Below are 72089 nucleotides of genomic sequence, written 5' to 3'. Positions count from 1 at the left end.
ACTTAAAAAAATTTGCTATTACTTACTCTTGGTTTTCAATCTATTAACAAGGGAAAAGACACAAGGTGGAGAAGTTGCCTCTGAATTGAAGGCAGTTCAGTAAGGTAGCAAGACTCTAGAGATACCAAGATAATTATTGGTATTGCTCCTCCTGCTGACTGGATTGACTGAGTATATCCTGTCCATTTCTCCACGGGAGCCTTACAACAGCACTCATGTTCTGCAGGATGTACTCCATATAAGTGTTTGCCTATTGTTGCGATTTGTTTACCAAACAATGATGCTCTGCAAATGAATATTTTCATTATGCACGTGGAACAGGCTGTTCCCACTGAAAAGATTTCACTAACTGGCAGCACAGCACTATAATGGGTGATAAATAATGTTGGTGGATTACAGGTAGTACTCAAATTTCCGAGCAAGACATCTGCAGGGATGGTAACATGCTGTATGTTAAGGTATGCTGGCAGCCAGTTGACTCATATCCAGCTTCTCATCCACTATAACCCCTAGGTCCTCTTCTGCAGAACCGCTGCCTAGCCATTAGGTCCCTAGTCTGTAGCGGTGCATGGGATTCTTCCATCGTAAGTGCAGGACTCTGCACTTGTCCTTGTTGAACCTCATCAGATTTCTTTTGGCCCAATCCTCTCATTTGTCTAGGTCCCTCTCTATCCTATCCCTACCCTCCAGCATATCGACCTCTCCTCCCAGTTTAGTGTCATCTGCAAACTTGCTGAGGGTGAAATCCATCCCATCCTCCAGATCATTAATGAAGTTACTGAACAAAACCAGCCCTTAGGGCACTCTACTTGATACTGGCTGCCAACTAGACATGGAGCCATCGATCACTACCCGTTGAGCCTGACAGTCTAGCTGGCTTTCTATCCACCTTATCATCCATTCATCCAGCCCATATTTCTTTAACTTGCTGGCAAGAATACTGTGGGAGACTGTGTCAAAAGCTTTGCTAAAGTCAAGGAACAACACGTCCACTGCTTTCCCCTCATCCACAGAGCCAGTTATCTCATCATAGAAGGCAATTAGATTAGTCAGGCATGGCTTGCTCTTCATGAATCCATGCTGACTGTTCCTGATCACTTTCCTCTCCAAGTGCTTCAGAATTCATTCCTTGAGGATGTGCTCCATGGTTTTTCCATGATTTTTCTTTAAAAACACTGAGGTGAGGCTGACTGGCCTGTAGTTCCCAGGATCTTTCTTCTTCCCTTTTTTAAAGATGGGCACTACATTAGCTTTTTTCCAGTCATCTGGGACCTCCGGCGATCGCCATGAGTTTTCAAAGATAATGGCCAATGGCTCTGCAATCACATCCGCCATCTCCATTAGCACTCTCGGGTGCAGGACATCCAGCCCCATTGGTGGATAGCTCGGTGCTTTGAGCATTGGCCTGCTAAACCCTGGGTTGTGAGTTCAATACTTGAGGTGGCCATTTAGGGATCTGGGGCAAAAATTGGGGATTGGTCCTGCTTTGAGCAGGGGGTTGGACTAGATGACCTCCTGAGGTCCCTTCCAACCCTGATATGCTATGATTCTATGACTTGTGCTCGTCCAGCTTTTCTAAATAGTCCCGAACCACTTATTTCTGCACAGAGGACTGTTCACATCCTCCCCATGCTGTGCTGCCCAATGCAGTAGTCTGAAAGCTGACCTTGTTTGTGAAGACAGAGGCAAAAGAAGCATTGAATACATTAGTTTTTTCCACATCCTCTGTCAATAGGTTGCCTCCCTCATTCAGTAAGGGGCCCACACTTTCCTTGACTTTCTTCTTGTTGCTAACATACCTGAAGAAACCCTTCTTGTTACTCTTAACATCTCTTGCTAGCTGCAACGCCAGGTGTGATTTGGCCTTCCTGATTTTGCTCCTGCATGCTCAAGCAATATTTTTATACTCTTCCCTGGTCATTTGTCAAATTTTCCACTTCTTGTAAGCTTCTTTTTTGTATTTAAGATCAGCAAGGATTTAAATGTTAAGCCAACCTGATCACCTGACATATTTACTATTCTTTCTACACATCGGGATGGTTTGTCCCTGTAACCTCAATAAGGATTCTTTAAAATACAGCCAGCTCTCCTCGACTCCCTTCCCCCTTATGTTATTCTCCCAGGGGATCCTGCCCATCTGTTCCCTGAGATTGTCAAAGTCTGCTTTTCTGAAGTCCAGGGTCCGTATTCTGCTGCTCTCCTTTCTTCCCTGTGTCAGGATCCTGAACTCGACCATCTCATGGTCACTGCTTCCCAGGTTCCCATCCACTTTTGCTTCCCCTACTAATTCTTCCCAGTTTGTGAGCAGCAGGTCAAGAAGAGCTCTGCCCCAGTTGCTTCCTCTAGCACTTGCACCAGGAAATTGTCCCCTACACTTTCCAAAAACTTCCTGAATCATCTCTGCACAGCTGCATTGCTCTCCCAGCAGATATCAGGGTGATTGAAGTCTCCCATGAGAACCAGAGCCTGCGTTCTGGTAACTTCCTTTAGTTGCTGGAAGAAAGCCTCGTCCATCTCATCCCCCTGGTCCGGTGTTCTATAGCAGACTCCTACCACGACATCACCCTTGTTGCTCACGCTTTTAAACTTAATCCAGAGACATTCAGGTTTTTCTGCAGTTTCATACTTGAGCTCTGAGCAGTCACACTGCTCTCTTACATACAGTGCAACTCCCCCATCTTTTCTGCCCTGTCTCTCCTTCCTGAACAGTTTATATCCATCCATGAAAGTACTCCAATCATGTAATTTACCCACCAAGTCTCTGTTATTCCAATCACATCATAATTCCTTGACTGTGCCATAACTTTCAGTTCTCCCTGCTTGTTTCCCAGGCTTCTTGCATTTGTGTATAGGCACTTGAGATAACTTGCTGTTTGTCCTGCTTTCTTAGTATGAAGCAGGAGCCCTCCCCTTTCACGCTCCCCTGCTCATGCTTCCTCCCAGTATCCCACGTCCCCACTTACCTCAGGGCTTTGGTCTCTTTTCCCCGGTGAACCTAGTTTAAAACCCTCCTCACTAGGTTAGCCAGCATGCTTGCGAAGATGCTCTTCCCTCTCTTCGTTAGGTGGAGCCCATCTCTGCCTAGTACTCCTTCTTGGAACACCATCCCATGGTCAAAGAATCCAAAGCCTTCTCTCTGACACCACCTGCGTAGCCATTCATTGACTTCCACGATTCAACGGTCTCTACCCAGGCCTTTTCCTTCCACGGGAGGATGGACGAGAACACCACTTGCACCTCAAACTCCTTTATCCTTCTTTATTCTTCTTGCCAAGAAGGCCAATGGCATTTTGGGATGTATAAGTAGGGGCATTGCCAGCAGATCGAGGCACGTGATCGTTCCCCTCTATTTGACTTTGGTGAGGCCTCATCTGGAGTACTGTGTCCAGTCCACACTACAAGAAAGATGTGGAAAAATTGGAAAATGTCCAGTGGAGGGTAACAAAAATGATTAGGCGACTGGAACACATGACTTATGAGGAGAGGCTGAGGGAACTGGGATTGTTTAGTCTGCGGAAGAGAAGAATGAGGGGGGATTTGATGGCTGCTTTCAACTACCGGAAAGCGGGTTCCAAAGGATGGATCTAGACTGTTCTCTGTGGTAGGAGATGACAGAACGAGGAGTAATGGTCTCAAGTTGCAGTGGGACAGGTTTAGGTTGGATATTAGGAAAAACTTTTTCACTAGGAGGGTGGTGAAGAACTGGAATGGGTTAACTAGGGAGGTGGTGGAATCTCCTTCCTTAGAAGTTTTTAAGGTCAGGTTTGACAAAGCCCTGGCTGGGATGATTTAGTTGGGGATTGGTCCTGCTTTGAGCAGGGGGCTGGACTAGATGATCTCCTGAGGTCCTTTTCATCCCTTTTATTCTATGATTCTGTGTCTATGGAGCACTCTAAATTGTGTCAAATATCCGCAACCTCCCACGGAGCCCTGAGAAATTCCCCTTATTCCTTCCACATCTCAGGACATCACTATCCATTCACCAAATTGGGCTTGAATGCGTGGAGACCCCATCTCCTTGGTCCTTAATCCTCCTGGAGAATTTGTTGAGAAATGTGAGGAATCTCCCATGATCACTCCTGGGAACAAACATACTGCTTTGAAGCTTTCCACAGCCTCCCAGAACACGCTGACAGGAAATGCACATCTCTGCAGACTTCATTACGCAGGAGACTTTTCATCTTATACTCACATTCTTAGCCAAGTTTCACACTAATAACAGGCGAGGAGTCATTAAGCATACCCAGCTTGGCATGTTACATCAAACTTCCCAAGTGATAACGGTTTAATTGGAAGGGAAGAGGGGTATTTCACAGATTGCAAGGCCAGAAGGGACCACTATGATCAAGTCTGACCTCCCACACAATACAAGCCAGAGACCTGCCCTAAATAATTCCTAGAACAGACCCCTGTTCGATTAAACATCCAATCTTGATTTAAAAAACTTGTCAGTGATGGAGAATCCACCACAACTCTTCTTAAATTATTCCAATGGTTAATTCTTCTCACCATTAAAAATGTACGTTTTATTTCCAGTCTGAATTTGTCTAGCTTCAACTTCCAGCCATTGAATTGTGTAGACCTTTCTCTGCCGGATCGAAGAGCCCATTATCAAATATATATTCCCCATATAGGTATTTACATACTGTGATCAAGTCACCCCTTAACCATCTCTTTGTAACGCTTAATAGATTGAGCTCCATGAGCCTATCACTAGAAGGCGAGTTTTCTTATCCTTGAATCATTCTCTTGACTCTTCTCTGAACACCTCTCTGATTTATCAACATCTTTCTTGAATTGTGGATATGTCCAGCCCTGGACATTATCCCAGCAGCAGTCACACCAATGCCAAATACAGTGGTAAAATAATCATCTTTCTACTTCTACTTGAGATTCTTGTTTATACATCCAAGGATTACATCAGCACTTTTGGCCACAGCATCACACTGAGAGCTCATGTTCAGCTGATTATCTACCACAGCCCCCAAACTTTTTTGGAATCTCTGCTTCACAGGATAGAGCTCTTCCCCCAACCCTCCACCCATATTACGTAAGTATGGCCTGCATTCTTTGTTCTTAGATGCATATATTTACATGGCCTCAGGTGCGGGCTGCAATAAATCTGAGAAACAGGGGGTGCACCCAAACTAAACTCACTTATGCTCCAAATTCCCTGAGTAGCTGGCATGCTGCCCAACTGGAGGGGGTTAGGGATAGGGGATGCACAAGGAGGAACAGCAGGAATCCTTTCTAATTTAATTCTCTACATCTGCCTGCAGCCCTTCCTGCCGGAGTGAGGTCTGTTAAATAATTTAACTCAGGCAAAGGGTAAGCGAGACAGCAGCAGAGAGGAGAGGATGGACTTAAAATCACAGGAGACCTCATTGGTTTAAATTGGCGTCACCTGGACTGCCTCTTGCTTTGCTGAGTGTGCTTTAGGTCTGCCACTGCTCCTGGGTTAGTCAGAGAGGTCTTGGCTTGCATATGCATGCAAGTGTACAAATCCATCTGCATGTGCATCTACATGTGTCTGATCATACATGACATTTCTATAGAGATTTACATTTAGTCTGGGAAATGTCAGTGGGGTTGATGGCAAGCAGGGATGGCTAGACCAAGTTAAATCCCACACGAGCCCTGGTAGTGAGCAACCAGCATTGTGTAAACCGAAGCACGGAGGATGGGGTAGGTGACTTGCCCTAGGTCATAGCACCAGTGCTACGAATGGACCCTGGATATTCCAAACCCCCAGCCCTTTGTTTTCACCACAACACCTTATCTAATCCCATCCCCTCCTTTCAATACATGATGTAACATCAACAGCTGCAGGCAGTTCTGTTTCCAGCGCTGAGCAGGGCCCAGGCCAGCCTCCTGCTCCCTGGCTATCATGTACATGAGAGGAAGAAGAGAGCATCAGCAGCTAGCAACTGACTGGGTGAGGCGGCATCCCCACACTGCACCCACCAGCTCCTATGCAGCTGTGATCACAATCAGTGCACTGGCCCCGTGCTGCACATACACACATCTTATCCCGGCAAGGGAGCTGACAGAGGTGCTGGCGGAAGAGTAAACAAGGGGAATCTTTGAGGCATGAGCAAGGTGAGGGATAGGGGAAGCTCTTGAAGCACAGACTGCTAGGGAAGGGCAGCAGACACAGCAGCTTTAGAGACTGAGTCCTACCCTCACCCTGAAAGCCAAGCCACGAGCTCAAGAAGCAAAGCCAAATGAAGGCTCAGGCCTATGGTCCCAGCTCCCAGAGTCACCAGCAGGTGTCAGGGTCTCACCGATCATTTTTTGAAAAATGAATTAAAAGTCACTGTCATAAATATAAAGGGAAGGGTAAATCCCTCCTGGCCAGAGGAAAAACCCTTTCACCTGTAAAGGGTTAAGAAGCTACGACAACCTCGCTGGCACCTGACCAAAATGACCAATGAGGAGACAAGATACTTTCAAAACTGGGCGGGGGGGGAACAAAGGGTTCTCTCTGTCTGTGTTATCTTTTGCTGGGACCAGAGCAGGAATGCAGGTCATGTAAAGGGTTAATAAGCAATCTAGTTAGAGATGCGTTAGATTCTGTTTTGTTTAAATGGCTGATAAAATAAGCTGTGCTGAATGGAATGTAGATTCCTGTTTTTCTGTCTTTTTGTAACTTGAGGTTTTGCCTAGAGGGATTCTCTATTTTTTTAATCTGATTACCCTGTAAGGTATTTACCATCCTGATTTTACAGAGGTGATTCTTTTACTTTTTCTTTAATTAAAATTCTCTTTTAAGAACCTGATTGTTTTTTCATTGTTCTTAAGATCCAAGGGTTTGGGTCTGTGTTCACCGATGCAAATTGGTGAGGATTTTTATCAAGCCTTCCCCAGGAAAGGGGGTGTAGTGCTTGGGGGGATATTTTTTGGGAGGGAGACATTTCCAAGTGGGCACTTCCCCTGTTCTTTGTGTAACACTTTGGTGGTGGCAGCTTTTAACCTAAGCTGGTAAGAATAAGCTTAGGGGGTCTTTCATGCAGGTCCCCACATCTGTACCCTAGAGTTCAGAGTGGGGAAGGAACCTTGACAGTCACTGTGTAAAATTCTGGATCCGCTTTGCCTCTCTATCAAGGCAAGGATAGTCCTGAGCTGTAACAAACAAGAGAATATGCCACAACTTCTGCTTATACAGGGGAGTTAAAGGTATGAGAAGTGTCATTTACTATCTGCTTGAGAAAGCTGGGCCTGTACAGCAGTAAGGAGACAAGCACAAAAAAGAGCCAGGACAGCTGCCATAATAACTCACACTCATCAGAAACTAATTGCCTGTTTGGTTCCTTTCGCTCTCATTTGATACAGACATTTGGGAAGTCAGCCCCACGGCTGCACATCAGACAAGTACTGCCTGCAATCAGGTACTTGGGGGTACTCTGCAACCTATCCAAGGCCAGACCTGGTCTGAAAACTGGCCAAACAAGCTGACATTCCGGTAACAGTAAAGCAGACAAGCTCTAGTCTGTTCCCATACAGACAGAGTCAGGGGCATTAGAAAGGAGATGGGGAATACATAGTAACCTGGCCCTGGCACAAGCACTGCTCTGGCTGCAATGCAGCAGCACCAAATGCTGTCCTGGGGAGAGAGATGGCCCAGGACTGAGCATAGCTCAGGCTGCGGAGGAGGAGCAACATACATTATACCGACAAAAGTGGTAGTGTAGACATAGACGTAGTGTCTAGCAAGGTTATGAATTCAAGCTCAAAGGAAACCTACACAATGCTTTCAAAAGATGAGCCTGACAGCTTAAATTCATACCTTTGTTAGGCCCTAAAAATCATGGTCTTAATAAAGACACTTGTTTTATGGCTTTTTGCAGCAATCTGTAACTCAATAACCCTCTTTCTGTCCTATGCCTGGCGGGGTGTAAATGGGCACTTCATCTAGAATGGTGTCGCAGAATATTCTGAACAATCTGTTTGATCTTGTATTTATCTGTGACACCGTGAGTACCTTTCCCAGACCTGAGGAAGAGCTCAGTGTAGCTGGAAAACTCATCTCTCTCCCCAACAGAAGTTAAAGGATGTTACCTCACCCACCTTGTCTCTCTAAGCTGGTGTAGGATCAGTGTTTTCCAGTTTCACTCCACATGGTGCATAGAGCCAAAACCTGAGAGGTGCTGAACACTCACCAGCCCACTGAAACCAATGGGTTATTGCTGTCGCCCAGCACCTCTCAGGATTTGGACCTGTGTACACAATCTTGGTGCTGAATAATATTATGCTGATGTAAAAATGAGAAGGAGCGAAGAGCAAGGTAACAGCATGGCTTTGTAACGCTGCCTTGAAGCAGCCCAACCTAACTAATCCACATTAGACTGCACCCAGCACCCTATTCAGAACCATCCTGAATGCACTCCCTAATTTATTTGCATTGACGGTTGAACAGGAGATGAATAAGAACTCTGTGACATTGTATGACCTTAGTACACAGGCACCAGCACGTCTCCTCAGCAACATGGGCAACCACAAGCACCTCACACCTGCCCTCTGCTCACTCCACTGGCTTCCCACAGAACTCTGAGTAAAATTCTACGTCTCAGCCCTTACTGTCCAGGCACGCAATGGCATGGGCCCAGGCTCTCTAAAGACCCTAATGCTCCAGGATAGAGTGACCAGATAGCAAGTGGGAAAAATCAGGATGGGGGTTGTTAGGATATAGACATTCAGGCCTGTCTGTAAAGGCCTAGACTCTAAGAATCTAGGTGTATTCTTATCACTTGGCTAGTTCTAGAGGTATAAATGAAAGAATCAAAATCACTGTCTGCCGGTATAAGAGCCTTCTCTCTCCACGACAGTCTGAGGCCCTGTGCTTAGGCTAAGGCCTTTGGCTAAGCAGCAGAGGCAGCCATAAGCTGGGAAGCGACCGGTCACCTCCTCACTAGTCACATGAAATAAGGTGCTATGAGGCCGTTAGGCTTTATCAGGACAGGATTGTATCCTATCACCTGCAGAGAAAGGGAAGAGCCTAGAAAATGTAAAAGGAAACTTAGTTTGATAGCATCCTGTCTGGCAAGAACTTGCTTATCAATAGAGGTAGTTGTGAAATCCTCACCTCTGTATTGTTTGGTCATTATAGTTCCCACTTTGCTATTGTTTGCCTGCATAATCTCTGTCTGGTTCTGTGATTGTTTCTGTCTGCCGTATAATTAATTTTGCTAGGTGTAAACTACTTAAGGTGGTGGGATATAATTGGTTAAATAATCATGTTACAATATGTTAGGATTGGTTAGTTAAATTTCAGGAAAATGATTGGTTAAGATATAGCTAAGCAGAACTCAAGTTTTACTATGTAGTCTGCAGTCATAGATTCATAGATACTAAGGTCAGAAGGGACCATTCTGATCATCTAGTCCGACCTCCTGCACAACGCAGGCCACAGAATCTCACCCACCCACTCCTACAAAAAACCTCACATATGTCTGAGCTATGGAAGTCCTCAAATCATGGTTTAAAGACTTCAAGGGGCAGAGAAGCCTCCCTCAAGTGACCCGTACACCATGCTACAGAGGAAAGCGAAAAACCTCCAGGGCCTCTCCAATCTGCCCTGGAGGAAAATTCCTTCCCGATCCGAAATATGGCAATCAGCTACACCCTAAGCATATGGGCAAGATTCGTCAGCCAGATACTACAGAAAATTCTTTCCTGGGTAAATCAGATCCCATCCATCTAATATCCCATCTCAGGGGATTAGTCCTATTTACCCTGAATATTTAAAGATCAATTACTTACCAAAATCACATTATCCCATCATACCATCTCCTCCATAAACTTATCGAGTAGAATCTTAAAACCAGATAGATCTTTTGCCCCCACTGCTTCCCTTGGAAGGCTATTCCAAAACTTCACTCCTCTGATGGTTAGAAACCTTCGTCTAATTTCAAGTCTAAACCTCCTGGTGGCCAGTTTATACCCATTTGTTTTTGTGTCCACATTGGTGCTGAGCTGAAATAATTCCTCTCCCTCTCCTGTATTTATCCCTCTGATATATTTATAGAGAGCAATCATATCTCCCCTCAACCTTCTTTTAGTTAAGCTAAACAAGCCAAGCTCCTTAAGTCTCCTTTCATAAGACAAGTTTTCCATTCCTCGGATCATCCTAGTAGCCCTTCTCTGTACCTGCTCCAGTTTGAATTCATCCTTTTTAAACATGGGAGACCAGAACTGCACACAGTATTCTAGGTGAGGTCTCACCAGTGCCTTGTATAATGGTACTAAAAACCTCCTTATCCCTACTGGAAATGCCTCTCCTGATGCATCCCAAGACCGCATTAGCTTTTTTCACAGCCATATCACATTGGCAGCTCATAGTCATCCTATGATCAACCAATACTCCAAGGTCCTTCTCCTCTTCTGTTACTTCTAATTGATGTGTCTCCAACTTATAACTAAAATTCTTGTTATTAATCCCTAAATGCATAACCTTACACTTCTCACTATTAAATTTCATCCTATTACTATTACTCCAGTTTACAAGGTCATCCAGATCCTCCTGTATAATATCCCAATCCTTCTCTGAGTTGGCAATACCTCCCAACTTTGTATCATCTGCAAATTTTATTAGCACACTTCCACTTTTTGTGCCAAGGTCAGTAATAAAAAGATTAAATAAGATTGGTCCCAAAACCGATCCCTGAGGAACTCCACTGGTAACCTCCCTCCAGCCTGACAGTTCGCCTTTCAGTAGGACCCGTTGCAGTCTCCCCTTTAACCAATTCCTTATCCACCTTTTGATGTTCATATTGATCCCCATCTTCTCCAATTTAACTAATAATTCTCCATGTGGCACGGTATCAAATGCCTTACTGAAATCTAGGTAAATTAGATCCACTGCATTTCCTTTATCTAAAAAATCTGTTACTTTTTCAAAAAAGGAGATTAGGTTGGTTTGGCACGATCTACCTTTTGTAAAACCATGTTTTATTTTGTCCCATTTACCATTGACTTCAATGTCCTTAACTAATTTCTCCTTCAAAATTTTTTCCAGGATCTTGCATACTACAGATGTCAAACTAACTGGCCTGTAGTTACCCGGATCATTTTTTTTTCCTTTCTTAAAAATAGGAACGATATTAGCAATTCTCCAATCATTCGGTACAACTCCTGAGGTTACAGATTCATTAAAACTTCTTGCTAATGGGCTTGCAATTTCAGGTGCCAATTCCTTTAATATTCTTGGATGAAGATTATCTGGGCCCCCTGATTTAGTCCCATTAAGCTGTTTGAGTTTCATTTCTCCCTCAGATATGGTAATATCTACCTCCATATCCTCATTCCCATTTGTCATGCTACCATTATCCCTAAGATCCTCTTTAGCCTTATTAAAGACTGAGGCAAAGTACTTGTTTAGATATTGGGCCATGCCTAGATTACCTTTAACCTCCACTCCATCCTCAGTGTTTAGCGGCCCCACTTCTTCTTTCTTAGTTTTCTTCTTATTTATATGGCTATAGAACCTTTTACTATTGGTTTTAATTCCCTTTGCAAGGTCCAACTCTACTCGTCTTTTAGCCTGTCTCACTTTATCCCTACATGTTCTGACCTCAATTAGGTAGCTTTCCTTGCTGATCCCTCCCATCTTCCACTCCCTGTATGCTTTCTGCTTCTTCTTAATCACCTCTCTAAGATGCTTGCTCATCCAGCTTGGTCTACAACTCCTTCCTATGAATTTTTTCCTCTTTCTTGGGATACAGGCTTCCGATAGCTTCTGCAGCTTTGATTTAAAGTAATCCCAGGCCTCCTCTACCTTTAGATCCATAAGTTCTTCAGTCCAATCCACTTCCCTAACTAATTTCCTTAATTTTTGAAAGTCAGCCCTTTTGAAATCAAAAACTCTAGTTGCAGATTCATTTTTGTTAATCCTTCCATTTAGTTTGAACTGAATGAACTCATGATCACTTGAACCAAGATTGTCCCCTACAACCATTTCTTCTATGAGGTCCTCGCTACTTACCAAAATTAAATCTAAAATGGCATCCCCTCTAGTCGGTTCAGCAACTACTTGATGAAGGAATCCATCAGCTATCGCATCTAGGAAAATCTGAGCCCTATTATTATTACTAGCACTGGTCCTCCAGTCTATATTAGGGAAGTTAAAGTCTCCCATGAACATGCAGTTTCCATTAGTATTTACTTGATTAAAAACATTAAAAAGTGCTCTATCCATATCCAAATTAGATCCCGGAGGTCTATAGTACACCCCAAGCACCATCGTAGGAGAGGCTTTACTAGTTATCTTCCCCAATGTAATTTTTGCCCAGACGGACTCTGTCTTATCCATTGCATCGCTTCTTATTTCTTTACATTCTACCTCATCATTGATATACAATGCTACTCCACCACCTTTACTTTTGTTTCTGTCTTTCCTAAACAGCACATACCCTTCAATACCTGTAGTCCAATCATGACTACTATTCCACCATGTTTCTGTTATCCCTATAATATCTGGTTTCACTTCCTGCACCAGTAGCACTAGTTCCTCCATTTTGTTACCTAGGCTCCTCACGTTGGTGTACAAACATCTTAATTTTTGCTGTTTGCCCTCGCTCACATTTTGTACCCTATTAGGCACAGTCATTCTACAGCCAGTATAACCTATTAGACTAGTATCCACACCTCCCTCGCTCCTTATATACATTCTCCTACCCACGGCTGTATCCTTTCTTACTTTGTCTTCTTCCCTCTCAATGCTAAAATCTGGCGTGGAGATTACCTGGACATTTCCCAACCATCTCCCCCTAATTCCTAGTTTAAAGCTCTCTTTATCAGTTGTGCCAGCCTTGATCCTAGAAGTCTATTTCCTTCCCTAGTCAGATGAAGTCCATCCCGAGAGAACTGTCCTCTGTCTGTGAACGCCTCCCAGTGGCCATACATCCCAAAGCCCTCCTTATAGCACCACTGCCTAAGCCATCTGTTGACAGTCATAATCTTGTCACACCTTTGTTGCCCTTCTCTAGGAACAGGAAGGATCCCACTAAAGATCACCGGAGCCTCAATTTCCTTAAGCGTCTTCCCCAGCCTAGCATAGTCTCCCTTAATACTTTCCTGCGAGAATCTAGCCATATCATTTGTTCCCACATGAAGGATAACTAGGGGATTCTTTCCCGCTCCCTTTAGGATCCTTTTCAAGCTCATGTCTACATCCCGTATCTTAGCACCCGGAAGACAGCACACCCTTCTATTCTCTGGATCATCTCTAGTTACAGGCCTGTCTATTCTTCTCAATAAAGAGTCCCCTATCACATAGACCTGCCTTTTCCTTGTGACAGTGCTATTCTCCAGTCTCTCCCCTGTTCCCTCTGGCTGCAAGTTCTTTCCATTCCTATTTTCCCTTATAATCCTCTTCAACCCATCCTGTATCCTCCTGGGGCTCATATTTGGTGTAGTCTCCCTTGACTCTTCCACTTTTCCTATAGGACTAGCCACTCTTCTCTTCTTCCTTGCCCTTCCACCTTCAACAAGTACCTGCTGAGCCCCTTCTTCATTTTCCAACTCTGCAAACCTGTTCCTAAGCTCTATTTCTCCTTCACTGGCCCGTCTTTTCCTCTGCCTGGTTCTTTTAGTCACATGCTTCCACTGACCACTTTCCTCACCCAATTTCCCCTCAAAATTCCCCAGCCCTGCTTCCATCTGTAAGTCTGAGCTTTTCCCTTCAGATATCTCATATCTTTGCTCCATCATCTGCTCAAACCCCTTCCTAAACCAACCAGACTTTCCACCTGCATCTCCAAACCTCGGATCTTTTCCTCCATCAGCTCTATCAGACGGCATTTCATGCAGAAAAAACTCTTACCAGGTCCCCCCTCCAGGATCATGTACGTACCACAGCTTCCACATCCAGTCATCCTCAATGTGTCTTCCACTACAGGAGTCACTCCCACAGCTGCCTCCGTATCCATCATAGCCATCCCACCTAAATCCTGTTAATCTGGGTAACACAAGCCACACCAAAAAGACCACCCTCCCCCCCGGCAAGCACCACAATACAAACTCCCCTTTCAAACTCCCACTCAAACTCCCCTGTTTACAGCTCTGTTTTCTAGCTCCTGTGCTGCTGCAGCTGTCTGCAGTCAATCAGGAAGTAAGGGGGTAATGGGAATAGAGAATGAGGGATGGGGAATTGGAATCATGTTTTGCTAAGGGGGGGAAATGGGAACAGGGACACAGGTAAGACTCTGTGGTGTCAGAGCTGGGAAGGGGGACACTAAGGAAGGAAACTGGAATCATGCTTGCTGGAAGTTCACCCCAATAAACATTGAATTGTTTGCACCTTTGGACTTTGGGTATTGTTGCTCTCTGTTCATGCAAGAAGGACCAGGGAAGTAAGCGGGTGAAGGAATAAGCCTCCTAACAGGGGTGGGGGCCATAGGCACCTACATAAGACAAAGCCGTAAATATCAGTACTGTCCCTATAGAATCGGGACATCTGGTCACCCTACTCCAGGATGAGGACTGGTTGACAGCTCTGTGTCTCAGGCACAATGGAACTCTCTATCACAAGAGTACAGATTTCTTAGGGCTTTGCCCCAGACTGTCGAGTAAACTCCCACAGGAATTCAGGACCACCACAACCTCCCCCACCTTCTCCCCAAGTGCAAGGTGGGCTCCTCTGAGCTGCCTTCTCAAAAATAAACAGTGTTGTGTGTCCATCAAACAATAAAACCTACCCAAAACCAAACACTCCATTGTGCACACAATTCCCTCTCTGGGGGAGAGGATGAGAGAAAACAGTGAAAACCATGCCATGGTAGTGAGGTCAGATACCTGGTGATGATGGTGGTATAAGAACATGCAAAGAGTAAAATAGTGCTTTAACCATGTTAAATGTAAAGTACAGAGGTTCCACTATAGGCTCATACACTTTCCAAGCCTTATACTTACAACAGGAAATAACTGGTACCTCAGACACCAGCAGGTGATAACTCTTCCTATGTGACTTATTCACAACCACTGCTGTTGAATTATCAATTTGTCAAAAATGTAATTTACTGTCCTTAGTGTATTTAAATATAACTAAAAATCACTCCTTTTCTGTGAACTAGGAGAATCTGGTCAATTTAATTTCAAATTACACGGCACCAGTCATTACAATACTTTATTCTTAATTAAAGATTCTGTCACAGCATGAAAGAATATAAGCTTTGAATATACAAAACGACAAACCAGATGATAAAGTTTCTAAAACAGGCACAGTGGTTGGCACTTACTCAATTTAATACTGATAATCGACTCTGTTTGCACATCGGGTAGCTCTCTGAATGCTGATGGTGGCATAACCAAAAAGATACAGCTGTTATTTTCCTGAAGAACATACGGTGTATAGCGCACTCCCTGTCATTTATCCAGTGGGTAGGACACTGGGTGTACACCCCCCTTTGGCTGACCTCAAAGGTACATGTGCTAGGCACCACTACTGATGAGCTTAGCAATGCTTCAGAAAGGCCATTTCTTTGGCATTTGAGAACATGAACTTTGAGTCGAGATGGGCGAGGGAGCTAGTCCAGCCTGAAAGAAAGGGCGTGAGCCATCAGAGCGTCTCACCCAGCCAAGCATTCACCAGCTCTGTCCGACAGCTCTCTGGTGCTCATGTCAGCTTTTCCCATGCACCTGTTTTAGGTTTATGGGGTATCAGACCATAAGCTCTTTAGGGCAGAAGCCATGCCTTCCCGTGTGCCCGACTGGGGCCTGTGGGTAACTGAAAATAGAAAAGTTAGGTTCACAGAGTCATCTGCTTAACTCAGTTCTTGTTGCTGCAAGCTCCACGACAGCACAAAGGACAGGGCAAGACCACCACATCCAGCCACAAGGCAACTGTGCAAACACTCTCCCCTCACAACAGCCACTTATAGTATCTAGCGATAACACATATTTATATATATAAGACTGATAACATTGCAAGTGACACAAAGACTCTTTCACACACTCGCATGGTGCGCTTGAGTATTGGTGGGCACACAGCTGCTATATTTTCAACAGTTTTGATCTGTTATTGCTTAAACTGCAGAAGTAGGAACACTGCAGCATCTTTAGCTGGACACAGAAACTTTTAACATTAGATATCCCACTGCATTCTGAGAATAATGCAGATCTTTAGACCGACATTAAAACAAACAAACAAACAAACAAACAAACAAACAAACAAAAACAATGGCAGATTAAATTATTTTTCTGGCAAATGGAAAATCCATAAAAAAACAGACAGGCTGGTCAAATACCAGCCAGGTGGTAACCCTTGCTGCTATTCATGTTCAGGATTTCCATAATAATCAGAGCAGAGGCCCTTGTGGGATTCATAGATTCATAGATACTAAGGTCAGAAGGGACCATTCTGATCGTCTAGTCCGACCTCCTGCACAACGCAGGCCTCAGAATCTCACCCACCCACTCCTACGAAAAACCTCACCTATATCTGAGCTATTGAAGTCCTTAAATCATGGTTTAAAGACTTCAAGGATCAGAGAAGCCTCCCTCAAGTCAACCATGCCCCATGCTACAGAGGAAGGCGAAAAACCTCCAGGGCCTCTCCAGTCTGCCCTGGAGGAAAATTCCTTCCCGACCCCAAATATGGCGATCAGCTAAACCCTGAGCATATGGGCAAGATTCACCAGCCAGATACTACAGAAAATTCTTTCCTGGGTAACTCAGATCCTATCCATCTAATATCCCATCTCAGGGGATTAGCCCTATTTACCCTGAATATTTAAAGATCAATTAATTACCAAAATCACATTATCCCATCATACCATCTCCTCCATAAACTTATCGAGTAGAATCTTAAAGCCAGATTTTGCCCCCACTGCTTCCCTTGGAAGGCTATTCCAAAACTTCACTCCTCTGATGGTTAGAAACCTTCGTCTAACTTCAAGTCTAAACTTCCTGGTGGACAATTTATGCCCATTTGTTCTTGTGTCCACATTGGTGCTGAGCTGAAATAATTCCTCTCTCTCTCCTGTATTTATCCCTCTGATATATTTATAGAGAGCAATCATATCTCCCCTCAACCTTCTTTTAGTTAGGCTAAACAAGCCAAGCTCCTTAAGTCTCCTTTCATAAGAGAAGTTTTCCATTCCTCGGATCATCCTAGTAGCCCTTCTCTGTACCTGCTCCAGTTTGAATTCATCCTTTTTAAACATGGGAGACCAGAACTGCACACAGTATTCTAGGTGAGGTCTCACCAGTGCCTTGTATAACGGTACTAAAACCTCCTTATCCCTACTGGAAATGCCTCTCCTGATGCATCCCAAAACCGCATTAGCTTTTTTCACAGCCATATCACATTGGCAGCTCATAGTCATCCTATGATCAACCAATACTCCAAGGTCCTTCTCCTCCTCAGTTACTTCTAATTGATGCGTCCCCAACTTATAACTAAAATTCTTGTTATTAATCCCTAAATGCATAACCTTACACTTCTCACTATTAAATTTCATCCTATTACTATTACTCCAGTTTACAAAGTCATCCAGATCCTCCTGTATAATATCCCGATCCTTCTCTGAATTGGCAATACCTCCCACCTTTGTATCATCTGCAAACTTTATGAGCACACGCCCACTTTTTGTGCCAAGGTCAGTAATAAAAAGATTAAATAAGATTGGTCCCAAAACTGATCCCTGAGGAACTACACTGGTAACCTCCCTCCAGCCTGACAGTTCGCCTTTCAGTAGGACCCGTTGCAGTCTCCCCTTTAACCAATTCCTTATCCACCTTTTGATGTTCATATTGATCCCCATCTTTTCCAATTTAACCAATAATTCCCCATGTGGCACAGTATCGAATGCCTTACTGAAATCTAGGTAAATTAGATCCACGGTGTTTCCTTTATCTAAAAGATCTGTTACTTTTTCAAAGAAGGAGATCAGGTTGGTTTGGCACGATCTACCTTTTGTAAAACCATGTTGTATTTTGTCCCATTTACCATTGACTTCAATGTCCTTAACTAATTTCTCCTTCAAAATTTTTTCCAGGACCTTGCATACTACAGATGTCAAACTAACTGGCCTGTAGTTACCCGGATCACTTTTTTTTCCTTTCTTAAAAATAGGAACTATATTAGCAATTCTCCAATCATTCGGTACAACTCCTGAGTTTACAGATTCATTAAAAATTCTTGCTAATGGGCTTGCAATTTCAGGTGCCAATTACTTTAATATTCTTGGATGAAGGTTATCTGGGCCCCCCGATTTAGTCCCATTAAGCTGTTTGAGTTTCGCTTCTACCTCCGATATGGTAATATCTACCTCCATATCCTCATTCCCATTGTTCATGCTACCATTATCTCCAAGATCCTCTTTAGCCATATTAAAGACTGAGGCAAAGTATTTGTTTAGATATTGGGCCATGCCTAGATTATCTTTAACCTCCACTCCATCCTCAGTGTTTAGCGGCCCCACTTCTTCTTTCTTAGTTTTCTTCTTATTTATATGGCTATAGAACCTTTTACTATTGGTTTTAATTCCCTTTGCAAGGTCCAACTCAACTCGACTTTTAGCCTGTCTCACTTTATCCCTACATGTTCTGACCTCAATAAGGTAGCTTTCCTTGCTGATTCCTCCCATCTTCCACTCCTTGTATGCTTTCTGCTTCTTCTTAATCACCTCTCTAAGATGCTTGCTCATCCAGCTTGGTCTACAGCTGATAGGGATGATTGCCTCAGAGGGCGTTCTCATTGGGATTCCCCTATTGTGACGAATCAACTTTGTTATGGGTACAAGTCTTTAAAAGAGAGGCCATGTGTACTCAGGGACACAGGAAATTAAGGCAAAGTAACTAAAGGTGTAAAGTCAATGTGCACAAATCAAAGCATGTTAAACATGTGGATGCTCACATTCAGGAGTAAAGTGGGCCTAGTTCACTGTAACTGAACCTTATGAAGGATGAATCTTCCTGGATGTCCCTGTACAGACATGGATTCAGCTAGGCCTCTCTTTTAGGAGCCATGGCCCAGTCAAAGGCGGACAGTCACAATGGGGCTCACAGATGGGTGAAGCAACCCACATAAGAATATAAGACTGGCCATACTGGGTCAGACCAAAGATCCATCTCGCCCAGTATCCTGTCATCTGAAAATGGCCAATGCCAGATGCCCCAGGGGGAATGAACATAGCAGGTAATCAAGTGACCCATTCTCTGTCACTCATTTCCAACTTCTGGCAAACAGAGGCTAGGGACACCATCCCTGCCTATCCTGGCTAATAGCCATTCATAGACCTACCCTCCATGAATTTATCTAGTTCTTTTTTTAATCCTGTTATAGTCCTGGCCTTCACAACATCCTGTGGCAAGGAGTTCCATGGACTGACCGTACATTATATGAAAAAAATACTTCCTTTTCTTTGTTTTAAACCTGCTGCCTATTAATTTCATTTGGGAGCCCCTAGTTCTTGTGTTATGAGAAGGGATAAATAACACTCCCTCATTTACTTTCTCCACACCAGTCATGATTATATAGATCTCTATCATACACACCCTTAGTTGTTTTTTTTCCAAGCTCAAAAGTCCCAGAATTATTAATCTCTCCTCATATGGGAGATGCTCTATACCCCTCATCATTTTTGTTGCCCTGTTCTGAAACTTTTCCAATTCCAATATATCTTTTTTGAGATGGGGTGACCATATCTGCACACAGTATTCAAGATATGGAGTCCCATGGATTTATATAGAGGCAATATTATATTTTCTATCTTATTATCTATTCCTTTCTTAATGATTTCCAAGATTCTGTTCACTTTTTTGACTGCCACTGCACCCTGAGTGGATATTTTCAGAGAACTATTCACAATTAGTTAAAGATCTCATTCTTGAGCCGTTTTACCCCATCATTTTATACATATAGGCATTGAGCAGCTACATGGGAGACCTTCCAGTGGCATAGCTGTAGCAGTACAGTTGTGCTGCTATTAGGTCTGTAGTGCAGACATAGCTTAAGTGTTTGTGCTAAATTCACTTCTCTTATTCTTAGCAGCAATTCGTTGAGAGGGAGAGAAATGGTTTTAAAATTGCATCTTTGCTAAAAGTGATGATTTAAAAATGTTTCCCCATTTCATTATCATGTTACAATTCTAACATCTTCACCAATGAAATATAAATGCTACTGTTTCTAATGTCATTTGCAGGGAAGAGGATTAGAATTGCCACTAGGATTTATTTGACATAGAAATAAATTACTTTAATTCAGAAGTTTTACACCAGCATAACAATTGTAAATGTATGTATCTTATTTTGATGAATTTTAATGTTGTAAAGAGAAAGCAACTAAGAACATGCTTGTGTAAAAATACATATATGTTTCTTATAGCATTTAAAAATAGCTTCTTATAGTATCTTAGTCAATGTTCTGTACAAGTCCATACAGCAAACCAGAAATGTTGGGATGCAGTTATTAATTCAGAATATTATTAATAATCAGTATGTGTTAATAATATATATAGTGTTATAAATAAATGCACATGACACTTAAACACAGGGTAAAATTCAGTTCCTTGCTGTAATAATAATTTGCAATCAAAGATGGATAAATAGAGACTAAAACAAGACACAAGAGAATAGTTCAGGTAGGGGAAGGTATAGCTCAATCTTGGTAAAGAGAGCAAAATAAGAAGGATCACTGTATGTTCCAAGCATTAGAGGGGGGGAGCAATAAGACACAAAGACAAGATAAAATAGTTCTTTGTGCATTATACAATTAGCCTGTGGAACTCACAGCCATAGGATACTATTAAGGCTAAAGGCTTAGGAGGAATCCAGAAAGAATTAGATCCACTGTTACATTAGCTATGTAACATTAGAAAATGTCGCAGGGATATAAGTTGTCATGACTCAGGGGTAAATCAAACAAAGGTCAATTTATGAATTTTTTTTACTTATGTAGCTTATTGCTTTGTTGTCTGTTCAGGGTTTCTTGTACCCTCTTCTAAAGCAACTGGTACTGCGACCAATGTCAATGACAGGATACTGAACTGGATGGACTGTTAGTCCGCTCCAGTCTAGCAATTTCTATATTCCTAAGAGTGGAATGAAGGAAAACAGTAAGGACAGAGGATTAGGAAGGCACATCGAGAGAAGGAATAAAATGAAAGCAGAGATGGAATTCAGAGAGGGAATGACATGGTCAGCAGAGTGGCAGGCAAGGAAGATCATTTTAATAGCAATACTCGGGTTGGCTCAATGTAAAAAGGACTTGTAAACAGTAATCAAGGAGAGAGATGACCAAGGCAACAACAAGGTTTTTGACACTGGAAGTAGCTGCAGAGAGATTTGATTGGGGCAGGAGGAGGGAGTTTGTTGTAGTGTCTTCGTTTCCCATACACAACTCAAATGTTGCACTTTCAGGGAGGAGAGTAATTTATTGGGGGGAAAAAATCTTATAGACGCTTTCAGTGAACATTGTTTTTAGAGTCCACTTAAAAGAGAACTGTGCACTTTTCAATTAAGAGTGGGCTAGTTTTCATACTGTGCATGCAGGTTTTTCCAAGCTTCTTTAACTTCATACATTAATTAATTGTGCCTGTGATGGGGTCCTAACCCATACAGGCATAGACGGGTGTCAAGTATCAGAGAGGTAGCCGGTATAGTCTGTATCCACAAAAACAACAAGGAGTCTGGTGTCACCTTAAAGACTAACAGATTTATTTGGGCATAACCTTTCATGGGTAAAAACCCACTTCTTCAGATGCATGGAGTGAAAATTACAGATACAGGCATAAATATACTGACACATGAAGAAAAGAGAGTTACCTTATAAGTGGAGAACCAGTAAAGACAAGGCCAATTCAATTAGGGTGGATGTAGTCCACTGCCAATAATAGATGAGGAAGTGTCAATACCAAGAAAGGGAAAATTGCTTTTGTAGTGAGCCAGCCACTCCCAGTCCCTATTCAAGCCCAAATTAATGGCAAATGAATTGTAGCTCTGAAGCTTCTCTTTGAAGTCTGTTTTTGAAGGGGTTTTTTTTGTTGAAGGATGGCTACTTTTAAATCTGTCATAGAATGTCCAGGGAGGTTGAAGTGTTCTCCTACTGGCTTTTGTATGTTACCATTTCTGATATCTGATTTGTGTCCATTTATTTTTTTACGTAGAGACTGTCCAGTTTGCCCAATGTACATGGCAGAGGGGCATTGCTGGCACATGTTGGCATATATCACATTAGTAGATGTGCAGGTGAATGAGCCCCTGATGGTGTGGCTCATGTGGTTGGGTCCTCTGATGGTTTCACTAGAGTAGATACGGGGAGAGAGTACGCAATGGGGTTTGTTACCAGGATTGGTTCCTTGATTAGTGTTTCTGTGCTGTGGTGTGTATTTGCTGGTGAGTATTTGCTTCAGGTTAGGGGGTTGTCTGTAAGGGAGGACTGGCCTGTCTCCCAAGGTCTGTAAGAGTGAGGAATCATTTTCCAGGATAGTTTGTAGATCGTTGATGATGTGCTGGGGAGGTTTTAGCTGGGGGCTGTATGTGATGGCCAGTGGTGTTCTGTTATTTTCCTTGTTGGACCTGTCCTATAGTAGGTGACTTCTAGATACCCATCTCACTCTGTCAATCTGTAGCTCACGAAAGCTTATGCTCAAATAAATTTGTTAGTGCCACAAGTACTCCTTTTCTTTTTATGAATACGGACTAATATGGCTGCTACTCTGAAACTAGGAGGAGGGTACAAGATGGGAAGCCTCCTGATTCATACTGAGAAAGAAGGGCAATTGGATAGTTATCTTAGGTGCATGTACATGAATGCAAGAAGCCTGGGAAACAAGCAGGAAAAATTGGAAGTCCTGGCACAATCAAGGAACTATGATGTGATTGGACTAACAGAAACTTGGTGGAGCAGTTCACATGACTGGAGCACTGTCATGGATGGGTATAAACTGTTCAGGAAGGACAGGTATGGAAGGAAAGATAGAGGAGTTGCATTGTATGTAAGAGAGCGGTCTGATTGCTCAGAGCTCCAATATGAAACTGGAGAAAAGCCTGTTGAGAGTCTTTCGGTTAAGTTTAGAGGTGAGAGCAACATGGGGTGATGTCGTGGTTGGCATGTGCTATAGACCACCGGATCAGAAGGATGAGGTAGATGATGCTTTCTTCGGACAACTAACTGATGTTTCCAGATCACAGGCCCTAGTTCTAATGGGGGACTTCAATCACCCTGACATCTGCTTGGATCCCTCAGTGGTGAAAGAACAGGTTAAGGACTATTACGGAGTTGTCTGATGTGATTGCAGAGCCATTGGCCTTTATCTTTAAAAATTCATGACTATCAGGGGAGGTCCCAGACAATTGGGAAAAGCCAAATATAGTGCCCATATTTTTAAAAGGGAAGAAAGAGAATCCAGGGAACTACAGGCTAGTCAGCCTTACCTTAGTCCCCGGAAAAATCATGGAGCAGGTCCTCAAGGAATCAATTCTGAAGCACTTAGAGGAGAGGAAAGTGATCAGGAACAGTCAGCATGGATTCACCAAGAGCAAGTCATGCCTGATTAATCTAATTGCCTTCTATGATGAGATAACTGGCTCCGTGGATAGGAGGAAAGCAGTGGACATGTTGTTCCTTCACTTTAGCAAAGCTTTTGATACTGTCTCCCACAGTATTCTTGCCAGCAAGTTAAAGAAGTATGGGCTGGATGAATGGACAATAAGGTGGATAGAAAGCTGGCTAGATTGTCAGGCTCAATTTTTTTGTTGAAATATGCGGGGAGCAGGAGGGAACTCCTGGCTGGCTATGGGACAGAGCAGCTGAGTCCCTGAGTTGAGGGCGAAGAAAATCCTGGGCAAGTGTCCCAGGGAAATAGAGCAGCATTGAAAGAGGTTACAGAAGAGCAGCAGGAAGCTGCTATTTACAGGGTCCTGGGGTTGGGGCCCAGAGTATTGGGCGAGCCCAGGCCCCTCCCACTCACCACTGTGGAAGAGGCTGGACTGTTGGACAGAGATACCCTCCCTCCCCAGAAGGGGGATACTCAGATACTCAGTCGGAGGGCTAGGCTGCAAAGATGGTGCTGCGGTTCTAGGAACAGACACAGAATGCCGGTATGCAGACCACGGATGAGGGTGTCGGCCTCTAGCTAATCCCCAGCATGTCCAGGAGGAAGCACCAGTCTAGCAGTGAGAGCTGTACCGCCTACAGTGCCATAATAGTTTAACCGCAGAATGGAGATCCCTGACCACAGGGCATACATCCCCACAATGGAAGCCACTGACATATGTTCCCCTGCTCTGTGTACGAACACCTGGCAGAGAGGTAGCCTGCTGTGCGGGGAAACACACCAGCCACACACAGGATTTGCTCCAGGACTACTCTCGTAGCAGACTGGAGAAATCTGATTCCTTCTTTGTAACTGCTTTCACAGTACTGAGAGACTCTGAGTCTACACCAGAGTTCGTGACTGTGCATCTGAGCAGCTGTCTCATAGTTTGTAATAGTTGCACACCAGCTGTTATCAATTCTGAGATGAGCAAAAGAACAAGATGGAGTGAAAAGGCCTCATTTGTCAGTACAAGAACCTCCTGGGGTTGGTGGGAACGGAGACCTGAGCTCTGCTGGCCAGTTCACCCTGCAGCCCCAGGAGTGCTGGTTGAGCAATGCTATGCAGTCTAGCTTGTTGATTAGCTTGCTCAGCAAAGGCATTGCATAGTCTTTGTGAAGCCACCTGATGGGGTGGTGTCAAGTGATTATTTGCCTTCAGACATGTGGGTCTGTGACCTGTGTTAGGGTGGATGCCCCAGGAGTTCTCTGCACTGGAGGGACAAAGATCCGCGTCACAGGGGTGGCATGGATTGATCACAGCAGTTCTGTGAATGTGACTTATGCGAATGGGCTGAATTCAAGGCAGCAGGGCATTGTGTTCCTGGCCCTGCTCGCTGCTGGGTCTCCTGGAGTCCATCTCAAATGGGAAGGTTCTTCTCTGAAATTACAGTGATAATTTCTCACAGAGAGAGAGGGGCCAGGTTGGGACTGAGTGGGCGTGCGTGGGTGTGTTAAGCTATTTCAATACCCCAGGCTGCCTTGTGTAAGCGCATTATATTTTCTAGCAAACTGAAACGATTATAAAATGCAATCTAGTTAAACTCACTCCAGATAATTAGCTGTAACTGCTTGACATAATTAGTCAACACTGTTTAATACAATTAAATACCTGATGGGTGGCCTTCAACCAGTCGCTGAAAACTTGCCTGATTTCTGTATTGCACTGGCCTCTCCCACAAGCATGCATGGGGTAGTACCGGAGATCATTGGTGTATGTTTGCATAAGATTGCTAGCTGTTTGATTCCAGTGGAATTTGGGTGTGTATCAAGTAGACACAAACTTGCCACTATTACACTGGAATATTTGCTACCTGAGAAGTGTTAGTTTTGGTTGGCTGTGAATAAGAATATTAATACCTGGCTCCTACAGAGCGCTGATCATCTGCAAAACTCACTGTCTGCATAAAGAAGAGACAACTGCTGCAAGTAACAGTTTGCTCAATTCAGAGGAAAACTACAGTGATAAAAATAAATCCTCTTCTCCACTGACTGGAAATTCTCTAAGGTGAAGTTAAAAATCCCACAAGGCCATTCCCTAGACAGAACTGCAGCCGCTGGGCCCCTGGCTGCTCTCTGGATAGAGCCACCGCCGGAACGCCGGGCAGCTCCCCGGGCAGAGCCACCACTGCTGGGCCCCCGGCCAGCTCCCTAGCCAGAGGCGCCATCTGACACATCATTTCTATCTTTATGCTTTCTCCTGTCCTTTATTTTTGCCTAATGTGAACCCTTGTTCCTATTTCCAGCACGCTGAAGAGACCCCAGTCTGAGACCCACTTTTGTCGAGACTGAACCGAAGGCCCAATTCTTCCCCCAGGGGCAGAGGCTGAGGAAGTGGGCTTTGGTTCAGGGGCCTGCCTGGGGACAAGGGGCAGGGTGCGCCCTTCCAGGCTACGGCTCAATAGCCTTCATCACTGCTGTGTCCTGCTATACACAGGGGCTTGGCCGATATGGCTGCATGGTATGCCTGTACTAGGCAAAAGGCGGAATGTGCCATCGGTGGCTCTGATCTTCATACATCATGATAAAGAGAGCGGGGCGCAAATCAGAATTTCTGTCCCACTGAAGAGTCTCACATTTCAAAAAAAGATTCTTCTTGGAACAAATTGGAAATTTTGAAATTTCCAGAAGGGAAATCCTTTAATATCATGTAAGAGAAATAAAAATATTTCTAGTCATTTTTTTAAAAAAAACTAAACAGAGCATCAATCTGCCTTGACTCCATGGGTGTCACCCAGAGCCGGGGGAGTCCCCCTAGGTGGTACAGGGAGCCTGGAAATCCTGAGTGCCCCGTCTTGAGCTGAGGCTCCCCAGATCACTGCCACGAATCTGGGAGCTGGAGGCCCTGGGGTCCCCAACCCTGGGGCAGTCCACATGGTGGAGGTGGCCTGGAACCACAGACCCTGGAAGCACATGATCCCCAGAAGCCCACCAGGTGAGCTGGGTGGTTTCTGACGGAACCCACCCAGTTTCAGCAGATGTTTGTTGCAACTGTAATGTTTCTGTGAAAGCATTTTGGTTTTGACAAATCCTCATTTTCCATCAAAAAAAATGTTTAGGCAGAAAATTCCCAAAGATCTCTAGTGATGCAGTGCTTTCATTTTAATCTTTATAAGTGTCAGTCTGTTCAAATTTCAAGCTAACAGAAATGATTTGAATGGGTGACTTTTTCATGGATTTCTTGGACAAGCAGAATTTTCCAAATTTTACCAGAAGCCAGAGTGCAAATGTTATGAAAACAGGAGAGAGGTGAAAATGGAGAAGACAGCAGCCCCCAAAATAAAGTCATGTGGGGAAAATGCTGCAGAGGCACCATCTCCACATCCATATTCCATAGCACAAAGGAAAGGAGTACTTGTGGCACCTTAGAGACTAACAAAAACTAACTCTGAAACCTGTCATTCCATAGCACAGAATCACTGGGGTTTCACCTACTCTTGCTGAAAGAGATAAAGGGGCTAGGTTGGCCCAGTCTGTCTCCAGAGGGGTCCAAATGAGAAAGTCACACTGGTTTAACTAAATGTTGGATAGTAAATGGAGTTAGGCAAACCAGTACTAATCTTAGTTCAGACACTTTTAATTAATTTTAAACCAGATTTACTGCAGTTTAGTTTAAGTCAAGTAGGAAAAAGTTCGGACTAACCTGAAAAGTCAAACTAAAATAAAAGTGCATCCAAACAGTGGTTTGCAATGATCTGATAACTTATTTATGTTCAACTGTTGCAATTTTGTTGTGGAGATGACAAGATCTTAGAGTTCTCAGCTCATTCAATAGCCAGAACTGCCCAATACTGAAAAACAAGATGTTTGCACTGATAAAAGTAGCCTTTCTCTCAATGTCACTTCAGTTCATCATAAAGATATAGAAATCAGACTCCTAAAGGGAAGTAAAATATTCCTGTCCCAATAAACATGGGGCTGGTACAGGATAAGAGTCTGCATATCTTCAAAATAGCATAGTTCAACCAGCCCTTGCAGCAAAGATTTTTCCCCGTGGTCAGCTAATTTGAATACTTCCTACACTGGTAAATCACGGTGGCTCATGCACAAATGCATGATTAATTAATTAGGCAGCAGAGACATAGTGAAACCTGAAACCTATGCAGTAATTACAACTGATTTATTCTAGAGACAATTAAGCACCATATGCTGGTGAGTGGAACAAACAAACTTTTATATTACACTGTAGATCGCTAACAGATGAATTTAACTAACTCCACCTACAGTCTAGTTTGAACTTATATAAGATGACAGTCCCTCACTGTTACACACACACACACACACAACATGAACCAATAACTAGAATATGGATAGTAGGAGAAACAGGAGAAATGGACAATAATGCTGAGAGACTAGTTGGTGTTGTGGAGCAGTCTCCTGAGCCCCTCATGCACAGTGGCCATTGCATCTGACCTGTCCTTTTTAACCCCTCTAAATCAAAACAAAAGACCCCTTCAGGAAGAAGAATCATAGAATATCAGGGCTGGAAGGGACCTCAGGAGGGCATCTAGTCAACCCCCTGCTCAAAGCAGGACCAACCCCAACTAAATCATCCCAGCCAAAGCTTTGTCAAGCGGGGCCTTAAAAACTCTAAGGAAGGAGATTCCACCACCTCCCGAGGAAACCCATTCCAGTGCTTCACCACCCTCCTAGTGAAACAGTGTTTCCTAATATCCAGCCTAGACCTCCCCCACTACAACTTGAGACCATTGCTTCTTGTTCTGTCATCTGCTGTTGACCTGAATTTGATGGGTTAGTTATCGCTCGCCACTGATCGCATCCGACCAGAAGATTTGTAGGTTCTTGTCCAATTTAGACTACAGGGTTCAAGAACTCAAAGAGTTCTATATCTGGAGAGGACTCTTGGGGTGCTTGGCAAAAACACTTACACTGAGGACAATATCAAACTGACAAAAACTTGATTGAGATTAACAAAAGAATAATAAATACTATGAAACTTATAACTGCAAAACAGTAAAAGAATTTCAAAGCTCCTGGTGGTAACATTTATATTATAAGTACCTTAACCTAACATACTCACACCCTTCCTTGACGACCCGTAATAGGAGATGAAGGACCAGCCTCACTCCTGGCATGCAAGCTGGTCTCCATATTGGAAGAGAAGTTTCAAGGTCTGGAGAAACAAGTATCGACCCTGCGTTGCATAAGAGAAACTGAAGATTTCCTGGACAGACGTCAGGATATGCTTCTACGGGCACAATGTTTTGAAGATTCAGAACTGGCTGCACAGCAGAGACAGGAGGACGGTGAAGAAATGTGGCAGCATGTGACATCCAGAAGAAGAAAGGGGAGCGTCCATGTACCAGTAACACAGATACAGGTAAGCAACCATTTTCATGTTCTCTCCACAGGTATTAATGCAGAGAGTGGACTAGATGATACATCTCAGGGAAGGGAACAGAAAGAGACTCCACCAATTGGAAGGAATGAGATGCACTGTCCTAGGGATGGGGGTTCCACAAGCACAGCTCCCAAGAGGAGGAGGCGGGTGGTGGTGGTCGGGGACTCTCTCCTCAGGGGAACTGAGTCATCTATTGGCCGCCCCAACCGGGAAAACTGAGAAGTCTGCTGCTTGCCAGAAGCTAGGATTCACGATGTGACGTAGAGATTGCCGAGACTCATCAAGCCCTCGGATCGCTACCCCTTCCTGCTTCTCCACGTGGGCACCAATGATACTGCAAAGAATGACCTTGAGCGCATCACTGAAGACTATGTGGCCCTGGGAAGAAGGATAAAGGAGTTTGAGGGGCAAGTTGTGTTCTCGTCCATCCTCCCCGTGGAAGGAAAAGGCCTAGGTAGAGACCATCAAATCGTGGAAGTCAACGAATGGCTACACAGGTGGTGTCGGAGAGAAGGCTTTGGATTCTTTGACCATGGGATGGTGTTCCAAGAAGGAGGAGTGCTAGGCAGAGACAGGCTCCACCTAACGAAAAGAAGGAAGAGCATCTTCGCAAGCATGCTGGCTCACCTAGTGAGGAGGGCTTTAAACTAGGTTCACCAGGGGAAGGAGACCAAAGCCCTGAGGTAAGTGGGATACCGGGAAAAAGCATGAGCAGGAGAGCTCAAGAGGGGAGGACTCCTGCCTCATACTGATATAGCAGGACAAACAGTAAGTTATCTCAAGTGCCTATACACAAATGCAAGAAGCCTGGGAAACAAGCAGGGAGAACTGGAAGTCCTGGCACAGTCAAGGAATTAGGATGTGATTGTTCAGGAAGGACAGACAGGGCAGAAGAGGTGGGGGAGTTGCATTGTATGTAAGAGAGCAGTATCACTGCTCAGAGTTCCTGTATGAAACTGCAGAAAAACCTGAGAGTCTCTGGATTAAGTTTAGAAGTGTGAGCAACAAGGGTGATGTCATGGTGGGAGTTTGCTATAGACCACTGGACAAGGGAGATGAGGCTTTCTTCCAGTAACTAACGGAAGTTACTAGATCACAGGCCCTGGTTCTCATGGGAGACTTCAATCACCCTGATATCTGCTGGGAGAGCAATACAGTGGTGCACAGACAATCCAGGAAGTTTTTGGAAAGTGTAGGGGACAATTTCCTGGTGCAAGTGCTGGAGGAACCAACTAGGGGCAGAGCTCTTCTTGACCTGCTGCTCACAAACCGGAAAGAAGTAGTAGGGGAAGCAAAAGTGGATGGGAACCTGGGAGGCAGTGACCATGAGATGGTCGAGTTCAGGATCCTGACACAGGGAAGAAAGGAGAGCAGCAGAATACAGACCCTGGAATTCAGAAAAGCAGACTTTGACTCCCTCAGGGAACTGATGGGCAGGATCCCCTGGGAGAATAACATTGGGGGAAAAAAGTCCAGGAGAGCTGGCTGTATTTTAAAAAATCCTTATTGAGGTTGCAGGAACAAACCATCCTGATGTGTAGAAAGAATAGTGTAACCCAAAGGAGATTTCATAGATTCCTGGGGCTCTGTCTGCTGACAGCTCAGGGAGAGGCACATTGTCCCTGGCAGGGAAGGGGAGCCATGGCAGACTCATTGTCTGCCCAGCGACCAATAGGGAGTAAGAGGTCCTCCCAGGGAGCTGAGAAAAGGGGAGAAGCCATGCTGGAGTCAGTCTGGAGCCAGCTAGGAAAAGGGCAGGACTGGCTGTGTGGGGAGCTGGGGAGTCCCAGGCCAGCATGCAAGGTTCCCCCTGAGAACAGGCCTCTAGGGACTTGACAGCAGATCCCTCTGCTGGGTTTTTCCTTCCCCACTGATGAATCCCAATTTGTAGTGTTTGCTGGGAAACTTCCCCAGCCAGGCTGAGTTCACTCCCCAGCTCCCTAGGTGAGACCAGTCACCACATGGTCAGCTCTGCTCTGTCTGCTAATCCAGGGCTGCTGCCTGCTGTGAGTGTGACTGGAGGCTGGGCTAGGAGGCTACAGTTTGGACGTTAGTGTAGTTGTGTAACCTACACCTTGAGTCCTGCAACCCTTTGTGGTGAGCGGAAATCCTGGGACTGACGCAGCCTGATTCCTGCCTGAGGAGGCTCCCTGCCAGCAGAGAGCAGCCCCTCTGCAGAGACTGATGAGTCCAGGGTCATCTTTGAACCTGAGAACCATTCATGGAGTTTGTGAGTGCACCATCGTTTAGTCAGTCAGGGAATTTGTTTTGGGGACCCCCTACTCCCTGAACTGTGTCCTCAAGCCAGGGAGTAAGTTTTGAGGATTTTATAACCTGCTGCATGTTACACCTGTGGAGAAATTTATCACCTTCTCCCACTTGTGAGTACTTTGGGCTGTACTGAACCTAGTCACCCACACTTCTAAACCACAGCAGAGAAGAATTTTGTGGTAATAGGTCATCAAGGGCCCCAGCAAAGTACACGTACCAATGGGGCACTAATTTTACATTTGCTACATCAAGTCATGGGTATTTTCAGTGTGGGCACTGGTGACCCTAAAAATAGTGTTTTACCCTGTTTATGTTGGGATGATTTAGTTGGGGATTGGTCCTGCTTTGAGCCGGGGTTGGACTAGATGACCTCCTGAGGTCCCTCCCAACCCTGGTATTCTATGTTTCTATTTGTCTCCCGTTTAATATAATTATTGTGTTGAATATATTGTGTGTGTTTGTGTTATTTCTTGAAAGTCTCCAACTATCCGGCAAGTAAGTGGAGATTACCCTGTATTTACAATTTTCCACCCAATCTAGCCTGGTGACCCTGCCAGGAAGGAGCGGGGGAGGGGGGGAGGCACAGCCAAATAATTTCATAGGAAAAAAGATACCCTCTGCTGAGTGGGTGGCGGGATCCAAAAAAACTCAGATCTTACATACACCCCTGCTGTCTTCCAGGGAAATTAAGTAAATTCCCAGTATGGATTACCTGAAAAGGCTTGTAACTTGGTGTGAGCTGGAGGGAGCTGACCCTAAACGCCACTTCCTGCTCACTAATGTACCCACTGAATAGGATGTTGGAAAAATTGAAAATAAAATTGCTAATGTTAGAGAATGGAGAACCTGTGGGGTTCGGAGTCAGATGCAAGCAAAAGGGGAAGCTACATTATCCCTTCTTGAAAAGAGCAAGATTATACTGTCTACTGTAGTGACTCCCCAAGTAATTCTATCTGAGGAAAAGAAGGAAGGATGGAAGGTGACTATACAAGCACAATCACGTTTTCCCTCCCCATCTGCCCAACCATCTAAAACTATCAATTTTCAGTCCAAACTTGGGGGACTTCCTTAGGCAGGAAGGAAAGACCATGACTGAATTAAGGACTCTTTTGGGAAGTAGTCCTGTGCCTCCTCCCAGTTCTATGGACCAAATAATTTCTGGTATGGAACAAGCAATAGGGGAGTCCATAAAGACAGCATATGAATCGGGCCCTTATAGAAAGCTGAAGTTCTTTTCATGCATTAAACCAGTGCCTGTAGGGGAAGATGACTATGACACCTAGAGGCATCAACTAAATCAGATGATGCAGAATGGCAATGTAGTGAGGCTGAAAAAAGGAAACGCGTGGCAGAAAGCCTGCAAGGACCTGCAGGGAATGTAATCTGTGCATTAAAAGCCAGCAAGCCTGTTGCCAGTGTTAATAACTACCTCTTGGCGATGGAGCATGCCTTTAGAAGTCTAGAAACAAGGGAAAGACCTCTACTTTCAATTTCAGTCCTGTTACCAAAAAGAAAAGGAGTACTTGTGGCACCTTGAGACTAACAAATTTATTTGAGCATAAGCTTTCGTGAGCTACAGCTCACTTCATCGGATGCATCACTTCATCGGATGCATTTGGTGGAAAATACAGAGGGGAGATTTATATACACACACAGAGAACATGAAACGATGGGTTTTATCATACACACTGTAAGGAGAGTGATCACTTGAGATAAGCCATCACCAGCAGCGGGGGTGGGGGGGTAGGAGGAAAACCTTTCATGGCGACAAGCAAGGTAGGCTATTTCCAGCAGTTAACAAGAACATCTGAGGAACAGTGGGGGGTGGGGTGGGGGGGAGAAATAACATGGGGAAATAGTTTTACTTTGTGTAATGACTCATCCATTCCCAGTCTCTATTCAAGCCTAAGTTAATTGTATCCAGTTGTTTGCAAATTAATTCCAATTCAGCAGTCTCTCGTTGGAGTCTGTTTTTATAAATCTCCCCTCTGTATTTTCCACCAAATGCACCCGATGAAGTGAGCTGTAGCTCACGAAAGCTTATGCTCAAATAAATTTGTTAGTCTCTAAGGTGCCACAAGTACTCCTTTTCTTTTTGCGAATACAGACTAACACGGCTGCTACTCTGAGTCCTGTTACCAACAGCCAAGTGAAAAACTATCTTCCTGTCTTCACAAATTGAAACCATCCCTTCAACTGTGCATCCACTGTAAAGACACTGAAAGAAGCAAGTCTACCAATTAATTTATGTTTTAGAAGATCCTCTGATGAAGATAGCAAAACAACTTATCTCCAGCATGTTCAGAGTCTTAGATGTGACTTGCGGGAAGCTTACAAACTGGCCTCCAAAGCAGCCAAAAAAGCAATCTTGCCAACAAGCAGAGATATGATAGTTGGGTCTGTGAACATAATTTGCAGGTAGAAGACAGAGTCTTAATCTAAAATCTAGGTCTCACTAAAAAGCAGAAATTAGCTAACCGGTGAAGTGCAAACTCCTATATAGTAGTTTATAAGCTACCCGACTTGCCTGTATACCGCCTTAGGATAAAAAATAAAAAAATGTTTGTAAAACTATTCCCCAAAACCTCTTGCCAGTGGGGCAGTTAATAGGTGAAAAAAACAATAGTAAATGTGGTTCCTCCCGTCAACCCATTACTCGTTCCAAACTAAGGAAGCAAATTCCTGCAGAAAAAAGCCTTACTGCACAACTTAACTCTGCCGAGGAGGCAGACAGGGATGTCTCTAACCTCCTCTGGAGAAAATAATCCTCATTCAAAAAATAGCAGTGAGGAGAAATTCTTCCCCTATTATCCAATACCTCCTATGTTTCATGAGCTGTTACATGAGGTAAAAACTGTTAAAAAGAAAAAAATCTGGGCCTCCTCTAGCTCAAATACTTAACCCTGAAGCTGCACCATTTGTAACCCATCAGTCAACAATACAGCATAATTAATGTTGTTTTAAATTAATATTGTATGTGGGCACGGCTGTACCTACTTGTTGGCAAATAACATTTATTGTCCACTAAGCCATGTCTCTTATTACCTGATAGAAAGGACCTTGCCTGTTTGTGTTGTGGTTAAATGACCCTTGCCTAGGATGGGAAGAACTTTCGCACAGGGAGAGTGTAACCCCCAAGGAGATTATATAGATTCCTGGGGCTCTGTCTGCTGGCAGCTCAGGGAGAGGCACTGTCCCTGGCAGGGAGGGGGGGGGGGCAAGGCAGACTCAGAGTCCACCCAGCAACCAATAGGGAGTGAGAGGCTCTCCCAGGGAGTTGAGAAAAGAGAAGAAGCCATGCTGGAGTCAGTCTGGAGGCTGGGCTAGGAGGCTACAGTTTGGATGTTAGTGTAGTTGTGTAGCCTACACCTTGAGCCCTGCACCCCTTTGTGGTGAGCGGAAATCCTGGGACAGACGCAGCCTGATTCCTGCCTGATGAGGATCCCTGCCAGCAGAGAGCAGCCCCTGTGCAGTGACCGAGAAGTCCAGAGTCATCTTCGAACCTGAGGATCATTCATGGAGTTTGTGAGTGAACCATATTTTAGTTAGTTAGTCAGGTAATTTGTTTTGGGGACCCCCTACTCCCTGAACTGTGTCCTCAAGCCAGGGAGTAAGAGTTTAACAATTTTATAACCTCCTGCATATTATACCTGTGGAGAAGTTTACCACCTTCTCCCACATGTGAGTCCTTTGGGCTGTACTGAACCCAGTCAGCCACCTTGCTAAACCACTGCAGAAAAGAATTTTGTGGTTATAGGTCATCAAGGGCCCCAGCAAAGTACGCGTACCAACAGGACACTAATTTTACATTTGCTACATCAAGTCATGGGTATTTTCAGTGTGGGCACCGGTGACCCTAAAAATAGCATTTTACCCTGTTTTGTTGTATTTGTCTCTTGTTTAATATAATTATTGTGTTGAATATAATATATGTGTTTGTGTTACTGCTAATGGCAATAGACAATTCCTCCTTCTGAGAAGTGCAACTACCAAACATCTTGAAAAATGCAACAGCTTGCCCAATCCTCCAGAAACCGACCCTCAGCCCTCAAGATCTCTCCATCCTGTCTTCAACCTCCCCTAGCTGTGCAGTAGCACCCACCATCCTCCAACACCGTGTGACACTGGGCAGTATCCTGGAGGCCTCAGATCAGAGTTCAGACCAGGGAAAAGCACAGAGTCAGTTCTAGTGGCTCTAACACACGACCTCCTCATGGCCATGGACGCAGGTGAGATCTCCCTGCTCACACTGCTGGGCCTCTCTGCAGCCTTTGACACAGTTGGCTACAAGGTATTGCTAACCCGCTCACAAGATGTAGCAGTAAATGGGCCTAGTATTAGAGTGGCTCCAATCATTCCTCTCCAGCATAACAGAGTAGAGATGGGTAATTGCACTGCACATGAGGGTTCCCACAGGCTTCCACAGTATCCTCGCTTCTCGTCAATACCTGCATCCGGTCACTAGGCAAGGGAGCGAAATGCCCCGGGTTCAGCCGCCAGCACTATGCAGAAGATACTCAGCTCTGTAACTCATTCTCTGTGAATGAAACCAGGCCACTACTAGGATGTCAGAGTGCCTACAGGAAATCACTGCCCGGATGAGGACCAGCAAGCTCAAGTTAAATCCAGGCAAGACTGAAGTGACAGTGGAAAATAGAAGAGAGGTATTGATTTGAATGATAGATGATATTTAAAAACACATTTTATATCAAGGATTAATTAATATTCACTTCTGCTATACTTGCACTGTTCTCTGACTGATTTACTAATAACTTAATTTCCCATTTTGTCATCCACAGAGATTTCATACTAATTGATTTTAATGGACTGTGAGCTACTGAAATATTTAGAGTCAGTTGTATTAAAAGCAAAATATGCTTGCTAATGGAATAAAGAGATAGCTGGTAAATCAATGCAGATGTAAGTCATGTAAGATCACTGAGCCCATAAGAATTAATGGAAGAAATATCTCCATACAATATGCTATTGCCACCAAGAATGGGTGTGTAGCAGGCAGACTGATGCAGCAAACTGATATGTGAATAAACTGAAAGTCAGACTATTTCTTCACTGAGACTTATCTCCCCTCAAAGAGCAGAGAACATTTCCGTTCCCCTATTGATTGATTTTTAAAAAATAAATATACATTACCACACATATCCGGGGACTAGACTACGTCACTTCTCAAGGTCCCTTCCAGTCCTATGAGTCTGTGATACTTGATTGCACTAATGACAGGTTTCAGAGTAGCAGCCGTGTTAGTCTTTATTCGCAAAAAGAAAAGGAGGACTTGTGGCACCTTAGAGACTAACAAATTTATTTGAGCATAAGCTTTCGTGAGCTACATGCATCCGATGAAGTGAGCTGTAGCTCACGAAAGCTTATGCTCAAATAAATTTGTTAGTCTCTAAGGTGCCACAAGTACTCCTTTTCTTAATTGCACTAAGAGATTGTTTCTCTTCATTCAGCATTCATTTTTTTCCCTTGGCACTATCCCTTCAGAAGGCACAGAGTTGGCTTCCTTATGCATTTAGCATCAGCACTAGATTCTACTTTTTAAAACAATCACTTTGTGAGTCTGTCCTGAGTATCAGTAACTTGTGGTCAATCCTATGCCTGAATTAATTTTTTCTCAGGTGATAATAGCATGTTCATGTAGCACGGTTACATTTTCAATATAATGTAGGATTTCAGCAGCATTTATTGTCAGATTGTGCTATGTGCTGATACAAGTGACAGGGAAGGATGGGGAAGAATCCTGAGCCCTGAACCAATCAACTTTGGAAATGAAGGGAAGCTAAGCATTTGGGAGAGATGTGGCATGCTTTCAAAGGGTTAGGAGCTCTGCAGCTCACAAGGTTTAAGGCAGGGAGGGGACTTGTTCACCCAGAGCTGCATGTTAGTGTGCCTGGCCACCTGGGGATGTAGCCAGGGATTCTGTGCCATTCTGTAGGTTAAAAGCAATGGAGAAAGAAACTCTGAGGCAAAGGGCTTCCCTCTGCAGGACTGGGGGCTGCGCTGGGGGCAGCACATTGACAACTGCTGGAGTAACACTCGGGCAGGTGGGGCAGCCTGTGGTAGGCACTTTCGCAGGTTTGCAGGAAGCAGCACCTCTCTGATGAGCTTTAGGAGCTGCACAGTGGGATGGAACTTCGCCTGCCGCGCACTCAGCACAATGGGGAACCAACGAGGGACTCATCTCACACTCCTGCACATGTCACAGCCAACAGAGCACAGTCAAGTGACCGCAAGGAGACCTTTGCTCCTGTTCACTTTACAAAGCGGCTCATGGCTTCCCCCACCACCTTGTAAGGCCAGGAGCAACTGAGCTGATGCCTCCTTCAGGCCAACACCACAGGCCAGCCACACCTTCAGTACACGTTTCACTACACAAGCGGATTAGTTATGCTGACATGCACTGCAGTCCTCCCTCGCAGCACACGTTATCAACTTTGTAAAATATCCATGCAAAATGTGCTGCTCAAGTCGACATGTGTTTGGAAAGCTCAGATACAGTCACATTAGACCAAATATATTGGAACACGCGAGAATCCATCTCATCAATGGGGATTCATTTCCTGTCCTAGTTCACCTTTATGCTCCTTTTGGAATCTTACAGCAGGGTGCTTGTTTTAAACAGCTAGCAAAACTTATTTTATAGTGCTGAAAACTATTTCTACCCCCATCTCCTTGTACACTTGAAACAACTGAAAGTCACACAGAAGCAGCTTTTACCCAGATTTCCAGAACAATGAATCTTTGGGCAGAAATCAACCCTGTGCACGGTGAGAGGTGGCCACCACGTCTCCTCTCCGCCACTGGAGGGGGAACGGTTGGGCCCGTACTGGCAGCTGCTCTGAGGAGAGGTAGTGGGCACGCAGGATGCTGCGCCGGGTCCCTGTCGGGTTCAATAATGCGCAGCGCTGTGTCCAGCCCTGCATGCGTGGGGCGAAGGGCAGGAACCTGGTCCCCCCCGGAGAGGGGAACTGAGTCCGTTGGAGGAGCTGCTGGCTGTGGGTGCCCAAGCTGAGGCATGCATTTGCCCAGCTCAGCAGGTGAAGCCCTGTGTCTGGGGCACCCAGGCTCTGAAGTGGGCGTGGTGTTGGTGGAGACGCTGAGCTAGCACAGGTTTCAGAGTAGCAGCTGTGTTAGTCTGTATCTGCAAAAAGAACAGGAGGACTTGTGGCACCTTAGAGACTGACAAATTTATTTGAGCATAAGCTTTTGTAGGCTACAGCTCACTTCAATACATCTGATGAAGTGAGCTGTAGCTCATGAAAGCTTATGCCAAAATAAATTTGTTAGTCTCTAAGGTGCCACATGTCCTCCTGTTCTTTTTGAGCTAGCGCAGTCCATCATTGCCCATATACCCAAAAGTCGGGGCCCACCTACAATTTCACTCCTAGCTATGCCACTGATGCATACAGAAGATCCTCGTTGCCCAGGAACAGGAAAAGGTGTCCATGTGAACCAAACAAGTAGCATTAGCTAACACCTAGGTGACTAACTATACACCCTGTGTGTTCACAGAGGAATGAGGGCTGCTAGCCCAGTACTTTCTCTGACCACCAACCACAGATAATAAAAAGGAGCTGAATGATGGGAAGGGCTTGCTCCTCTTGCCTCAGCTCAGAGCACAAGGGAAGCCAGGGAGCATGAGTGGTCACCCTGAAGGGCATCGCTAGGGAAAACGCTCCAGCAGTGGTGCCTGAGATGTGCACACACCTACAGTGTAATGGACACATGCCATTATAGCCCCACCCCTGAGCTGGGTGAACAGAGAACAAGTGTGAAAAAATTGGGACAGTGAGTGTGGGGGGTAATAGGCACCTACAAGATAAAGCCCTGAATATTGGGACTATTCCTATCAAAGCGGGACACCTGGTCACCTTGCCCCCGAGGCCTGGCCCAAGCCTCCATGCTGGTGCTTACTCCTGAGAGTAACTTCTCCCTGCTGCTCATATGGGTTGGGTTCTGGTTTCTTTATGGGGTGAATAACCCCCAGCTTCCTCCCTAGCACTTTTTCAGGGGAGGGGGGTGCTGAGAATACATGAGTGCTGCAAAGCTGTGAATGTTGGCTGGCTTACACAAAAGAAAGGGGATCCCTTACAGTGTCTTCAGTCTTGGGTGGGGCAGGGTCCTCTCCTGGATCCCTGGGCTGGAGCTCTGGGAGGTCTTGGAGGTCCTATGTAGCCAGCACCAAATGGGTTCTCCGCCTCCCTCATCGCTGGTCTCCACAGGGCTGGCGTTCCTCGGTCATGCACCATCCCACAATAGTTCAGTGTCTTCCCTTTTGTGAGGAGGGAGAGTCGATTACAGGCTTCTCTGATGGTGCTGCTCCGCTCCCAGCCCAAAAGTGAAACAAAACCAGTCCTCTGATCTCTGGGGCAGCCTGTCCCCTCCCACTGAGGGCTGGGCAGCCCTGGCTCCTTGCTGGCCCAGCAAACTGTCTAGAAACATTATTCCGGCCAAAGCTCCACACTGGCTTTCGTAGGATTTTCCAGTGTATTCAGTCCCCACCCTGGACCCAAAGCAGGCTTGGAATGGTATCCGGAGGCTCTGGTAGCCATTGTTGCTGTAGTCCAGGGGGTAGGACCCCTACACACTCAGTTCAGCATCCCAGGAGCATGGAAACTCCAAAAGGGGGCCGCACCGATCACTGGAAGGAGAACATGCTTGCTAAGCTCTTGGTATGTGGGCAACACAGGAAAACCCTGGTTAGATCCACTAGAGTGAGGGAAACCCTCTGAAAGAAGGAGCAGAAAGTCTTTCATCTGAGAGGTTTAAAACTAGTTGAACAGGCAGCATCTTCAGCAGGGAATTGTCCAACATGGGCAGGGAATGGACTAAGTGACTTACTAGGCCTCTTGCACCTTTCGCTTCTCTGATTCTGTGTTAAACCAAAACCATAACAGCATTGGCATGGTGGGCTGCGAACTGGCATCGCCCAGCACACAAGCTTCCCCTCTCCCCCGCCCCAGCAGCAGATATTTGATCTCTCGGTTTTACGCCATCACTGTTTGTGCTGAAATTTAGCTTAAAATGTGATTGGAACTCTGTGCTTCTCCCACTCAGCGCACACGCCGCCGTGCGATCAGAACTCACCCACTCCCTGGGACTTGGCTTTATTAACAATGACATTTACAACACAACGATGAGTTCAGCTCAGCCATTCTCCCCAGGCATGGCTGCCTCTCAGAACTGCTCAGCCCACACCCTAGGTCCTCGCTGCTAGAGAACCTTCCCCAACTCTTACTTTACAGCTGACTGACTCATGTCCCCTGCCTCAGCAGGACCCCTGGAACCTTTTCCCAGTGAGATCAGCACCAGCGAATAGGGTGAGGGGTCAGGCAAACCCTGAGAGCCTAGCACAATATATTCCTGGAGAGCATAAGAACTGCAGGAATTTTTCATGCTATGTGTTTGACGGATGCTTGGCAGCAATCTGCTGCAGATAACAATCCAAAGGGTCAGACACCAACTCGAGCAAAGACTTTAACAGCAAGTGGCAGCCACTAATTGCCAGCTTTTGTTCGTGCTCAGCCTCAGGCACTTTCTGTTTAGACCAGGTACATTGCTTAGCCTCAGACTGCACATCTACACAACAAGGAACCTCACAGAAGCAAGTGTCAGAGCCTGGGTCAGCTGACTGGAGTTCATGGGGCTCATGCTGCAGAGCTAAAAAGAGCAGGGCAACTGCTCAGAGTTGGGTTAGAATGTGGGCTGCCAGCCCTTCCCTGGGTTTTAGAGCCCATGCGCCAGCCTGAGCCCAAACACAGCTATTTTTAGCCCTGCACCGTGAGCCCAAGTCAGTTGACCTGGGTTCGGAGACACACTGCCTCACATCTTTTTTGCTGTGTAGATGGGGCCAGAGTCTCACTTCTCCCACTGCAAACCCACACCAAGCATACCCCAGTGGCACTACTGCCTGGGGCCATGAACTCAAGGGACAGGGACGAGGTGCTGAGCCACCACTCGGTCACGTCTTGTGAACAGAGGACACAGCGCACACAATGCCTGGAAAATGCACGGGTGGGGCGACCTCTGTCTACTTAACCTGGTTCTCATTATGGCCCTCATCACCATAGTCTGCTGGATGCTGCTGCTGTACTCTACCTCACTCCCGCCTCCTGGTTCTTCTTCCAATGCAGACTGTGTGTGTGCTGACACATGCTGTTTATGCCGTCTACACCATATTTTCCCTAGGTATCACCAATGCTGCCTCCAGCTCCTCTTCCTCCCAGATGTGATGATGTTCACTGGGAACCTCCTGAAGTTTTGGTAATGTTGGCAGATTTTAAATTTCTTTGCAGAGTGTTCCACAGCTTCCCCACTATACTAGCCAATTGAGATCAAGCAAAAAAACCTAGCTATGAATCCTACTGTGCACGTATAAAAACATTTGAGGATAAACTGGTTTGAGATGCATAGGAGAAAAGTGCTGTCTAAGAGCTAAGTATTATTTTCAGTGCTGAGAACATTACAAATACTAGTCCAATTTCCTTCAAAAACAAGGCTTGTTCCTAAGATCTCAATCTACAAACGAAACACAGAAAATGGCAAAGTTTGAACAAAATTGATTTAGCCATTTGAGCCATATATGTACAAAGTCTCTGAACATATAGTGTACACAGAGTGTATGTATGCAGAACTCAGAAATGGCTGAACCAATTTTTCTCAGACTTTCTTAAATAATCCACTTCTAGGCGGAACCCAAAAAGAATTTGTTTTCCAAAGTTCGCAAAAAGAAAAGGAGTACTTGTGGCACCTTAGAGACTAACAAATTTATTAGAGCATAAGCTTTCGTGAGCTACAGCTCACTTCATCGGATGCATTTGGTGGAAAAAACAGAGGAGAGATTTATATACACACACACAGAGAACATGAAACAATGGGTTTATCATACACACTGTAAGGAGAGTGATCACTTAAGATAAGCCATCACCAACAGCAGGGGGGGGAAGGAGGAAAACCTTTCATGGTGACAAGCAGGTAGGCTAATTCCAGCAGTTAACAAGAATATCAGAGGAACAGTGGGGGGTGGGGTGGGAGGGAGAAATACCATGGGGAAATAGTTTTACTTTGTGTAATGACTCATCCATTCCCAGTCTCTATTCAAGCCTAAGTTAATTGTATCCAGTTTGCAAATTAATTCCAATTCAGCAGTCTCTCCTTGGAGTCTGTTTTTGAAGCTTTTTTGTTGAAGTATAGCCACTCTTAGGTCTGTGATTGAGTGACCAGAGAGATTGAAGTGTTCTCCAACTGGTTTTTGAATGTTATAATTCTTGACGTCTGATTTGTGTCCATTCACTCTTTTACGTAGAGATTGTCCAGTTTGGCCAATGTACATGGCAGAGGGGCATTGCTGGCACATGATGGCATATATCACATTGGTAGATGCGCAGGTGAATGAGCCTCTGATAGTGTGGCTGATGTGATTAGGCCCTATGATGGTATCCCCTGAATAGATATGTGGACAGAGTTGGCAACGGGCTTTGTTGCAAGGATAGGTTCCTGGGTTAGTGGTTCTGTTGTGTGGTGTGTGGTTGCTGGTGAGTATTTGCTTCAGATTGGGGGGCTGTCTGTAAGCAAGGACTGGTCTGTCTCCCAAGATCTGTGAGAGTGATGGCTCGTCCTTCAGGATAGGTTGTAGATCCTTGATGATGCGTTGGAGAGGTTTTAGTTGGGGGCTGAAGGTGATGGCTAGTGGCGTTCTGTTGTTTTCTTTGTTGGGCCTGTCCTGTAGTAGGTGACTTCTGGGTACTCTTCTGGCTCTGTCAATCTGTTTCTTCACTTCAGCAGGTGGGTATTGTAGTTGTAGGAATGCATGATAGAGATCTTGTAGGTGTTTGTCTCTGTCTGAGGGGTTGGAGCAAATGCGGTTATATCGTAGCGCTTGGCTGTAGACAATGGATCGAGTGGTATGATCTGGATGAAAGCTAGAGGCATGTAGGTAGGAATAGCGGTCAGTAGGTTTCCGATATAGGGTGGTGTTTATGTGACCATCGCTTATTAGCACCGTAGTGTCCAGGAAGTGGATCTCTTGTGTGGACTGGTCCAAATCTGTCAACTTCATGAAAAAACTCACACAGATACAGACAGACATCATCTTCCTCTCCAAATGCAAACAGATGGACATCATACCGAAAGGACTGAAGGTAAAAAATCCATTACAATCTACATACCACACAGACTATGCTGACAGCTTGTGCCACACACTCTCAAGGAAACTGCGGAACCACCTGATCAACATCCTCTACAGCAAACAGGGAAAGATTAAGAATGAGCTCTCAAAACTGGATACTCTCATAAAGAACCAACCTTCCACACAAACTTCCTCGTGGCTGGACTTTACAAAAACTAGACAAGCCATTTACAAAACACACTTTGATTCTCTACAAAAGAAAAAGGACACTAAGCTATCTAAACTACTATATGCCACAAGGGGCCACAACAATGGTTCCAGTAACCCACCCAGCAATATTGTTAATCTATCCAACTATACTCTTAGCCCAGCGGAAGAATCTGTCCTATCTCGGGGCCTCTCCTTTTGCCCCTCCACCCCCACGAACATGATGCAGTTCTGTGGTGACCTAGAATCCTATTTTCGACGTCTCAGACTCAAGGAATATTTCCAACACACCTCTGACCAACATATTAACCCACAGAGACCTTCCTGCCAACACTACAAAAAGAAGGATTCTGGGTGGACTCCTCCTGAAGGTCGAAACAGCAGCCTGGATTTCTACATAGACTGCTTCCGCCGACGTGCACGAGCTGAAATTGTGGAAAAGCAGCATCGCTTACCCCATAACCTCAGCCATGCAGAACACAGTGCCATCCACAGCCTCAGAAACAACTCTGACATCATAATCAAAAAGGCTGACAAAGGAGGTGCTGTCGTCATCATGAATAGGTCGGAGTATGAACAAGAGGCTACTAGGCAGCTCTCCAACACCACTTTCTACAAGCCATTACCCTCTGATCCCACTGAGAGCTACCAAAAGAAACTACAGCATTTGCTCAAGAAACTCCCTGAAAAAGCACAAGAACAAATCCGCACAGACACACCCCTGGAGCCCCGACCTGGGGTATTCTATCTGCTACCCAAGATCCATAAACCTGGAAATCCTGGACGCCCCATCATCTCAGGCATTGGCACCCTGACAGCAGGATTGTCTGGCTATGTAGACTCCCTCCTCAGGCCCTTCGTTACCAGCACTCCCAGCTATCTTCGAGACACCACCGATTTCCTGAGGAAACTACAGTCCATTGGTGATCTTCCTAAAAACACCATCCTAGCCACTATGGATGTAGAAGCCCTCTACACCAACATTCCACACAAAGATGGACTACAAGCCGTCAGGAACAGTATCCCCGATACTGTCACGGCTAACCTGGTGGCAGAACTTTGTGACTTTGTCCTGACCCATAACTATTTCACGTTTGGTGACAATGTATACCTTCAAATCAGCGGCACTGCGATGGGTACCCGCATGGCCCCACAGTATGCCAACATTTTTATGGCTGACTTAGAACAACGCTTCCTCAGCTCTCGTCCCCTAATGCCCCTACTCTACTTGCGCTACATTGATGACATCTTCATCATCTGGACCCATGGAAAAGAAGCTCTTGAGGAATTCCACCATGATTTCAACAATTTCCATCCCACCATCAACCTCAGCCTGGACCAGTCCACACAAGAGATCCACTTCCTGGACACTACGGTGCTAATAAGCGATGGTCCCATAAACACCACCCTATATCGGAAACTTACTGACCGCTATTCCTACCTACATGCCTCTAGCTTTCATCCAGATCATACCACTCGATCCATTGTCTACAGCCAAGCGCTACGATATAACCGCATTTGCTCCAACCCCTCAGACAGAGACAAACACCTACAAGATCTCTATCATGCATTCCTACAACTACAATACCCACCTGCTGAAGTGAAGAAACAGATTGACAGAGCCAGAAGAGTACCCAGAAGTCACCTACTACAGGACAGGCCCAACAAAGAAAACAACAGAACGCCACTAGCCATCACCTTCAGCCCCCAACTAAAACCTCTCCAACGCATCATCAAGGATCTACAACCTATCCTGAAGGACGACCCATCACTCTCACAGATCTTGGGAGACAGACCAGTCCTTGCTTACAGACAGCCCCCCAATCTGACGCAAATACTCACCAGCAACCACACACCACACAACAGAACCACTAACCCAGGAACCTATGCTTGCAACAAAGCCCGTTGCCAACTCTGTCCACATATCTATTCAGGGGATACCATCATAGGGCCTAATCACATCAGCCACACTATCAGAGGCTCGTTCACCTGCGCATCTACCAATGTGATATATGCCATCATGTGCCAGCAATGCCCCTCTGCCATGTACATTGGCCAAACTGGACAGTCTCTACGTAAAAGAATGAATGGACACAAATCAGATGTCAAGAATTATAACATTCAAAAACCAGTTGGAGAACACTTCAATCTCTCTGGTCACTCGATCACAGACCTAAGAGTGGCTATACTTCAACAAAAAGCTTCAAAACAGACTCCAAGGAGAGACTGCTGAATTGGAATTAATTTGCAAACTGGATACAATTAACTTAGGCTTGAATAGAGACTGGGAATGGATGAGTCATTACACAAAGTAAAACTATTTCCCCATGGTATTTCTCCCTCCCACCCCACCCCCCACTGTTCCTCTGATATTCTTGTTAACTGCTGGAATTAGCCTACCTGCTTGTCACCATGAAAGGTTTTCCTCCTTCCCCCCCCCTGCTGTTGGTGATGGCTTATCTTAAGTGATCACTCTCCTTACAGTGTGTATGATAAACCCATTGTTTCATGTTCTCTGTGTGTGTGTATATAAATCTCTCCTCTGTTTTTTCCACCAAATGCATCCGATGAAGTGAGCTGTAGCTCACGAAAGCTTATGCTCTAATAAATTTGTTAGTCTCTAAGGTGCCACAAGTACTCCTTTTCTTTTTGCGAATACAGACTAACACGGCTGCTACTCTGAAACCTGTTTTCCAAAGTTATGAGCAATTGGAAAAGCGGGGCCTTAATGGGCATAGAACTCAGCCTTCAGTTTATCTCTTGTATGTTACTGAACATGCTGCAGGTAATTTGAATTTACAAGGGTTTGACTTATTACACCTGCTCTAACCCCAGCTATGTTCAGTGTGACATGGTATGAAAGCAATGTGCTATAACCCCCCACAAAGGGGCCTGAGGTACGGATGGGAGGTGAGGCTGGGAGTGTCCAAATCTGGAGCAACTGGGGTTGGATAACGGGCTTTAGGAGACTCTTCTCACCCCACCCTAGTGCTGTGGCTGGGGGTCTACCATCTCTGACATCCCAAGGGTGTACTAGGTGTCAGCCCTGCCCAGGAAGTGTTTGCACTCACACCCGCACCCTTCCATACAGTGAATACCACTCCCCGCATCTTAGTCTTGGCACTGCAGAGTGCAGCCGAGGGCTCTGACTCTCTCTCTTCACAATGGCAGGCCTAAAATCCACCAGCACTGCTGCTTTTGGAGCCAGGCCCTGAGCAGAACCTGCCTGTCTATGCTCACCATTCAGCGGCATCACAGCCAGCCTCCTGCATGATGCCTGGGCAGTGACAAGGGAGCCTCCATGCCAAGCAGGAGGCAGTCACATCCTCACAGGTATAGCCACGGTGCACACGCTGCTCCTATGGCACAAACTTGATGCCAGCAACATCTTCTGATACTGAGAGACTGAGCCAGTTAAGTAGGTAACTTAATAAGGATGCAGATTAAAATTTGGTTTTAATTGCAGTTAGTCCTTAACCACAGCTATTCAATTACAAATAAGTTATATTAATAACTAATAACTAGGTTGGCATTTATTGTCATGGCCTAAACAAGTTTCGATTTAAATCAGAGTTGAAATTGAAATGCATCTATTATATCAAGTTGTATATGCATGTTATTATATACAAGCTATCTCCAGACAGCACCACCACCACCTCCCTTACGCCGCAAGAGCTGCCTTTATTCTGCACCAGAACCTCCAGAACTATCAGGCTTGGATGTTGCTATTTATCATAGAATCATAGAATCATAGAATATCAGGGTTGGAAGGGACCCCAGAAGGTCATCTAGTCCAACCCCCTGCTCAAAGCAGGACCAAGTCCCAGTTAAATCATCCCAGCTAGGGCTTTGTCAAGCCTGACCTTAAAAACCTCTAAGGAAGGAGATTCTACCACCTCCCTAGGTAACGCATTCCAGTGTTTCACCACCCTCTTAGTGAAAAAGTTTTTCCTAATATCCAATCTAAACCTCCCCCATTGCAACTTGAGACCATTACTCCTCGTTCTGTCATCTGCTACCATTGAGAACAGTCTAGAGCCATCCTCTTTGAAACCCCCTTTCAGGTAGTTGAAAGCAGCTATCAAATCCCCCCTCATTCTTCTCTTCTGCAGACTAAACAATCCCAGCTCCCTCAGCCTCTCCTCATAAGTCATGTGCTCTAGACCCCTAATCATTTTCGTTGCCCTTCGTTGTACTCTTTCCAATTTATCCACATCCTTCCTGTAGTGTGGGGCCCAAAACTGGACACAGTACTCCAGATGAGGCCTCACCAGTGTCGAATAAAGGGGAACGATCACGTCCCTCGATCTGCTCGCTATGCCCCTACTTATACAACCCAAAATGCCATTGGCCTTCTTGGCAACAAGGGCACACTGCTGACTCATATCCAGCTTCTCGTCCACTGTCACCCCTAGGTCCTTTTCCGCAGAACTGCTGCCGAGCCATTCGGTCCCTAGTCTGTAGGGAATTATGACTAATTCCCCTCTGATTATCCATCAATACACAGCACAATGCAGATGCAACCAGCTCTAGAATTAACTCTCAATTTACACAGGATGTGTTAAATAAATCTACCAGCTCTGCTCTTGCTGTATCTGATGCATTTCCTACAGGGTGCCCAAGGTTTTACATGGATAATCTTATTCTCTAACATATATTTATAGGGCAAAGAGTTCACTGAGTCTCTCTAGAATCTGGTCATTTACACCTGAATGCACAAGCAAGCAATACTAGATTATACCACCTCTTTTAGGAGGACATCAGCATCTTCCTCACATAATTCACTTTTTAGCACAAATCAAGTTAATATGAAAAAGAAATCACGCTTGCATTCCTAATTCAGGCAGATTTAGGTATGTGCTTCTATAAGCCTTGCAAAGCTTAATAGAATCATAGGTTTAGAGGGGACCTCAAGGGTCATCTAATCTACTTCCCCTCCCCTGCCAAGATGCAGGATTGGTTGAGTCTAAACCATCCAAGACAGGTGGCTATCCAGCGTCCTTTTGAAAACCTCCTGTGAAGACACTTCCACAACCTCCCTAGGCGTCTGTTCCATTGTCCTGCTGTTCTTACCATTAGGAAGTTTTCCCTGAAATTTAATCTAAATCTATTATGCTGTAGTTTGAACCCACTGACTCTTGTCCTGCCCTCTGTGGAATGAGAGAACAACTTTTCTCCATCTTTTTTATTGCAGCCTTCAAGTATTTGAAGTCCGCTATCATGTCACCCCTAATCTACTCTTTTCCAAACTAAACATACCCAGTTCCTTCAGCCTTTGCTCCTATGGCTTGCCTTCCATCCCTTTGATCATCTTTGTTGCTCTCCTATGGATCCTTTCCAGTTTCTCTACATCCTTTCTATACATTGGTGACCAAAATTGAACACACTACTCCAGCTGAGGCTTAACCAGCGCTGAGTAGTGTAGTACTGCCACCTCCTGTGACTTTCATGCTATGACTGTGTTACTGCAACCTAAAATTGCATTTGCTTTTTTTGCAACAACATCACATTTTTGATTCATGTGGAGGTTGTGATTCACCACAACTCCCAAATCCTTCTTAGCAGTGCTGCTGCCAAGCCAGTTATCTTCCATTTTGTATTTGTGCATTTGATTTTTTCCCTAAGTGTAGCATCTTACTGTGGTCTTAATCAAATTTCATTTTGTTGTCTATAGTCCAGTTCTTCAATTTATGAAGATCCCTCTGAATTTTAGAACAGACTCCTATGGAACCCTACTTAAGACCTCCTTCCAATCGGACATGATTCCATTAATAGTAGGGCTCAAATGATTTAAAAAATTGTGATTAATTGTGCTGTTAAACAATAATAAAATAACATTTATTTAAATATTTTTGAATGTTTTCTACATTTTCAAATATTTTGATTTCAGTTACAACACAGAATACAAAGTGTACAGTGCTCACTTTATATCAGGGGTCTCAAACACGTGGGTCGCATGTGGCTCGCAGAATTATTTCTTGTGACCCGTCATAGCTCCCCTCACCCCCTGCCTCTGCCCACCCGAGCGCACCGCATCCCTGCTCCTCTGCCTACCTCCCAGTGCTTCCCACTGCCAAACAGCTGTTTGGTGGCACTTAGGACTTTCCAGGAGGGATGGGGGCAGGAGCAGGGACACAGCATGCTCAGGGGAAGAGGCGGAGAAGAGGCGGGGTCAGGGTGGGGATTTGGGGAAGGGGTTGGAATGGGGGTGGAGAATGGGTAGAAAGAGGTGAGGCAGGGGTGGAGCCTCATGGAAGGGGTGGAGTTGGGGTGGGATCAGGGGTAGGGGGGTGCTTTTGTATCTTTGTATGAAAAGGTGTCAGTAATGCGGTCCTCGGACCAATGTACTAGTCTCATGTGGCCCTCGTCGCGATTTGAGTTTGAGATCCCAGCTTTATATTTATTTTTTATTAAAAATATTTGCACTGTAAAAAACTAAAGAAATAATATTTTTCAATTCACCTAGTACAAGTACTGTAGTGCAATCTCTTTATTATGAAAGTTGACCTTACAAATGTAGAATTATATACAAAAAATGCATTCAAAAATAAAACAATGTATAACTTTTAACTACAAGTCCACTCAGTCCTATTTCAGCCAATCACTCAGACAAACAAATTTGGTTACAATTTGCAGGAGACAATGATGCCCGTTTCTTGTGTACAACGTCACTTGAAAGTGACAGGTTTCAGAGTAGCAGCCGTGTTAGTCTGTATCCGCAAAAAAAAGGAGGACTTGTGGCACCTTAGAGACTAACAAATTTATTTGAGCATAAGCTTTCGTGAGCTACAGCTCACTTCATCAGATGCATTCAGTGGAAAATACAGTGGGGTGATTAATATATATAGAGAACATGAAACAATGGGTGTTACCATACACACTGTAACGAGAGTGATCAGGTAAGGGGAGCTATTACAAGCAGGAGAGCGGGGGAAAAAAACCTTTTGTAGTGATAATCAAGGTGGGCCATTTCCAGCAGTTGATAAGAACGTCTGAGGAACAGTGGGGAGTGGGGGAGGATAAACATGGGGAAATAGTTTTACTTTGTATAATGACCTATCCACTCCCAGTCTTTATTCAAGCCTAAGTTAATTATATCCATTTTACAAATTAATTCCAATTCAGCAGTCTCTCGTTGGAATCTTTTTTTTAAGTTTTTTTGTTGAAGAATTGCGGCTTTTAGGTCTGTAATCAAGTGAGCAAAGAGATTGAAGGGTTCTCTGACTGGTTTTTGAATGTTATAATTCTTGACGTCTGATTTGTGTCCATTTATTCTTTTACGTAGGGACTGTCCAGTTTGACCAATGTACATGACAGAGGGGCATTGCTGGCACAAGATGGCATATATCACTTTGGTAGATAAGCAGGTGAACGAGCCTCTGATAGTGTGGCTACTGTGATTAGGCCGTATGATGGTGTCCCCTGAATAGATATGTGGATAGAGTTGGCAACGGGCTTTGTTGCAAGGATAGGTTCCTGGGTTGGTGGTTCTGTTGTGTGGTGTGTGGTTGTGGTGAGTATTTGCTTCAGGTTTGGGGGGCTGTCTGTAAGCAAGGACTGGCTTGTCTCACAAGATCTGTGAGAGTGATGGGTCGTCCTTCAGGATAGGTTGTAGATCCTTGATGATGTGCTGGAGAGGTTTTAATTGGGGGCTGAAGGTGATAGCTAGTGGCGTTCTGTTATTTTCTTTGTTGGGCCTGTCCTGTAGTAGTTGACTTCTCAGTACTCTTCTGGCTCTGTCAATCTGTTTCTTCATTTCAGCAGGTGCGTACAGTAGTTGTAAGAATGCTTGATAGAGATCTTGTAGGTGTTTGTCTCTGTCTGAGGGGTTGGAGCAAATGCAGTTGTATCGTAGAGCTTGGCGGTAGACAATGGATGGTTGGTGTGGTCTGGATGAAAGTTGGAGGCATGTAGGTAGGCATAGTGGTCAATAGGTTTCCGGTATAGGGTAGTGTTTATGTGATCATCGCTTATTAGCACCGTAGTGTCCAGGAAGTGGATCTCTTGTGTGGACTGGTCCAGGCTGAGGTTGATGGTGGGATGGAAATTGTTGAAATCCTGGTGGAATTCCTCAAGGGCTTCTTTTCCATGGGTCCAGATGATGAAGATGTCATCAATGTAGTGCAAGTAGAGTAGGGGAATTAGGGGACGAGAGCTGAGGAAGTGTTGTTCTAAGTCAGCTATAAAAATGTTGGCATACTGTGGAGCCATGCGGGTACCCATAGCCGTGCCGCTGACTTGAAGGTATACATTGTCCCCAAATGTGAACTAGTTATGAGTGAGGACAAAGTCACAAAGTTCAGGCACCAGGTTTGCCGTGACATTATCGGGGATACTGTTCCTGACGGCTTGTAGTCCATCTTTGTGTGGAATGTTGGTGTAGAGGCTTCTACATCCATAGTGGCCAGGATGGTGTTTTCAGGAAAATCACCGATGGATTGTAGTTTCCTCAGGAAATCAGTGGTGTCTCAAAGATAGCTGGGAGTGCTGGTAGCGTAGGGCCCGAGGAGGGAATCTACATAGCCAGACAATCCTGCTGTCAGGGTGCCAATGCCTGAGATGATGGGGCATCCAAGATTTCTAGGTTTATGGATCTTGGGTAGCAGATAGAATACTCCTGGTCGAGGTTCCAGGGGTGTGTCTGTGTGGATTTGTTCTTGTGCTTTTACAGGGAGTTTCTTGAGCAAATGTGTAGTTTCTTTTGGTAACCCTCAGTGGGATCAGAGGGTAATGGCTTGTAGAAAGTGGTGTTGGAGAGCTGCCTAGCAGCCTCTTGTTCGTATTCTGACCTATTCATGATGACAAAAGCACCTTCTTAGGCTCACCTTCTCCACTTAGGGTTGCTAACTTTCTCATCGCACAAAACCAAACACCCTTGCTCTGCCCCTGCCCCACCCCTTCCCTGAGGCCCACCCTGCCCCCATCCATCCCCAAGGCCCCGCCCCCACTCACTTCATCCCCTCCCCTCTTCACTCGCTCTCCCTCACCTTCACTCACTTTTACCAGGCTGGGGCTTGGGATTGGGGTGCGGGAGCGAGTGAAAGCTCCAGCTGGGGGTGCAGGCTCCATGGTGGGGCCAGAAATGAGGAATGTAGGAGAGGACCCTGGGCTAGGATGAGGTTGGGATGCAGGCTCTGGAAGGGAGTTTGGATGTTGAAGGGGTCTCAGGGCTGGGGTCGGAGGTGCGGGCTCCAGGAGGGAGTTTGGGTGTGGGAGGGGGCTCAGGGCTGGGGTAGGGGGTTGGGATGTGGGAAGGGGTGTGAGGAGTGGACTCCAGGCAGCGCTTACCTCGGGGGGCTCCCCAGAGGCAGCGACATATCCCCCGGCTCCTAGTCACAGGGGTGGACAGGTGACTGCACAGTGTGCGCTGTTTGCACCTGCGGGTGCCACCCCCACAGCTCCCATTGGCTGCGGTTCCCAGCCAATGGAGCTGCGGAGCTGGCACTCAGGGGCTTCCTTGATCGCCCCTGCATCTAGGGGCCGCAGGTATATGCCAGTCACTTCCAAGAGTTGTACCGAGCCAGTGCAGGCAGGGAGCCTACCTTAGCTCTGCTGCACTGCAGACCGGACTTTTAACAGCCTGGTCAGCGGTTCTGACCGGAGCTGCGAGGGTCCCTTTTCGACCAGACGTTCCAGTGGAAAACCGGACACCTGGCAAGCCGACCTCCATTGTGCAGTGTACCCACACCATCCTTGTCTTTCTTTTTTGTCTGACGCATTTTTGGAACCCCTCCTTGTTGTCTCTAATATACCTCGCCAGCTGTAACTCATTCTTCGCCTTGGCTTTACTGAATTTGTCCCTATACGCTCGCGCTATTCCTATGTATACTTCCTTGGTGACATGTCCCTTCTTCCATTCCCTGTATGCATCCCTTTTGGTTTTTAAATAGCTAAAAAGCTCCTTGTGCAGCCACGTTGGTGCATTCCCAAAAAGCTGTAGGGGCAGGAATATGTTACTGCACGTGGTTCAGCCATGTCAATTTCAGCTAAACAATGCTTGATTTCAGGTTGTCTCTGAAATCAGAAAGACTTGAGTTTTATAGCTGAAAACAAGCAGATAGCTAATTATGTGCCTATTCAAATGTATGTAAAGGGCCCACTCCTGCTCATTTCAGTTGGATGTGGGCCTTTGGCAAGCGCGGGGGAAACATTTAATTTAATGTGCAATGGAATTTAGGCCTAATTTCAGAAAAAAATCGTTTAATATTTCTGCACATTTTGACATTGCCAGTTGAGCAGTTTTCCACAGATGAGCCAGTTGCTTGCAAACCTAATGTTTCATTAAGTTTTCATAAAAAGAAAAGGAGTACTTGTGGCACCTTAGAGACTAACAAATTTATTAGAGCATAAGCTTTCGTGAGCTACAGCTCACTTCATCGGCTGTAGCTCACGAAAGCTTATGCTCTAATAAATTTGTTAGTCTCTAAGGTGCCACAAGTACTCCTTTTCTTTTTGCGAATACAGACTAACACGGCTGCTACTCTGAAACCTGTCATTAAGTTTTCATGTACATTATTTAATAATTAACAACATCTTGCACTGGTGGTCCCTTAGTTGCAACTTGTATAGCAAATTAAAGTCAAGTTCTGTCTTTCTGTTGGTTTGAAAAAAAATCATTATAAAATAGATCTAAGCAGAACTACTTTCAGTCTGTGAAAAATAAAATTGTCTTCTGATATTCTTAGGGAAAAAAACAGATAGTATCTTGAAAGCAGAAGGTAGCTAGGATGGACACAGCAGTAAGAAACTATTCCTATTTAATGCAGTGGTTTGATATGTGCATTCTCTGCAGTTCACTGCAATTCTGCATTATTATAAAAGTAATAAAATAATACATTTATAAACAGTACCTTTCATCCCCAGAAGCCTTACATTTGGAGGGATATGAAACTTAGTTCCAAGGCAATTTTAAAAATCTCTTGCTAAAACAATCCTAAAATAGTTTCTTGTAATATATGTGGCATTTTGGGCTACAAGATGGTATAACATGTGGTAATGTGATGTGGTAATGTGATTTTATTAGAACTTTTTTGTGTTACCATGCATAGTGGACCAATCCAAAACACATACTGATCTCTTTATAGCACCTTTTACCACCATGCATGTCATATAAGCCACAAACGTTCCAGACAAGACAGTGTAGGAGTGTTTATGTATCTAAAAAATGCATTTGAAATTTGTTTTGTATTGTACCACCTGCAAAGCCAGGTACCTTAGTTATCACCCAATCCCAACTGCACAGGGTGCAGAGGGAACTATAAAAGCCTTTATAACTTAATTTTTATCTGGGGATTTAAACGCGGTATAAGGTTGAGAGTATATAACGGTAACTTAAGGGTGAAAACGTCATAGGCAGTTGTAATTATCCCTAAAATAAGCATTAAAAATCCAGAACATTCAGAATTACAGCTAAACTTAAGAGAAATCCAAATATGTTAATGTATGAAAATGCACCATTAACGTACCTAAACAACCTTAACTCTGCCCCACAATGATGTCATGCAATAGCCTGACGTTATGGTTAATTATGATCAGGACCATCAGTGAAAGGTGCAGTTGTTAATTATGAGTACTGCAAAATAGCATTTGGAATTGGAAAATCTATTTTAAATTAAACTGATTTTTAAAGGTACATTAGGTTTGATCATTTCCCCCATCATGGTGTTACATTTTTCCATTGTTCTCAATGGCACGGAAGACACTGATTTGCAAAGGCACCCTCTTTCAAAATGCCAACTTCCTTTTTTGTTCAAAATAAGAGTGAAGAGCAGAGTTTTCAGCAAAGATGGTTGCTTACTAAGGGGCCAGGGCCCACCATATTAACTGAGAGCAGCTTGACATCACTACCCTGGTTTCCAGGGGGTGATGGTAGCCATTTTGAAAGAGGACAGTTCTTCATGGATTTCTGTTTGTCTTAGCAATACAAAGCCCCAAAGTAACCCTGGGTGCATATAGCAGGCAATACTTCCCCTCTCACGAGCAAGGAGTCTGTGTATAACAAAGGAACACTTTTATTAGCAGGGAGAGGGAACCCAGTTTTAATCTTGGAAAACATCACAAGCATGAGCCAAAAGCATGTGAATGTCAGCAAACACCCCCCCCCCCGTATGTCGAGCAGTGTCCTTTGCCTCAGTTTCCCACCTTGCATTATGAAAGTCCAACAAACAAATGTTCCTTTAACACGCCACTCCCCTCTCCGTCCACACCACCCCACTCACAGCTGCTGTCCTTGGCCAGCAAGGTGCCAGAGTTCAGAGGTGCATTTGTAACCCAAACAGCTTCTGGGCAGGGTGTTCTGTTCTATCTAGTGGCACCAGCACCACTTAGAGAGAGATATAAAATGAGTGTGTTCTGCAGCCTAAGCTCCAGAGGCTCCCGCGTCGATCCTGCCTGCCGATGACTGGGGTCTGTCGCGTTACGCGTGCACATGGCTTCACCTCCCATCCCCGAAGGGGAAGCCATTGGGCAATGTCGCTGCTGCAGCCTCTGCAACTGGCTCATGGCTGCTATTGCTGCTTTCTCAGCTACTGATGACACTCAACTGCCACCTCCTTTACCCCTATCACTGCTGCTGCTCACTGTCCCTTCTGCGATGTCCCAGGCTGCATGTCCGCCACATACCCCAGCTCTCAGTGATTTCATCCCGCAGCAGCAAACCCCACTACTGGTGCAGTGTCTGTGCTGGCTTCCACTGCAACAGTGTCCCCACACGAGGTCTAAGGGTCAAGCCCTAGACCGGCTCGACAGTCATGTCAGCACGAATAATCACTGAATAGAAACACAGAACTTAAGCTCCATTGAGCCTAATCAGATCTGTCTTTAAATGCTGGGGGCAGGAATTGGCCTTTAGCCCTCTTTAAGCAGCATCCACACCACCAGATAAGAACAACTACGCCCACACATCTCATTTGGTATCCCTCCCCCCTGCTTAGCAAGAGAGTTTCCTTTCAGGGTGACCCCCCCACCCCGCAGCCCTCTACTTGTACAATAAGGATAACAATATTTCATTACTCCTGCATTCAACACTAACATGATTTGTAACCAAAAACTAGCCAAAACTGATCATGCTGGCAAAGCAGCTCCATCTGCTGAATACCTAGGCAGAATAGGCAAGTCTATACCAATACAGTCTGCTCCTGCAGTCTCTTCCCCTTACCTCATCCCTAGGCATTGGGGAGAGCTCATTCAGACCCTGCTTACAACCACATGGACTCATGCCTAACATTGTTCAATATGCTGTTATCCATGTGGTAGCTTCACTTTTGTTTGCAGGTCACGTGAAACATTCACGTCATGAGACAAAGTGATTCAAGAGAGTCTGACTCGGAATCATATATGCACCTATGGAAGAAGATGCCTCCTTCAGTTGTGCTACAGCTCCCATCTACAAGTCTGTTTTGCCACCTGCACTAATTTTACTTTAAAAAAACCAATACCAAGAAGATCTGCATCTGCATAATAATTTCAGCAGAACAAGCACAGTATCAATGTGTGTGAAAATTGTTAGGTAACAACTCAACAGTGACTAATTAAATAACTGGCTACTGATTCTGTAGAGTAATCCAGGCAGAGAGAATGCTTTCCACTGGGTAACACCATGTTCAACAGCATCATTAAATATTAGTGCTTGTTTCCACAGTCATTTTCACAAAATATTTCCTGTAAGCCTTTGAAAAATGTATGTGTTTAAAATAATAGAAAATGAGATCGTTTTAACAGGATTAGAGCATGCACTGAGACCTGATAACCAGGCTCATTTACATAAAACATCCTGCACTAATATTGTATATATTTGCAGCTAGCAAAATAGAGTGAAAAATGAAGCTAAAACTCCTTGACCTATTCTTCTGAATAAATTCCTTGTTAATGTTATTCCTCATGAGGAAGTTGCCAGTGTTATAAAAGAGTGACTTGTGAATAGCTGAGGCTTGTGTCGCCAGCACTGAGATGACTTGTGCTTTATTAATCATAATTAGTGAGATCTTCAGAAAGTTTATTTGCAGAAAATCATGAGGAATTATTTTTAACTTCAACAACTATAATTCCCATTCCTTCCTGGTTTTCCACGGGAGCAGGCGACACTGCCCTGTGTGCCGATGCTGTTGATAGTAAAGGAGATTCTGAATATCCCAGGGGTGATGTTGAACAAGTGGGAATCTTCTAACTACCCATCTGCTGCAGCCCTTTTACTTGTAAAGGAAATTAATCCTGGTGGTGTTTCCTCCTGGCTGAGCCCTGCACACACTCCCTGGCCTGCCTTGGGAGCCTCCAGGAGTAAACTTGAGCTAATCTATGCAATGGATCTAACCCCAAAAGTACCAAATATAAACCCTTTAGCAACAAACAATGCACTCGGATATTAGTGTTCATGCACCTATACTTAACTTAGAAAAACATGACAGATTTAAAGTGTTACCAGCACTTTAAGTCAGGAAGGGGTACTTCAATAATAAATAAATGAAACATAACCAGCTTACATTTACACTGGCTGTGGTTGCCCCCCGCCGCTCCTCTAAATGCCAGAGTGCTGGATGCTTGCTTGTGTGGGTGTGTGCTGTGTGCATGAAGATCTGGAAACTGGGGACAGTGCTCTGTGGGTTCGGTAAAACAGTCCTGCCCAGGTAACAAGGGGCAGAGCGATGCTAACTCGGGATCATTCCAAGCTGCACAGACCCTCTGGGGATGGGAGTCGTTATACCCAGAGATCAGTGACCTGGATCCTGGTCAGACCATCAGACCACTTGTCTCTTCTCAGACTCAGGGAGACCCCCCACAGTCCCATCGCTGTCCCCCTTCCCCTGAATACACTCTCCCAACAACACAGGAGGTGATTAGGCACAACAACTGTCTCTGCGCTTGGTCCCAGGACTCCAAGCCATAGCCTCCATGCTCCCAGTTTGGTGAAAATGAGCAAGTAAGCGACAGTGGGGTACAGTTAGCAATGGAGGAAGGGAGGATGGAGTGAGCAGGGGGCAGGATCTTGGAGAAGGGGAAGTGAAGGGCAGGGCTTTGGGGCAGGAGCACGGCAAGGGAGTTTGGTTTTCTGCTATTAGAAGTTGGCAACCCTAAATTGTCAATCAGTGTTGCTCTCTTAAAGTCTTCAGCAAAAGGATCTCAAATACAGTGCCCAAACACTGGTTTGTCTCACTAATCCTATACAGCCTCATTCTACTGTAGGGCATCTCCATGTTGTGATAAACAGCTTCCCAATAGAGGGAGTTATGGTATGATTATGTATAGGAACAGAGATCTCTACATTCGGGAAGTGACAGGGAAAGGACAGTTTACATGGAGAAAGGAATAAAGTGGGCATGTTGCACTGTCTTGGCTCTCTTTAGTCCTGCACACAGAACATATTATCAGAAGTGAGTCAGCTTTGGCAAGATGTAAAATCAGAAATGAAGAATACTGCAACCAAACAAAAACCTAAACGGTCTAGTATCAGAGAACAGAACCCAATTTACTCGTAGTGAACTTGCACAATTTACCCAGGAGTGAGAATTCAGTCTTGCCACATCATCATACTACCACAGCCAATCATATGGCAATGCTGACCTGGCAGATAACATTGCTAAGATCCATTAAAGAAACCTGCAAGCAGCAAAGAAAATGTATCACAGGCCATTCCTGTATGGAGCAACATTCCCACAGAAGGTATTATTAGCAGCCCAGGATAACACTTGATGTCAAGATGCACACGTACCTTGGTGCCTAAAGCCCAGCATTATGGCAATCCGCATTGCTGGAAGGTGTAACAGAAAGAGAGACACACAAAGGCCAAAGCCTACTATGACAAGGAATTTAAGACCTTCCAGAACTACAGCCGGGAGACCCTGCCTTATTTCCTCAAGACAAATCTTGGACTTGGAAACAAGCGTGGGGTGAACAAAAAAATCCTCTTTCATATATCTTAGCAGTGGATGGGCATATATTACACCGAAACCACAAATGCATCTGCCACTACAAACACAAGACAAAAAAGTGAAATGGAGGATGGTGAAATTTGAACTCCACTGAGACTTGCTCAGCCCGACAGAGAAGTAACACAAGCAAACGAATGTCTGACTGCAAATGAGTGGAATGGACTCTCAAAACACCACCCAACAAGGAGAGACAAGTGCAAGGCAATCTCCTGTCATCAAAAGAAAGACACACACTGACTCCAATATCAAACCACCTGCAAGGTGTGCACAAGACTTTGTACAGTACTAAGGCATGAAAAAAACAATCTTTGCAAACCAAGAGGAAACTACATTAGCAGCCAAGGAAATTAAGAGAGTTAGTAAATTAAAAACTATGTTAGTGTTAATCTAGATCTGGAATGATCTAGGCTTTATGGGGTATCCGAGTGTAAGCAGGTTACGAGACTCGCATTTAATTTCACTAAAAGAAAAGGAGTACTTGTGGCACCTTAGAGACTAACAAATTTATTAGAGCATAAGCTTTCGTGAGCTACAGCTCACTTCATCGGATGTATTTGGTGGAAAAAACAGAGAAGAGATTTATATACACACACACAGAGAACATGAAACAATGGATTTATCATACACACTGTAAGGAGAGTGATCACTTAAGATAAGCCATCACCAGTAGCAGGGGGGGGGAAAGGAGGAAAACCTTTCATGGTGACAAGCAAGGTAGGCTAATTCCAGCAGTTAACAAGAATATCAGAGGAACAGTGGGGGGTGGGGTGGGAGGGAGAAATACCAGGGAGAAATATTTCAGAGTAGCAGCCGTGTTAGTCTGTATTCGCAAAAAGAAAAGGAGTACTTGTGGCACCTTAGAGACTAACAAATTTATTAGAGCATAAGCTTTCGTGAGCTACAGCTCACTTCATCGGATGCATTTGGTGGAAAAAAACATGGGGAAATAGTTTTACTTTGTGTAATGACTCATCCATTCCCAGTCTCTATTCAAGCCTAAATTAATTGTATCCAGTTTGCAAATTAATTCCAATTCAGCAGTCTCTCGTTGGAGTCTGTTTTTGAAGCTTTTTGGTTGAAGTATAGCCACTCTTAGGTCTGTGATCGAGTGACCAGAGAGATTGAAGTGTTCTCCAACTGGTTTTTGAATGTTATAATTCTTGACGTCTGATTTGTGTCCATTCATTATTTTACGTAGAGACTGTCCAGTTTGGCCAATGTACATGGCAGAGGGGCATTGCTGACACATGATGGCATATATCACATTGGTAGATATTTCCCCATGGTATTTCTCCCTCCCACCCCACCCCCCAATGTTCCTCTGATATTCTTGTTAACTGCTGGAATTAGCCTACCTTGCTTGTCACCATGAAAGGTTTTCCTCCTTTCCCCCCCCTGCTACTGGTGATGGCTTATCTTAAGTGATCACTCTCCTTACAGTGTATATGATAAACCCATTGTTTCATGTTCTCTGTGTGTGTGTATAGAAATCTCTCCTCTGTTTTTTCCACCAAATGCATCTGATGAAGTGAGCTGTAGCTCACGAAAGCTTATGCTCTAATAAATTTGCTAGTCTCTAAGGTGCCACAAGTACTCCTTTTCTTTTTACGAATACAGACTAACACGGCTGCTACTCTGAATCTTGTCATTTAATTTCACTATCTCAGATAAATGGGACAGAAGGGATGTTAAGATAAACAGCTTCTCAAGAGGGGGAGCTAGAGTAGAATAATGCACAAGAACTCAAAGAACTGTGCTTTTGGGAATGGCTTGGTGTGAGAGGATAGTACATGTGGAGGAAGGAACAAAGCCTGAATATTGCACTTTTTTGGCTCAATCTCTCTCTCTTTATGCTTGAACGCAGACACCATTTCCTTGCTTAGACATCATATTCTTCTGCCACAGGATACCAGTAATTCCCATTTACAACACTGCTGCAGTGGGAAAACAAAGTTCCTGGCGTTTGCCACATTTATGGCATGTAAACCTAGTGGGCCTCATTCAGTCCTTTGTGGTTCAGAATTTGTGCCGAAGGACTTATAGCAGTTACCTGAGACTTGAGCTGCACAAATGAATCCCTCCCCTGCCATTCCATCATGGGGACAAACATGTACAGTGGGCATGTGAACACTCTTTGGATACCAAGGGGCCAATCTCAGTTCCTGTAGGAAATCCCCAGGGAGGAGACTAAGGAGAAACAAACATCCATGGAGCAACCCTGGTTGAGAACTCTCCGAAATGGTTCCGTCGAAAGGCGAGAGGGCCATATTCCTCAATGGCTGATTTTTTTTACATTTTTGTCTGAACACCATCTGCAGGGCCTATTGCAACCACCTCACCCACCTTTCAGATGCAAAACATACAGCCAGTCCTGCCTCAGGTTTAATTTGCTCTCCTTTCTGGTGGTACTTAGAACTAGAAAAATAGATCTAGAGAGTAGGTGTCTGTCTACAGATAGGTCCAGTATTCTGAAAATAAATTCAATCCAGCATCTCATTTTTATTTCTGATTCTTATTTTATTTCTTAACAGTGAACTTTGATTCAGTGTTTCCCCACAAACTGCTAATGACACTGTGTGCCACTTAATTTTTTTTAACTAAACAACAACACATGCCATTTTACTAATCTCTGCTTCAGCTGCAAGAAAATCTAGCTACCTTTAGTGCCAGAAAGTCCAGCCATATTGCGGGCAAGCAGACTTCCATGAAAATCTTAAAGGAGAAGTTTAACCTAGGGACAACTTGAATGAAGACACCATTATTTAAAATTCATTTTTATATTCCTTTTGCTATTATTTCTCTTCAAAGATAGATCTTTTCAAGATTTTTACATCAACGTTGAAGAGCCATTTTTTGTTGGCTAGTAAGATTCTCTGAGACATCGGTGAAGGGTGCCATAAAAATATAAGTGGTTTATTGTTAGTGATGTATCATCATTTTTTGGGGTCAGGAAGGAATTTTACCCAGGTCAGATTGGCAGAAACCCTGGGGGGGTCTCGCCTTCTTCTGCAGCACGGGTCACGGGTCACTTGCAGATTTAAATTAGTGTAAATGGTGAATTCTCTGTAACTTGAAGTCTTTAAACCATGATTTGAGGATTTCAGTAGTACAGCCAGAGGTGAGGGGTCTGTTACAGGAGTGGGTGGGTGATGTTCTGTAGTCTGCAATGTGCAGGTGGTCAGTTGTCCCTGATGGCTTTAAAGTCTATGAGTCTATTATTAAAGATTTATACTGAAATAAGAAGGCTTGTACTTTAAGACCCAGCTAGACTTATTTCTTGATTCCACAGAGAAACCAATCAAAAGAGACGGTTGCTATGTCAAGTTCAGCCCTATGACTGATTTCATTGCAGGATCAAGTTGGTAAAGAATTTGGGCTGGAAAGCAACAGGCTGCTCTTCAACCACAAAGATTTAATTTGCCAATATGGAAAGAAGAGTCATGAAAAGCAGCCAAAGAATAAGTGAGTTTGTTCTTTGCATCGCCTCATACTACAAAGACCCTTCATTAACTTTTCAGAAATGACAAAAATCTTATTTTCAGTGCAAATTTATGCCAAAAAGATAGAAACATGAAAGAAACCATTTCCCCTTTATGAAGTATTATAATGCAGTGCAATTGATTATTAGACATAATTTCCCATACACAACTATTATAAAATATTTGCGGACAATTACAGTCCTGACCATCACTTGGTCGGATGGAATACACCCTGCGAGTAGCTTCTGTACATGTGAAAGGTAGAACTGAATTCAGAGACAAGAGCAAAAGGTCAGGTGATTTATTATGATCATATGGTATGTCCGTTTAAAAACACAGCAGGAAGAGAGACACTTGGAAGAAAGAAAAGGAGTACTTGTGGCACCTTAGAGACTAACAAATTTATTAGAGCATAAGCTTTCGTGAGCTACAGCTCACTTCATCGGATGCACCAAATGCATCCGATGAAGTGAGCTGTAGCTCACGAAAGCTTATACTCTAATAAATTTGTTAGTCTCTAAGGTGCCACAAGTACTCCTTTTCTTTTTTCGAATACAGACTAACACGGCTGCTACTCTGAAACTTGGAAGAAAGTGGGTGAGTGAAGAAAGAGCGAGTGGAAGCATTAAAGAGAACTTGTTCTGCTCCAGTAGGGACCCAAAAGTCACAGTTCCCTTCATTGGCCTTCCTTCTTTTAGAAAGCACATTTCAGACCATAATGTATCCGCAGTACACGCAGCATTAAATATGAGAAAAAAGGTCTGTGGAGAGTGTCGTTAAGATTTTAAGATAAAAAACCTAGCAGCATATGAAGAATCTGATGGCAACCTAATTAAATGAGATATACATTTGCTTTGAAGTAATGCCCAGGGATATCAGCCTGCATACTTCTATTCAGCATGTTCATTATTTATTACTGATGACTTTTACTAATTCTTAAAAGAAAGAAAGAATTACATAAATTCTGAAGCAGGCTCACCCTTCAGATCAGAACTGAAAGAACTTGAACTAAACAGAGCAACCTTCAGTAAAGCTGAGACTATTTAGGAAGGTGCTCAGAGAGCTTAACTCACATTGACTTTAGACTAGTCAGGGTCAGGAACTAAAAAACACAAGAACATAAGAACCGCCATACTGGGTTAGACCAAAGGTCCATTTAGCCCAGTATCCTGTCTTCAGACAGCGGCCAATGCCAAGTGCCTCAGAGGGAATGAACAGAACTGGCAATCATCAAGTGATCCATCCCCTGTCACCCATTCCCAGCTTCCGGCAAACAGAGGCTAGGGACACCATCCCTGCCCATCCTGGCTAAAAGCCATTGATGGACCTACCCTCCATGAACTTATTTAGGTCTTTTTTGAACCCTGTTACAGTCTTGGCCTTCACAACATTCACTGGCAAAGAGTTCCACAGGTTGAAAAGCATAAAATAATGAAATTCACGAAAAAAAAAAACTTGTTATGCAAGTAAGTTGGTCCCTATTCTATTTATCCCACAAGAAGTTGGCCCCTGTTCTATTTCACTTACAAGACAACAATTTCAATGATACAAACAGCCAAATACAACCGGGGAAGCAACCAGAGGAGATGGCGACAGTAACATCAGCCCCTTCATGTCAGCAGATGTGCCTGCCATTTATTGGTTCGGCAAATCTCCTCCCAGCTCCTAGAGGAGCATGACCAAGTCAGCAAATTTCACATCAACATTTATCCAGGAAGATGCAACTGTTCCATCTGGATGCCAACCTTGTGAATGTCATCCAAGCCCACACAGCAGTGTGCTCTACATGGCGCTATGCCATAAAACCATTCAGACACCTGAGCTGGGGCACAACAAAGAGGCTAGACAAATTCAGATAGGAATAAGAAAACTTTTAAACAATGAGGTTAATTAACCATTGGTACTAGATGCCTGGAACTAGAACACTGTTGCTCACCCAGAAGTTATGGGATTAATGCAGAAATCCTTGGGTGAAATTCTCTGGCCCGTGTTGTGTAGGTCAGATTAGATGATCATAGTGGTCCTTTCTGGCCTTTACATCTATGAATCTGTGATTTCAACTTCCTAAAATTCATAGAGTCCAGGGCCAGAAGGGACCATTGTGATCATCTCGTCCGATGTCCTGTATAGCACAGGCCAGATAATTTCTCCAAAATAATTTCTTTTGAAATACAGGTTTCAGAGTAGTAGCCGTGTTAGTCTGTATCTGCAAAAAGAAAAGGAGTACTTGTGGCACCTTAGAGACTAACAAATTTATTAGAGCATAAGCTTTCGTGAGCTACAGCCGATGAAGTGAGCTGTAGCTCACGAAAGCTTATGCTCTAATAAATTTGTTAGTCTCTAAGGTGCCACAAATACTCCTTTTCTTTTTGAAATACAGCATATCTTTGAAAATGCAATCTTGGTTTAAAAATTCCCAGGGATGTAGAATCGACCATGACCCTTGTAAATTGCATTGGATACTAGATTTCCAGTTAGCTTTAAATGAATCACAGATGGATTAACAGCTGATTCTGGGCTCTTTTAGAATCAGGCCTAACTTGTGGAGCGGGGCATCCGCCAAGCCACACATAGCAGCCAACCAGGAGGCAGGTCAGAGCAAGAGAGCAGCAGTAAGTGATCCATCTCCCAACTGAGATTGGGTTGGTGGCTATGTAAGGAGGGGTGGGGGAAAGGAAGTGTTCTGCCCAAATGTAAAGCAATGACAATGAAGCCAGAAAAGGAAGAATGGAAGAAGCTTAAGGATTGTTTCTTTAGAGCTGTGGAGATAACATGTGGCAGGACGAGTGATAAAATGGGTGTTTTCAGAGCACAAGCAGGTGGTGGAAGCTGAATGTAGAAGAGAAGAAAATTATTCAGAGTTTGAGGAAGAAGGTTGTAATAATGAAACAATCAGAAATGCATACAACATGGCAAAAGAATGAGTCTAACAAAGCAGTTGCTAATGAAAGAATGAAGGCTGAAGAATGAAGGAATTATACAGAAAGCTGGAGGAAAATGAGTGGAAGAAAATTATTTTATGGGTTGATTAAAAAATGGGAACAAAGAACCACAAATTATGAAGAAACCTTTGTGTATGAAGGATGGGAAGTGTGTGGGTGATTCACCCTATCAAGGAGGTAGAGGTAGGGAAAATATTTCCAAAGCCTATTACATAAGATGAGTGCAAGTGTCGCCAACAATTATAGGGAAGCCTGAAAAGGTATTCACCTCTATAGAGGAGGCAAAAGAAGTATAGAATAAGATGATGCAGGTAACGCAGCTGGTGAACGTGAGATAACTGCTGATACGATCAAGGCAAGTTGGACAAACTAGAGTACAGTGGCTTATGTTGGCTGGGCTCAAGTGAGGATACCAAATGACTGCAGAACAGGACTGACTGTGCCTCTTTGGAAGGGTAAGTGTGATGCAAATGATATAAACATATCAGGGCATCACCCTGCTAAATCTGCCTCTTAAAGTCCTTGAGAGAGTTTCTGAGGCTAGGTTGAGGTGCCAAGTGGAGAAAAATTCAGGAGAAGAGCAACCTGGCTTTAGAAAGGGAAGGGTACAATTGACAAGATTTGCAATGAGACAGATGTTTGAAAGACTGGTAAATGGGGGGCATCACTTCTATGTAGCACCTGTTGACCCGGAGAAAGCATCTGACTTGGTTCTGCAGGAGCTGGTGTTTGGAGGACTGAGATGGATGGCAGGGGGACTTGAGGAAGTAGAGATGATACAGGAGCTATATCAAAGGTCAAGAGCTAAGCTGATAACAATGCATGGAATTTTGGAGAGTTTTGAGGTGATGGTGGGATTCAGGCAAGGGAGCATGCTGAGTCCACTGCTCTTCATCCTAGTTACAGAGTTAGTTACTAGGAGAACCAAGTCTGTGGAGACACAGAGAAAACTCTTTGTACTGACGACCTGGCCTGGTTTGATGTTAAACACAAAGAAAACAGAAGTTATGCAAATATGGAAGGTGGAAGAATTGTTGTTGATTAAAGTTTCAGGAGAGAAGCTGAATCAGAACAAAGAATTTGTGTACTTGGGAAGTCCATCGGAGAGAGACCTGGAAAACTGAACCCAATGTGCATGGGTAGCAGTGAAAAAGGTGGCAAGAGCACTGTAGGATTTGCAATTAAGTAACAAACTGAAAGGGAAAGTGTTTGCTGTGTGTGTTTATTTCTGCCTGCTCTATGATTTGGAATATGTGAGTCTTACGGAGATGGAAGAAACAAATAAACTGGTAGTAGAAAATAATATACTGAAGAGAATCGCAGACAAGCATGGGTTGGACAAAAAGTGAATGGAAGATATTAGGGAGGAGATGAACTTAGGACTCTACGTGATAGAGGAGCTGGAAAGCGCACTATTGACGTAGGCTGAATATGTGAAGAATGACCAGCAAAGAAAGCATGGGAGGAAGAGGACAGCAAGAAAGAATGTGGAAGATCAAGGACATAGGCTCATAGACTTTAATGTCAGAAGGGATCATTGTGATCATCTAATCTGACCTCCTGCACGTTGCAGGCCACACAACCTCACCCACCCACTCCTGTAATAGACCCCTAACCTCTGGCTGAGTTACTGAAATCCTCAAATCATGGTGTAAAGTTTTCAAGTTACAGAGAATTCACCAAAAAAAGAAAAGGAGTACTTGTGGCACCTTAGAGACTCACAAATTTATTTGAGCATAAGCTTTCATGAGCTACAGCTCACTTCATTGGATGCATCACATCGTAGCTCACAAAAGCTTATGCTCAAATAAATTTGTGAGTCTCTAAGGTGCCACAAGTACTCCTTTTCTTTTTGCGGACACAGCCTAACATGGCTGCTACTCTGAAACCAGAGAATTGACCATTTGCACTAATTTAAACCTGCAAGTGACCTGTGCCCTATGCTGCAGAGGAAGGTGAAAAACCCCCAGGGTCTTTGCCAATCAGACTTGGGAGGAAATTTCTTTCTGACCTCAAATATGATGATCAGTTAGACCCTGAGAATATAGGCAAGACCCACTAGGTAGATACTTGGGAAAGAATTCTCTGTAGTAACTCAGAACCCTCCACATCTAGTGTCCCGTCTACAACCATTGTGTATTTTCACTATTGGCAGTCACCAATGCGTTACATGCCATTGTAAGCAGTCCTGTCGTACCATCCCCTCCATAAACTTATCAATCACAGTCTTGAAGCCAGCTGGGTTTTTTGCCCCCTCCTACTCCTCTCCCCTACTCCATTTGGAAGGCTGTTCCTGAACCTCACTTTCACTCCTCTAAACTTGTTGATGGCCAATTTATATCCATTTGTTCTTGTCTCCACATTGGCACTTATTTTAAATAGAATCATAGAATATCAGGGTTGGAAGGAACTTCAGGAGGTCATCTAGTCCAACCCCCTGCTCAAAGCAGGACCAATCCCCAAAAATAACTCCTCTCCCCCCTGGTATTTATCCTTCTGATGTATTTATAGAGATATGATGGAAAGATTCTGTCAAAAAAAGTTTGAAGAGAAAAGGACTGGAACGCCAAGGTCTATGAACTCATGCCATGGACTGAAAGGGGTGGCGAAGAATCATGGGCACTCTGACCCTGTGTAAATGGGGAAAGGAGTTGAGAAGTGAAGTGAGAGCAGAATGTGGGCCTGTGCCTTTAATCAAGGAAAGTGCATTTCCACAAGTGACACCTTCCTTTCTAGATCACTCGCATACTGGAGAGCATTAACCAACACAAAGCACATTGGCAATTTCACAATTGTTATTTAACATTTTAATTGTGGTATCACCTCAATGCCACAACCAGACTAGACCCCATTGCTCTAGGCACTGTAATTATGGCCGTACTCCACAGTGGACATTCACATGCTAAACTAACTGGATCTCTTTTCTCAATGAAACTACAGGTTTGGTTGATAAAGGTCATTGTGTTAATGTAAAATAAGGGTTTATCCACCCTATGGATTCCAAGGCCAGAAGGGACCAATGTGATCTCTAGTCTGACCTCCTGTGTAACACAGGCCATAGAATTCCTTTTGAACTAGAACAGATCTTTAAAAATAAAAAATCCCTAACATTTGCCTTGGCATGGTATGGCATTTTGGTTTAGAAACTATAATGATGCAAAATCAATATGGCACATATTATATAGATGAAAAACTAGCTAACTGATAGGTCTCAAAATGTAATTGTACATGGGGAATCATCATTGAGTGGGTGTGTTTCTAGTGGGACACTGCAGGGACCAGGTATGGCCCTACACTATCCAACACATATCAGTCATAAAAAGAAAAGGAGTACTTGTGGCACCTTAGAGACTAACAAATTTATTAGAGCATAAGCTTTCGTGAGCTACAGCTCACTTCATCGGATACATTTGGTGCATCCGATGAAGTGAGCTGTAGCTCACGAAAGCTTATGCTCTAATAAATTTGTTAGTCTCTAAGGTGCCACAAGTACTCCTTTTCTTTTTGCGAATACAGACTAACACGGCTGCTACTCTGAAACATATCAGTCATATACTCTATAGAAATGTAGAGCTCAAGAGATTTTTGAGACGTCATCTAGTTTTAGTCCAGACCCAGAGGCAGGACCAAATATTCCTAGCTCACCCCTGATTGGTGTTTATCTAACCAGTCATTTCTTACAAACATCCAGTGATGGGGATTCCACAACCTCCCTGGGTAACCTATCCAGTACTTAGCTATCCTGTAGATATTTTTTTTTTTTGTAATATCTAACCTAAATCTCCTTTTCTGCAGATTAAGCCCATTGCTTCGAGTCCTGTCTTCAGTGGACATGGAGAAAAGTTGATCTCTATTCTCTTTATCTTAACATACCTTAACATATCTGAAGAATGTCAGGTTCCCCCTCAGTCTTTTAACCTTTCCTTATAGCTCAGGTTTTTGAACCCTTTGTTGCTATCTGCTGGACTCTCTCCAATTTGTCAACATCCTTCAAAAGTGTGGTGCCCAGAACTGCATACAATACTCAGGCTGGGCCGAATACAGGGGGACAGTTACCTCCTGTGTTCTACATACAATACTCCTGTTAATACACCCCAGAATGATATTGGCATTTTAGCAACTGCATCACACCGTTGACTTATATTTCGCTATTACCCCAAGATCCTTTTCAGCAGTATTACTTTCTAGCCACTTAATACTACTTTCTAGCCACTGGAGGAAAATTTTGTACTTGTGCATTTGATTTTTTCTTCCTGAGTGCAGTACTTTGCATTTGTCTTTACTGAATTTTATCTTGTTGATTTCAGACCAATTCTACATTTTTCAAGGTCATTTTGAATTCTAATCCTCTTGCAAAGTGCTCAGTGACCTGAAAAAAAACCAAAATCACTACTGATGAAGTTTGCAGATGACACAGACTTGGGGAGTGGTAGGTAATGAAGAAGACAGGAAACTCTTAATGAGCAATCCGGATTGCTTGGTAAACTGGGTGCAAGGAAACAAGATGTATTTTAATATAGCCAGATGTACATATACACATCTAGGAACATGTAAGAACATAACATAACTGCCTCATACTGGGAATGAGGGGCGATCAACAGGTTATCTCAAGTGCTTATATACAAATGCACAAAGCCTTGGAAACAAGCAGGGAGAACTGGAGGTCCTGGTGATGTCAAGGAATTATGACGTGATTGGAATAACAGAGACTTGGTGGGATAACTCACATGACTGGAGTACAGTCATGGATGGTTATAAACTGTTCAGGAAGGACAGGCAGGGCAGAAAAGGTGGGGGAGTAGCACTGTATGTAAGGGAGCAGTATGACTGCTCAGAGCTCCGGTACGAAACTGTGGAAAAACCTGAGTGTCTCTGGATTAAGTTTAGAAGTGTGTGCAACAAGAGTGATGTCATGGTGGGAGTCTGCTATAGACCACCGGACCAGGGGAATGAGGTGGATGAGGCTTTCTTCCGGCAACTCACGGAAGCTACTAGATCGCATGCCCTGATTCTCATGGGTGACTTTAATTTTCCTGATATCTGCTGGGAGAGCAATACAGCGGTGCATAGACAATCCAGGAAGTTTTTGGAAAGCGTAGGGGACAATTTCCTGGTGCAAGTGCTAGGGGAGCCAACTAGGGGGAGCGCTTTTCTTGACCTGCTGCTCACAAACCGGGTAGAATTAGTGGGGGAAGCAAAAGTGGATGGGAATCTGGGAGGCAGTGACCATGAGTTGGTTGAGTTCAGGATCCTGACGCAGGGAAGAAAGGTAAGCAGCAGGATACGGACCCTGGACTTCAGGAAAGCAGACTTTGACTCCCTCAGGGAACAGATGGCCAGGATCCCCTGGGGGACTAACATGAAAGGGAAGGGAGTCCAGGAGAGCTGGCTGTATTTCAAGGAATCCCTGTTGAGGTTACAGGGACAAACCATCCCGATGAGTCGAAAGAATAGTAAATATGGCAGGCGACCAGCTTGGCTTAATGGTGAAATCCTAGCGGATCTTAAACATAAAAAAGAAGCTTACAAGAAGTGGAAGGTTGGACATATGACCAGGGAAGAGTATAAAAATATTGCTCGGGCATGTAGGAAAGATATCAGGAGGGCCAAATCGCACCTGGAGCTGCAGCTAGCAAGAGATGTCAAGAGTAACAAGAAGGGTTTCTTCAGGTATGTTGGCAACAAGAAGAAAGCCAAGGAAAGTGTGGGCCCCTTACTGAATGAGGGAGGCAAGCTAGTGACAGAGGATGTGGAAAAAGCTAATGTACTCAATGCTTTTTTTGCCTCTGTTTTCACTAACAAGGTCAGCTCCCAGACTGCTGTGCTGGGCAACACAAAATGGGGAAGAGATGGCCAGCCCTCTGTAGAGATAGAGGTGGTTAGGGACTATTTAGAAAAGCTGGACGTGCACAAGTCCATGGGGCCGGACGAATTGCATCCGAGAGTGCTGAGGGAATTGGCGGCTGTGATTGCAGAGCCCTTGGCCATTATCTTTGAAAACTCGTGGCGAACGGGGGAAGTCCCGGATGACTGGAAAAAGGCTAATGTAGTGCCCATCTTTAAAAAAGGGAAGAAGGAGGATCCTGGGAACTACAGGCCGGTCAGCCTCACCTCAGTCCCTGGAAAAATCATGGAGCAGGTCCTCAAAGAATCAATCCTGAAGCACTTAGAGGAGAGGAAAGTGATCAGGAACAGTCAGCATGGATTCACCAAGGGAAGGTCATGCC

At 44.4% G+C, this 72089-nt stretch overlaps 1 long non-coding RNA gene across 1 annotated transcript; it reads left to right on the top strand.

Annotated features, from left to right (window-relative positions):
* The first annotated feature begins 35653 nt into the window (after positions 1–35653).
* On the top strand, positions 35654–36075 carry LOC122460544. The gene is made up of 2 exons (XR_006281913.1): positions 35654–35830; positions 35966–36075. It is a non-coding gene; the product is annotated as an uncharacterized LOC122460544 (long non-coding RNA).
* Positions 36076–72089: the final 36014 nt, after the last annotated feature.

Source organism: Dermochelys coriacea, chromosome 6 (genome assembly GCF_009764565.3).
Source record: "Dermochelys coriacea isolate rDerCor1 chromosome 6, rDerCor1.pri.v4, whole genome shotgun sequence".
Lineage (NCBI taxonomy): Eukaryota > Metazoa > Chordata > Testudines > Dermochelyidae > Dermochelys > Dermochelys coriacea.
The sequence above is the reverse complement of the archived record's forward strand: the minus strand, read 5'-3'. Positions and strand labels throughout refer to the sequence as shown.